Genomic DNA, 70,946 nt, shown 5'->3' on the forward strand with positions numbered 1-70,946 from the left:
TTATTTTATTACATTTTAAATTACTTATTAAATGTTGTTATAATATTTGTGTGTATTTATATCCTTAGGACAATGCTTGTTCATTACTTATTATGCTGTGGAAGAAAAGTGTGATTCTTTTGTTTGGAATGCTTGCCGGAAAGGTTAGTTTTTTTTTTATCTTTGCTTTGATATATAATAGTCGTCTATTGTTTATTTGAATTTTCAATATTATGTGACATTATTTAGTAAATAATTTAGATAAACATGCTAGAATTCATGGTAAATTTTTTTCCTAATAAATTTGTGTAATTACGATAAATGTTTTGATAATTTGATGTGTCAAATTTTTTGGCCCCAGCTAAAATGAAACCCTGGCTCCGCCACTGACCATATTCCTAGTAATTCTATTTCTTCAGTAAAAAAAATTGTCCAAAACCAAACGCGCCCTATGAGAAATTTGAGACACCAAATTAAATATAGGAAGGTTCTGTATTTTGAACAAACACTATACCGGTTAAACATATAGTAAGCTCTATTCACATATATAAGAGCTTGCAAATAAGTATTTAACTTTATGCAGGATCGGAAGTCAACTTATGTTTCTATTGGACAAAAATCAGAGATCCATCAGTTATATTAACCCCAAAAGTTCTTGGCTTCTAATAAAAAAGAAAACTACCTCAGTGAAGCCTGCACCCAAAAATAGGTTTCAGACAGTATCCAAACAAAAGAAATATGATCGTGTTCCATCTATTTAGCAGATTAAAAAAATACCACGAGAGGACTAGGATGAAAAAAATACCACAAGGGTAAAATAGTTAAGTTCATTTAATTACTAACAGTGTTAAATACTTAAATGTGATCTTGGATAAAAAAAATATCACAGGGGGTCATTGATAAGAAATAAAACATAATAATAGCTTACCAAAATAAAAATAAAAATAATGAGTGTAAGTGATAAAAGAGTAAACAATACGAGAGTTTATGAACTTTTCCTTTTGTTTTATTAAACAAACAAGCTTAATTAAAACTTTAGACTTGTGACTTGATTACATAAATGTGTTAAACACAAGTTATATAAACTTAACATTAAAAATTTATAAATAATTCGAATGAATGTGTATATAAATAAGAAAACAAAAAGAGTAAAGATAATAATAATTCATATATTTTCATTATTCAATAAATTATAATCGCATATAAAGAATTATAATTACCAAACTTTTATGTTCAAATATTTTTTTATTCTTGTTTTCTTACTTTTAATTATATTCTAACATGATGTTTTGTAAATATTAAATTAATAAATTTAAAAATACATCAAGAAAAGATTTCATAAAAGAACGCAAAATAGTTAAGTTAAACAAACTGGCAATTTTTTTTAATTAATTGCATTTTAAATAAAAAAATTATGAATTTATTGTTGTTTTAAAACTATTTACGCGTGTATTGCAGTGTGTCACGCTTGGATTGGGTGTCACCAGTCACGCCTAAGTTAGGCGTCACTCATATGGTGTTGACACGTATCACAAAAAATTAACAAATTAACGTAAAACATCGAAAGACCATAACTTTTGACTCGGGTATCCGAATCAGGTAATTTTTTTTATTTCACATAACTTTTCGAGATCTATGCAATGACACCTCATTTGACATATTTTATCTCACACAAAAACAATTCGAATTTGCAACAATGGTACTATAAGAGCATTTAAACCCAGAAGCCTCCGAGTTATTTTGGAACCACCAAACACAATCTTCTTTTTAAAAAGAGTAAATATCTTTTTTCGTCCTCAAGAAAAAACACAGGGTCCATTTTAAGGGAAATGATATTGTAATTACCAATTAGTGTTACTATCAATCATTTTCACCATTAGATCGATTATATCCATCCAACGATTATATTTATTTTTATCTTTGTATGGTTATGATTCTCATATTTAATACTTTATATTTATTTCCACCTTCGTATGGTTATGATTTCCCATATATAATGCTTTCACATTAAATATGGAGAATCATAACCTTACAAAGATGGAAATAAGTATAACCGTTGGATCAACATAATTTATCTAACAGTGAAATTGATTGGTAGTAACACTAATTGGTAGTTCCACATAATTTTTCGATATCTACGCACTGGAAAATTTTCGGAGAATTATTTCTTAATGCTGGGAAGTAAAAATTTAAATACCATCACTCACAAAGATGTAATATGCCAAAGGGGCATCCAATTGCAGGCTTTTCATGAAACATGCTTTGATAAGAGGATTATAGGTGCTATATATGTTTGTAATAATGCATAAGAACATATTTTTAATGCAATATATCAAAATTTTGTATTTTTTAATGCAACTTAAAGAACATTATATTCTCACCAATCTCTCTCACACTTTTATATTGTGGCACTTTCTTTTCTCACAATATTATACACTATTTTTTTCAAACATTTGGTAGAGAATACATATTTTACTATGACATTAAGTATTCTTATTTATAGATGGACTAATCCACTTTGGTGCCATAATTAATTTCAGACCACGACTTACAAGATAAAGTCTCATTATTGCAAATTCAAATTGTGTTTGTGAGAGATAAAATATACCAAATGAGGTGTCATTGTGTGAATCTCGAAAAGTTATGTGCAATTAAAAAAAGAATTACCTGATTTGGATACCCGAGTCAAAAGTTATGGCCTTTAGAAGTTTTGCGGTTAAAATGTTAATTTTTTGTGACACATGTCAATACCATATAAGTGACGCCTAACTTATGCGTGACTACCTTATGGGTGACGCCTAACTTAGACGTGACTGGTGACGCCCAATTCGGGACACGCATAAATAGTTTCAAAACAACAATAAATTCATAATTTTTTATTTAAAATGCAATTAATTAATTTTTTTTGTCTAAACAAACTAGGTTCAAACTCTATATTTTTTAATAAGTCAAACTCAATTTTTAAATCTAGTTCATTAAAATAAATAAATTAAACTTAAATATAATCTCTTTTTTTATAAATCAGAAGAATAAATTTGTAATATTTAGAGCCCGTTTGAATGATTTTTTTTCTTCTCCATCATTGTCATTGCCACCTTGCAGTTGCCATCATCGTATCACTATTGCTATTATCGCTACCGCCACTGCTACTACCAAATTTGCTCCCATAATTTATTTTCACAAGTCCTTTTTAATCAATTTTGTATTAATTTTTTTTAATTTTAACATTCAATTAACATATTTGATTAAAAGTATTTTTCACGAATTACACCTAAATATAAAAGAGTTATAATTTTTGAAAAAAGTCTTCTAAATTAAATAAATAAAAAATAATTTTTTTGGAAAGCCGATCCAAACATGTCCTTATTAGGTTTGATTAGTGTATAAAACAAGGGTTTATTGTTTGTCCTTCAAAAGGATGGTCCTTTTAGATAAATGGAGTGTGTTTTTTCAAATTTCAAATTATAAATTTTTCCCTCCACTTTCTTTTTCCCAAATTTATTCCTGTATCTATCTTAAAATGATATAATTTAAAATGATACACACTTTTTTCATAAACCAAACACCACAATTTTTCATGCTGTATTTAAATTCATTAAAAAAAAAGAAAATAAATGTTTTTTTTTCGAAACAAGAAAATAAATGTTTTTGACATTAATGAAGGCGATCTATCCATTCCCCTCGTAACCCAACGGTCTTTGCGGCCATTCAATTGACAAATGAAAAAGTCCACACGCAAATACTAAAAGCAGCTTCCATTTTTATTGAACAATGGGGATGAGTTTTGTTTTTGAAATTTTTTACAGAAAACACTAAATATAAGTTCTCACGCAATTCAATAAAAAAAAATCGGAAAAAACAAGTATCATGTTCTAGAAAAATTCTCTTGTCATGTTACGGAGACAATAAGTGCGGGGTCTACCATATTTAAAATAAAAAAAGAAAAAAAAGTACACCACAAATATCGGTGTATGTGTAGGAAACTTTGTATTTGTCATGCAACATGACAAATGCAAAACCCAAAAAAATCAAGAAAAAGGAATAAAAAAATTTAGTGTTTATCCTATTATAAGAAATAATTTTTTTAATATATAAAATTATGCAGATTCATATTTTTCTTCTTCTCTTCAAACGGTTTATATGACCTTATACATTTTTATATATGTATAGGAGATAATTTTATTTCATATTTTACAAAAAATATTAAATAAAAAAAGAATTACAATACGGACTTTTTTTTCTTTGACAGGGGATTACGCAGATATTGCTGTGCAATTATATTACTCAATTAACTCTTAATATGACCACTGAATTATTTGAAGTTGTGTCTAATGGCTTTTTTTTAGCTTTTATACTAATAAATTTATTCATGGAGTAATTACATGTATATTTTTTTAAATCTTTTTTGGCAGATAAAAAACATTATTAGGACAGGTAATTGGTAGCAGACTTGCTTCTTTTTTAGGGTGAAAATACGTATAAATTTAGGGATTATATTTTCTTATACAACATGAGATAAGATATCTTATGTTACACTCATAAACTTATGTGAGTTTTGTTGCACAGAAAAAGAGAAAAAAAATTAAAATAGATTCCACGTCTTTTTGAGTGTGTAGGAGAGACTTATTTTCTCCTATCACATGAAGCTAATATTTCCCATAAATTTATACTTACAAAGTGTTAACATACTCTCATACACCACCATTGCATAATATGTTTTGTCACTGTAAATTTATTATTATTTTTTTATAAATGGTAATTTATACAAGTTTTTTTTTTCAAATTATTTTCACACTTTTTAGATGTGTAAACCATTTTTATTTTAAAATGACTTTACCCCAATCACAACAATTTTTTTGTACATATGAAGTTCACCTGCATTGAACTTAAATTTGTCATTTAAACAATATATCATCATTATTTCTACAAGTATATTTTCCCTTGTTAATATACATACACTGGTAGCTTGATTCTCCTCTATACTACATAGGTAATGTAAGCTCACATAATAATTTAACCTTTATAAAAATAAAATTTAGTATATTAAATATTAAATAATAAAATAAACTATAATATACAAGCATAATAAAAATAATAATATAAGACTCAGTAATGAAAAATTTGTTTATTAAAGTGCATTTGATAAGAGAGACGTTAGAAATAAAAAACTAAAATAAATAAAGAGTGATTATATTTATAATTTCCTTTTCTTTAGAATCTCTTACAATTATTTTCATTATTATTAAATCAAAATTAAATTAATGGCTCTCATTTAATATTATTTTATAATTCTGATCCAACAATTATAAAAGTGATTGTAAAATAAAAAAAGTATAAATATAATTTTACCCAATAATTATTCGTATTACATATTATTGGGTTTATTAGTTTTTATATAATAGGAGATAAATTTATTTATATATACATAAATAAAAATATGTGGGACATCATTTTTTCTTTCTTACTCTTTTTTTTAATGAATCTCATATATTTTTATATATATATATATATATATATATATATATATATATAAAAGGAAACGGACTCGCTCACCACAAATTTTTTTTACAACTCTTAGAACTAATTTAATCACCATTAATTTTTGTCAATCTAACGATTATAATTTAGGGGAAGGATATTGTGACAACCAAGTTGTGTTACTACCAAGTGACTACCAATTAATCTCACCGTTAGATCGATTATATTGATCCAACGGTTATATTTATTTCCATCTTTGTATGGTCATGATTTCTCAAATTTAATACTTTATATTTATTTTCACCGGTTATGATTTTCCATATTTAATGCTTTCACTTTAAATATGAGAAACTATGACCATACAAAGATGGAAATAAATATAACCGTTGGATCAACATAATCGATCTAACGGTGAGATTAATTGGTAGTCACTTGGTAGTAACACAATTTGGTTGTCACAATATCCTTCCCCTATAATTTATTGAAAATTAATAACATTTATTGTGTCATATTTATTAATTTTTAATAAATTATAATCGTTAACGATAATTAAATTAATTGTAAAAGTTATAAATTTTTTTAGTGGTATCTGGATCCGCTATAAAAAAAATAGATAAATTTTTTCTCCAAGGTGACAAACTCGTTATATTATTTGGTGACTGATGGGCTGTCCTGTCCCTTAATTTTTAGTAAATGAACGAACTTTAGATTAATAAAAAAGTGAAAGCATGAAAAGAAAATGAAATATATAAAATGATAAAAATATAATTTGTTCAGACATGACATGGTGATGTTGAAGATTCGTAGATGAGACTTGATCGGATCCGTTGAGCAATTGATGTGTTATCTCCTTCGTCCTTCCAAACCCGTATCATTTCTGAAATCAGCGCAGGAACCCTAAGCCTAACATGCGCCCAAATTGTTGCCACGTTTCCCTAGCTTTCCTTCTCAAATTCCTGAATTTTCTTCAAGCCTTCGTTGGGGTTTCCATTCTGCTCTACTCAATATGGATGTTCAATCAATGGGATCATCACGTGCCCCAACCTCCTCTTCCTCCCATTCCTCATCTTTCTCTCCGTCACGGGTTTGGCTTCTCTGTCGATTCTATCAACCTCCCCGCTCCTTGGTACTTTTCCCTTTTCTCGCATTTTTATATTTCTTTCAGTAATTTCAGTTACTGTAGAAATTTCTTTCTCTTTCTCTTTTATTTTTTTAATTTATTCTGATAGGTAGTAATCAATAAAGTTGGTCTGGTTTGGGTATTAAATGCTGCAATATTGGTTCCGTACAAGTTAGGGGATGGTTCAATTAAATGCTTTGAGCTACTTTCTCGCTTGGAGTAAGTTCTGAAAAGGAAAATTAACCTTTATTTATTTTCGAAATAGTGAATTTTTGGAAGATCATAAAAGTAGAAGAAAACTGTTACTAAACTTTTACTTGGCTGATTAGTTATTACTGTGTCCTAATTTAATTATAATGAATGAAATTGCAATGTATTAGGTGAAATGGGTGGTCTGAATGAGACGGGAGGGTCAATATAATTAATCTGCAATGCATCATTAAGGATTTGCTTTAAGGTTTTTATGGTTATTCATTTGGTGTATATGTATGAATTTTTATTCCTCGCTTACCCTGTTTTTCTCTTGATGACAGGTTCATCTACGCTTTCATGGGAGTGGGAATATTGGTGTGCTGCATTACTTTCTTGGGTTGCATTGCAGCTGAATTGATTAATGGTTGCTGCTTGTGTTTTGTATCCCACTTAAAGCGGAGATATTTACTTATTTATTTTTTTGGTATTAGGGGATATTTATTTTCATACATTTTTTTTGCTAGACCGACTTTAATTATCTCTTTGAGGTGAGTCGGTCTCCTGAGTATCCCATAAGCTTCAATATTTTGAGTTGGCTTTGAGACTAATCTCGAGTCGGGCTTAGTCACAGTTAAAGCTCTTTGTCTCTCCCAAAAATGTATTTGGTGAGAATTGAACCCAGATTACTCAACATGTGTCGCCAACTGAGCTACACCCGTTCGGTTTAATCCTTGGAAACAATTCGAACTTTACTCGCTTTTTTTCTTTTTCTTTTTTCACTCCTTGACCTTTTGAAAATGCTAGTACACTCTACTCATCACAGTACTCCTTCTACTTGAGGCTGCTCTTGTGGGATTCATTGCGGTTGATCATCATTGGGAAGAGGTACTTACTTTCTTCTCCCCCTACCCTCTTTATAGATACGGTTGCGCTAGTTAACATTTGTGTCCCTTTCTAATGCCTATAATATGTTATTGCCTTTACAGGATATTCCGATCGATCCAACGGGTCAACTTGAGAGCCTTCGGTCTTTCATTGAAGATAACCTAGACATATGTAAATGGGTTGGTATTGCTGTGCTTGTAATTCAGGTATATTCATTTCTGTTGCTGCTTTGGTTTTGGTATCTGCCCTTTTTTTCTTGACCTCTCATTGGTAAATGACTAGGTTATAAACCATTGTTCAGACATGATAATGTGCACCATATATTATCTATCATCTTCTGAAGTGGGGTTTTTCCGTCAATACCACATCTTAATAGCTAGATAGCATTATGCAGCAGAATTTGTATGTGGCACCATCCCGATATGAATTTTAGTTCATTAACTTCAATTGTTTAAGGAATTTGGATGTGTTTGTTGAATCAGCTCTGACATAAGGTTATTGTTCACTTCTTTCACGAAAGTCGTGGAGCCAGATGTATTGTTGACTTTGTAGTATAATATAGAATGCCATCACGGTATCTCCTGGGTAATTTGATTTCCATAAGTTTATGTAATAAAAGATTAAGTAAAGAAATGAACAAACAGAAAGGAGAAGCTATGTATTGAATTGATCTGGAACTTGGGATTAAATTATTAATCATTACTAATGTGAACCATGTAATAGCCATATTTCTAATTTGCTAAATTATATGTTACTATACTCTCCAAGATCTTTCTTCTTGATTTGGTTATTACTTTGGTTGTGTTCTAAAGTTCTAATTGGTTGATTTTATGTGGTAACCCAATGCGTCCTTTGAAATCCATGAATTGCTAGTAATGCATTTATTTTGAAGATTCCGAATAAGGTAATGAAGCTTCATTGTAAAAACATTGATATTTTAAGTTGAAAAGTTTTTTTTGTGTGTGTGCGCGCCAGATAAACTCATTTTTTTAATAAAAGCAAAATAAACTAATTCAAACATGCACTTAAAATTAATCTTAATGCTCATTAGAAATTATTCCAATATAGGTGTTTTATTTTATTGTTTGTTGTACAAACATTTTATTGCACAGACCTTACATAAAAAAAAAAACAACTCCTCAATTAAGCCCGACTAGCAAGTGTGGGGTGAGGGCAATCTTTGTAGGTAGTCTTATCCTTGCAAATAATTACAAAGAGGCTGTTCCCGGATGTGAACCCGTGACCTTTGCAATCCTTGCACAGACATTAATAGATTATAAAAAATAGGGGAAAGAGAGAGAAATGGCAATGAACGAGTTTTTGTGAGATGTGTGAGGAGTTCCTTCTGTGTAAGCAACATTACTGATTCTGGCACATGATCTGATACATCATTTAATTTCTAAAACTATACTATCCACAAGAGAACATTCAAATAAAGTAATAAGCAATATTACTATTCTATTAATACTTTTTTTTCTCTTTTTGTTAATAAAGAAGGCCCTAACGCCCAAACAAAAACAGAATTACCTAGTAAACGGTAAGCAATGCATCTTGCCTCTTATATCTTCAGACAGCAGGTGCTGGATATCAGAAGGAGGAGCATGGTAAATATGAAAACTGTTAGAGAAGTATAAAACCCATTAAAGGTAGCCTCACCCAACAGTTTAAGCTTTTTGGTTGAATTGGTTCTTTACATGGTATCAGAGCCTCGGTGTCACAAGTTCGATCCTCACCGCCCCCCATTTAATTAATAAATAATTAAGTCTTGTGGATTTTCTTTGCATAGTTAGATGGGCTTGTGCATTGTCTATCCTTCAAGCCCAGTGGGCTCTCGTGTGAGGGGGCGTGTTAAAGAAGTATAAAAACCGTTAAAGGTAGCTTCACCTAACAGTTTAAGCTTTTGGGTTGAATTGACTCTTTACAGAAACCAAATCCAATATTTGTTGCCTTCTTTGCTAGCCAATGAGCACATCTGTTGGACTCCCGCTTTGTATGAGAGCTCTTAACTGTTCAATCCTGTTGTAACCATTGTCTGATACGTGATGCAACCTGAGAGTCTCTTGGGTCATCCTCATGAATTTCCAACACTTGTAGCACCATTAAAGAATCCCCCTCTACCACTAGCTTTCTAATACCTAGGCCCCAAGCCAACTCCAAACCTTTTTGTTGAAATATATAGTCCCACATTGGTTGTATGAGCCAACTAATTCTTTACATGGTATCAAAGCCTTGTATCCCGGGTTCGAACCTCACTGTCCCCCACTTTCTTTGTAGTGGAATTTCTTTTTTCGCACAGGTAGTTGGGCCTGTGCATTATCCACCCTTCAAGCCCAATGGGCTCTCGTGTGAGGGGGCGTGTTGAGATATATAAAACCATTAATGGAGCCTCACCCAAAAGCTTAAGCTATTAGGTGAGGATATCTCAACACGCCCCCTCACACGAGAGCCCATTGGGCTTGAAGGGTGGACAATGCACAGGCCCACCTACCTGTGCGAAGAAAGAAAGTGGGGGGCGGGTGAGAATCGAACCCGGTACACCGAGGCTCTGATACATGTAAAGAACCAATTCAACCCAAAAGCTTAAGCTGTTGGGTGAGGCTACATTAATAGTTTTATATATCTCAACACTTTTAGCAAACCCCATCAGAATCAAGGGGGTTACAATATCCCATATTGTAAGAGAACCCTCCCAAATAATATCCCTTTTCATTCCTTAAGAGTTCCCCATACCCAGAAATTCTTCTTGTTCTTATGGATGCACCATCAGTATTTAGTTTAACCAATTTCAGGTGGCATCCAATCACTACGATTAGGATTGGCTACTGGCCTTTTACATAGATGCATCCAATCATTAATATTTTTACTGGCCTTTTACATAGATGCATCCAAGGAGGAGGGTTGGCGTCAGGTGTTGCGAACCGGCCGTAAAAAACAGCTATATTTTTATGTGATGAACCTATATGATTTTTCGTTGGGGCGTACCCTTCATAGCGACGCGTTGCATCGGGCCCCGGGTGTAGCGAAAAATGGGCTAGGGTCCTTGCCATAAGGCAAGGCGCTGCATCGGGCCCGGGGTGTAGTGAAAAGTAGGCTAGGGTCCTTGCCCCAAGGCAAGGCGCCAGGTCTTCACCCGGATTTGGTGAGAAGTATGCCAGGGTCCCAACACGCAGATGGGCGAGCGTGGCGGGCAAGCACAGCCCAGGGGTTAAGGATGAGATTAGGAAGCTGGAACATAGGAACCTTAACGGGTAAATTGAGGGAGTTGGCAGATGTTTTTGCTAGAAGGAAAGTGAATATTGTGTGTTTGCAAGAAACTAAGTGGGCTGGAGAAAAGGCCAAGGAAGTGGATGGAACTGGTTTCAAGTTATGGTACACAGGTACGAACAAGAGTCGAAATGGTGTTGGAATTATGATCAATAAAAGTTTCAGAGATAAAGTTGTGGACGTCAAAAGGAAAGGCGACAGGATTATTCTGGTTAAGCTTGTTGTGGGTGACTTAATCCTGAATATCCTCAGTGTGTATGCACCCCAAATTGGATTGCAACCAACTGATAAAAGCCAATTTTGGGAAGACTTGGAGGAGGTTTTGAGGGGAATACCTCGAGAGGAGAAGATTTTCGTAGGAGGAGATCTAAATGGTCATGTTGGTAAAAGCAATGGAGGTTTTGATAGAATCCATGGAGGTTTTGGCTATGGGACGAGAAACGAGACTGGAGAAGATATCTTGAATGTTGCACTAGCCTACGATTTGATGTTAGTGAACACCTTTTTTCAAAAAAGGGAGTCACACCTAATCACTTTTCATAGTGGCCATAATCGTAGTCAGATTGATTTCTTTCTGGCTAGAAGAGAAGATAGAACTTCTTGTGTCGAATGTAAGGTCTACCCTGGAGAGTGTGTCGCTACGCAACATAAGCTGATAGTCTTGGATGTTCGGTTCAACAAAGTGCGTACAATGAAGAAGAGGGCTCAGAATCCAAGGATAAGGTGGTGGAAGCTTAAGGAGGGAAAAGAGAGAGAATTCAATGATAGAATGTTGCACGAAGGACCTTGGGAGTTTGATGGAGGAGTAAATGCAACATGGAATGAGATGGCTAAGTGTATTCAAAATTTGGGAAGGAAGGTGTTGGGAGAAAGCAAAGGAAATGAATTTCATACAAAGGAAACATGGTGGTGGAATGGAGAGGTGCAAGAGGCAATTAAACATAAGAAGGAGTGCTTTAGATATTTGCATAAAAGTCCCAGTGCAGAGAACCTGCAAAAGTTTAGATTGGCGAGAAAAAATGCAAAGAAAGTAGTGCGAGAAGCTAGAGGCAAGGTTTTCGACGAGTTGTATAAAAATCTTGGGAGCAAGGATGGTGAAAGAGGTATTTATAAACTTGCAAAGATAAGGGATAAGAAAAGTAAAGACCTCACCCAAGTTAGATGCATCAAGGATGAAAATCAAAAACTTCTGGTGAGAGATGAAGATGTAAATGAAAGGTGGTTGAAATACTTCAACAAGCTGTATAATGGGGATGGAGATACAAGCGAGGTGGACTTAAAGGACGCGTGTGATGATATGAATAGAAGATTTGTACGCAGAATTAATACACATGAAGTTAAGGAGACTTTAAAGAGGATGAAGACTAATAAAGCCTTAGGGCCTGATGGTGTCCCTATTGAAGTGTGGAGAGGCCTGGGGGATGTGGCAATAAAATGGTTGACCAATCTTTTTAATAAGATTCTCCAGACGAATAAGATGCCTGATGTATGGAGGAAAAGTATGATTGTGCCTATCTACAAAAACTAGGGAGATATACAGAATTGTTCAAACTATAGAGGCATTAAGCTAATGAGCCATACTATGAAGTTGTGGGAGAGGGTTATTGAACATCGCTTGAGGAGAGATACCAAGGTTTTTGTAAATCAATTTGGATTTATGCCAGGAAGATGTACCATGGAAGCAATTTTCTTGATGCGACAACTAATGGAAAGATACCGAGAAAAGAAAAAGGACTTGCGTATGGTGTTCATAGACCTTGAGAAAGCATACGATAGGGTTCCAAGGAAAGTTTTATGGTGGGTCCTGGAGAAGAAAAAGGTTCCATTAAAGTATGTAAAGGCAATCAAGGATATGTATGATGGGGCTACTACATGTGTAAAAGCTTGTAACAGATCATCAAGTTATTTTTCTATCACGGTAGGTGTACACCAAGGGTCGGCTCTAAGTCCTTACCTCTTTGCCTTAGTTATGGATGAACTAACAAAAGATATTCAAGAGGAAGTGCCATGGTGTATGCTTTTTGCAGACGATATTGTGCTTATTGATGAGAGCAAGGAGGGTGTTAATAGAAAACTTGAATTGTGGAGAAGCACATTGGAATCCAGAGGATTCACATTAAGTCGAAGCAAGACTGAGTATCTGAAGTGTGAGTTTTCTCTGGTACGAGATGAGGACCAAGAACCTGTGCATCTAAATCGTCAAGAGGTACCCAAAAAAGATGCTTTTAAATACTTGGGCTCCATTTTACAAAACGGTGGAGAGATTGATGAGGATGTAAATCACAGAATCAGAGCAGGGTGGATGAAATGACGCAGTGCATCTGCATTTTTGTGTGACCGCAAAATCCCCCTGAAGTTAAAAGGAAAATTCTATAAAACGGCAGTAAGACCGGCAATGCTATATGGAGCAGAATGCTGGCCAGCACAAAGGCAACATGAGCATAAGATGGGAGTAGCAGATATGAGGATGTTAAGGTGGATGTGTGGTTACACAAGGATGGATAAGATAAGAAATGAAGATATTCGACGAAAGGTCGGAGTAGTACCGGTAGCCGAGAAGATGAGAGAACATAGATTGAGGTGGTTTGGGCACGTGATGCTCCTGTAAGAACAGAAGTTTGTTACCAAGAGATCAACACAAAAAGAGGCAGAGGTAGGCCGAAGCTTACTTGGGGGAAAGTAGTAAAACAAGATTTAATGGAGTGGGATATAGATTGGCGGACAGTATGTCTTAGAACGGAATGGAGAAAAGCTATAAGTATGGTGGAGGGTTAGACCCGCTGTTATTCCTATGTTCCAGATGGTCCCTTTTTAGTCCTTTTCCCCTTCATTTCCCCCACTTCTTCTTGTCCCTTTCTTTTTTACTTTTATTTATTTATATATACATATATTGTTATTTTATTTTATCTTATTTTATATTTTTATTTTATTTGTTTATTTTTATTTATTTATTTTTGGCTTTTTTACTTTTTTACTTTTTTATTTTTTTATTTTTTTTATTTTTTTTTATCTTTTTTTCAACCGTTTTGTATCTTTCATGTGGGTTCATCTACCACCGATCCCAATTAATTTGGGATAAAGGTGTTGTTGATGTTGATGTTGATGTTGATATTTTTAACTAAAAAACTGCAATTTATAAATAAAAACTATTATGTTTTTTTGGTTATGATCTTTTTATTATAAATAGTAGTTTTTCAAAAAAAGAAAAAGAAAGAGAGTAAAGCATCAAACCAAAGTATATCCAATGACTATTTTCATGATCCTGTTTATGTTAGAGGCATTGTTGGTCAATGAGCCATGAATTGTGCAGAATCTTCTCACTAGAAAATTTGTTGATCCCCCCTCTCCCTTTCATTTGGAAGGATGTAGTGGGCACACACATTAGTTTGACTTCTGAAGATAGTAGGTTCTGCTTTTGATTTTAACATTTAGTTCTTGGATGACAGATATTTGAATGTATAGGGAGCAGAGCCAGAAATAGAATATGCTGCTCTATTTACTTTGTTAAAGTTGAAATAGGAAAACAGAACAAAAATTTACCCCAGATGAACACTTTGCCTGGCATATTTCATGTCTGTGTTGTTACATTATATGTTATATGGACACCATGAGATCGCTATGACTATTGGTTTTAAATTTTCAGCATATTGCATATCATCTGCACGAATGTGAAGCATTTTCTGGATTTCCTTTTATCCATTTCCTCACTTATTGTGATTGCTCTTTTTTTTTGTTGTTGTCAACCTCAGGCATTATCTCTACTATTGTCATTAATTTTACGAGCCACAATTTCTACACGGAGAGCAGATGTTGATTATGGGGATGAATATGATGTTAGGGATAGAAGTTGGGAGCCCCTATTGAATCCTCAACCTGGTCAACCATCTGGGTTGAGCAAAGGAGATAACAGAGCAAATCACTCTGACATTTGGAGCTCACGGATGAGAGAGAAGGTATGTAATTGTAAAGTGTAGTTTCTTTGATAATTGATATCCTCTAATGGCATTTATTTCTTTCAGTGATAGGAAAATAATTCATGATGTTGTCAAGAATTTGTCCAGAGAGAGGCTGAGCTTTTAATATGACAAAAAATTTCAAGCTGTTTTTTTGCATCTGTACATATTTTATAGTCGCCTTTTAATTAATTTCACTGTTAGCATATCGTAATTTGGTTGTAGAGTTATTGTTCATATGAACTTTTAATTGGCTTTTTTACTTGGATGCTAAACTCCGGTGTTTATTCCAGTGTGTCATAGGCATGCAGTCATGCACGAACTTGCATACCTACGTAAAAAAAAATGGGTTTTCAGTGTTGTCTGTTGTCGTTGCTTTAAACTATTCTTAATTACAATTTACATCATTAGAAACAGAATGGACATGTGAATGTTTTGCACAGATCATTCGAGTTCTTTTCCCTGTTATTTTGGATGGGTTTCGGAAATTTTAGGCCACAAGATCCAAGGTTTTCTGCATTTTAAGCTTTTTGGGTCTAAGGATAACATTCAATAGGTTTTTGGTTTTCGAACTTATTTTTTAGACTTTTCTCAAGTGCTTGTTTGTCGATAATGTAGGGAATGTAGTGTCTTTTCTTCTCTTCTATGCTCCCCAGGCGGGTAACTTTAGACCTCGTTGTATTTAAATTTTAGACATAACTATGTATTGAATATTCTATTCATGTAAACAGATTACTATTGAACCTACTTCCTTAATGTAATTGTCATTATTTCATGTTTGCAGTACGGGTTGAATAGTGGTGATAAGCACAGCTACCAAGCATGAATTCCAGGCAATGAATGCTACTAGCCGTCAAATGATTCAGTGTTGTGTTGACATCTTAGTACATATGTATATCTTTTGTTTTGATGTTTCTCTGGAAAATTTGTTATATATGCTATATAGTCATGGTAAGCATTTTAAATTAATCATATTATTGAAACTTGAGAATTTTGTACTAAATTGCATAGCAAAAGAGAAAAATGAAACAAAAAAACAAAAACATAATGATAAAAGTGCAGTTCCATAACAGAATTTTTTTTTTTTTTTTATTGACATTGGTATATGGTACGATGGCTTGGCATCCAGCTATATAGCTAGGATATTTAACTTGTAGTTTGTGTGGTTTGAACTTTAGTTTGTCTATATTAATGCCAAAGATGTAAAACGTTGTTTGTCACATCTGTTGGCATTCAATTTTATGTTGAATATAAAAGTTTAGTATAAATTTTGGAAAAGCTTGACTTGTGTTTGAAATGGTGCAGTGTGGAAAGCGAAATTATTCTAGGATTAAGGCCCTGCTTGATTTTGTTTAGATTTTTTCTTTTTTTCTTTTTAAATTGTTTCATAGATGATTATTTAACAGAATAAAAATATTTAAATGCTTGTTTGATGAATTTAGTTTTGAGAATAAGTTTTGAAAGCTCGGTGATGCTTCGGCGGCATAAAGAACACTGAGTGAGAGTAGAAAATTTAATAAAATAAGAGAAAAATGTGTATCATTTTAAAGGATGTAAAATTGTGTCATTTCAAGAGAGAGAGAGATAGATAAAGGTGGAGAGAGAGTTGACAAAAAAGTAAAGGTGTGAGTTTCATCTCTTTGTGAGAGTGAAATAATCTAAATTGTGTTATTTAAAAGGATAAATAATTTTTTCATAAAATAATAACATAACAGTAAAAATATCAAGCATGTACTTTTGATTTTTTATTCAAGAATAAAATTTTTAAAAAATTTCTTTGCAATTATGCAAGTAAGGTTGTCAACAAAGATTTTTCTTATTCCATCCTTAATAGTTTGTGTTATTTTATAATTTTTTTTTTTTTTTTTTTTTTTTTTTTTTTTTTCTTTTCTCTCAATTTTTTCTTGTTTGTTATTTGGGTTTATTTGTGGCCGATTTTAGTTAGTTTGAGATAGAGATATTATTGACTCTGAAAACTTTTAAACAATCAGATAATCAAAAAGTGTTTTTTCTATTCTACTGAACAGAAATTAAACAAAGCCTTAAGCATCACTCATCAGGTGAAGTTGACCAGTTTGAAATAACTCCTGATAAGTGGTAGTTACATGTTTCTGACTAGAAAAAAATGTATGCTGTTGTTAGCATTTGATTTCTACATGATATGTGAACAAGTTTAGAGATATTCAACCTCATTTAAATGTAATTTATTTATTTTTCTTGGACAAGAGAAAGTGTGACAATATTGTTATGTTTCAAAATTAGGTGCCTAGGAAATTATCCAAATGACCATTTTGACTACTTATTGACCATTGTATGGGGTAAGATGACATCTTGTATTTTAATGAATCGACCACGACAAACTGTTGATGAACATGTTGCTTTGAAACCGCAGATTCTATAGAACGGAAAAATGAGCAAAAATCCTAAAGCAGCTTCCTTCCACAGTACCTATCATTACACGCTGTCACACACTCTCTCTACACCATTTCTTTGTTTGATAGAGAAATGACAAGTGATAAAATATTTTTTTTTGTCTCTTCCAAGAATCATGTGATATGTCATATGTGAGTTCCCCCTGCACTTTAGGATCTCAAGGATTGAAAGCCTATCTTGTTGAACACTGTCCACAGTGTTGTCACGGGTATTTCTAGGTTCAATTTTTAAGTGGTAGATACCAAAGTTTTGGCTTCTAGTCTAGTTACAAATTTCACACTAAATCGCCATTGGGAAATATTCTCATCCTTTTATCCATTTGAAAAAAGTTTGTCCCCTTTTTCTTCAAGGTTCTGCGTCTTCGGCCTGCTGAGAGTAGTGCCTCTCCTGGCTCCTATCACGTGTATAAGTATCATTTTCAATATTTCTCTTGCATTATGTTCCACTAGTTATGTAGACAAAAAGTACAAGTTGACTATCTTTATCTCTTGATTATTTATACTACTTTAACTAACTAATTATATGAGTGTTAGAGAAGTATAAAAATTATTAATATAGTCTCACTTAATAGCTTAAGTTTTTAAGTTGAATTGACATTTTAATCAGAGCCTCGGTATCATGAGTTTGATTCTTACCGCTTCCCAATTAATTAATAATTAATTAAATCTTGTGGAGTTTGTTAGTACAGCCTAATGAGATTTCGTGTGAGAGGACGTGTTAGAAAAGTATAAAACCATTAAGGTAGTTTTACCCAGCAACTTAACCTTTTGGATTGAATTGATTCTTTATAACGAGACTATGATTCTTTAGGCTTGGTTTGCACTATATATATATATATATATATATATATATAGGGAAAAACATTTCTCAAACAACTTGAGATAAGTTTATATCCAGCTACCCCAAACTACGTCGTTTTATTTATTTATTTTCTTATATTAATTGATTCACCTTATATTAATTGATTCACCTTTGAATGATTATGATTCCCTTTTTCTTTTTCTTCCTTTATCACCATTGACCCATCTTTGTACGGTTGTGATTTAGTAGCCGGAAGTAAAATTACCTCAAGTAGCTTGAGAAATGATAAGCTTATATATATATAGGATCGGGATCATTTTATATCGGTGCAAGACTAATAATGGTTTTAACTAGTTTAAATGAGAGATAATAAGTTTAACTAGTTTAAAATGATCATGATCCTATATATATTTCTTCTGATATATTACCCATTTTGTTTTAAAAGCTTTGGCCTCTGTAATCCCAATAATCCCTTTTTCTAACCCCCAAAAGAAAAAAAAAAAAAAAAAAAGAAACTTCTAAAAGAAGTGACAAGAGAGATAAAAGATTTGTACCAGCATCTGAAGCGTTTATTTCTTGGACCACAAACTTTTCTTAGTCGACACTCCATGTGTGGTAGGAGAATCTCATGTCGAATTCTAACTGGAAAATATAGACTCAACATATATAATACTGAGTAAAACTAGTTAAACTTATTATCTCCCATCCCAAAAAGGATTACATGAATTGTCTTAGAGCAGGGAAATTGAATATGCTCAGACAAATGATTTGTTTTGTGAACCATCACCAATCTGGCCTTGCCTTGTATTATTTCTGTGTTGTGACTTGTGATTCCAATTTTAATGGTAGATTGTGATTGTGGTGGGTGCATCATGCATGCTCCATACCAATTGTACTAATGGTACAGTTAGAACACCACATTTATGGCTACATTAGTACCAACACAGACCGATTGTGATTTGTGACAATGTTATACACAATATCATGATCTCATTGCACATCATCAACAGAAACTAATTTTAACTGCACTATTAGTTTCATGGTCTCTTATAACTAGTCTAATTCTTTATTTCAGCAGTCGCATAGGTAATCATTTCAAATAACTACAATTTTTTTTGATAGCATTTAATAAATTAGGTAAGAATAGTTACAATATTTATTTAATTTATTTAAAACTAAAAGCAGAAAGCCTCATAAGGGGTTCAGGTTCTGCCAGTAAAATCAACCACAGCATTCTCAACAAGCTCTTCTATCAACTTTCCTTCTATTTCCCTCCCCAAGATATCAATCTCCAATTCCTTAAGCTCAATCCACCCTATCCCCACAACCTCTTTCTTCACAACATTTTCTACCACCAGGCTGTTGCTGTCCCCACAGCCCCCCCAAGCACACCTCCTCCCACTAGCTATTAATTCCTTCATTTGGGCCACAATGTGGTCCAACAACAATGGAGATGCACCCTCTTGGACTGGGAGCTTGCTGTGGCTCCCACTATACATTCTACCCTTGAAGTAGTAACTCTCTGATCCATAACCAATAATTTCCAATAGAGCAGCATTGACATGGTCAAATACAAGCTTCTGATTTGATCTCATCTTCCTTCTCCTGGCATCATGGAGAGGCTGAGACTCCTTGTCACTCAGATTGGCGTATGTGTCCCTCAATGATGGGTCCAATGGGCTTTCAAGGGAATGCCATCTAGTGTAAAAGGAGTTGCACAATTCTTGATCATCAAGTCCAGCTTCTGATAGTAGTTTCTGGACCAAGAGAAGCCACTCTTGTTCCTCTTCCTTGGCATCTAAGGAAGAAACCATGAGGGGTTTTAATGGATAAGGACTTGCTGCTACATCTGCACAAAAATCATCCCATGAAAGGGTTCGAGCTATTGATTCTATAGGTGGTGATTTGTCTATTAAATTGGACTTCAGAGGCATCCATGATCCTATACATACAGAATGAATGGCATTTAGATAATAATAAAAAAAATAGAAATTAATATAAGGCCTATGTATGAAATAAGAACTTCCAGAAATAGCAAGACATTGATAAAGTAAGGTCTGAGGATTACCCTGGTGACCACCCATTGTAGAGTCCAAGGATTCATGAACTGCATTATAATCTTCAAATGGAGGTTCTAACACTGAGATTGGACTTGGCTGTTCTTGGTTTTCACTTGAAATATCTGGCACCATGGGCTTTGTCACTGTCAATCCAGGCTGTGAAAAATAAAAATAAAAAATAAAAATGGATTATATTTATATATGAACCTAGAATATATGCATTCAGTTTATCATTCAATAGTCTGGGGTGACCAGAAATCGAAGAGGTTTTGCTCTAGGTCTAGGTTACTGAGAAAAGTTAATTCTATTAATTATCAACAAGTACCCAAGCATGCTGATCATAAAAAAGTTTGGTTTTTCGAATTCATTTGTTTCACCATTCTAACTCATATTGAATCCCAACAATTTGTCAAGAAAATTGGTCTCGGTACACAGAACCTGCCACCATACTCGTCCAATTTCCATATCACTCACGATGAAGACTAATACAAGCATCTGTGCCCCATAAGAACTTTCAAGGATATAAATAATTTCATTAATTAGGAAGAGAAGGCACAAAGATTCCTGTGGATCATGAAAGGATACTCAAAATCTTACAATTAAGGACTGCTTTTTTGGTGTTATCCAACAATACCATAATAAAGGTTAAACAAAAGTTAGCTTAATTATCCACTAACATAAAGTTAACAAAAAGCTATAAATACTAATACTGTATTTCCCATGTTTTCTGTTCTCTTTCCATTCCACTCCATTCTCTTCTAAATATTAACACATCCTAAGTGGTTTATCAACAAAAGAAAGAAAATTTTCAAAATGAACTAAAAAAATAGTATATTGAAATTTGCAGAATAATAGTAGACATTACCTCTGGTGTTATTATGCCTTGCTGGTGTCCCTTAGAGACTGAATCTGTTGAAGTTTTGCCTGATGATTCATATAGAGCTGTAATAGAACACTCTTCAAAGCCACCACCATTGATGCTTTGAGACATATCATCCGTAAGGACTCCAGGTGAATTTACTGGAAAAACTGACGTTTCAATGAAATTATATTGAGATTCATCTTTAGATTGAGTAGGACAAGATTTTTCCTTGGTTGATTTCTTCTTCCTTGAGAACAAGAAACTGGCAACTTTCCCTTTAAATGATGATCTCTTACTCTTTGACTTTGTCAGCACCTTGGAGTCATGTGCTTTGCCAGCATTGTGATCACAAACCTCAATGCTGAGCCCGGTTTCATAGACAGTAGAGTATGCAGGGACAGAATTTGACCTGGGAAGATTTTTAGGAGAACCATCAATGCATGTTCCTTCATTGAAAGAGTGACTACAAGAAACAGATTTGCTTGGTTCTTGGCATTCATCAATACCCTCAAACTCAGATGTTGCAGATTTCTTTGTATGGGAAAGAGAAAGCATCTCACCCAAGGTAGGGATTCTCCGCAAATGTCTTTGTTCTTGAGGACCCTTTTTATATGATGCCATCATGGTCCATCTTTCAGAAAGTCGTTTTTTTGCCTCTCTACACACTGATGACTCAGGAGAACAGGATGCAAGACCCAATGATGGTGTAGAATAAGTACTGTCACAGCCATTGGTGTAATTCCATGAATGCCTTGTCAATGGTGACATAGCTTCCAAATCACTGCAATTCCCAGCTGTATACTCATGATATGATTTGTTAAATGAACACTCATCACCAGAATAGCCATAATATAAAGTTCCACCCTTTTGATAACTCCTCAAACCTTCATGCATTTGCTGTGTGATCTCTTTTGCCGCTTCTGTGGATTCTAGAGGTGATGAAGTTGTTGGAGAAACCACAGCCTTGAGTTTATGTGTCCTCCCAAAGCTAGGCTTCAATACCACTATTCGAGTAGATTGAACTGGGAACTCATCAACTTTCTGACTTTCTGGATAGTATCCATGAATCTTGTTCTCCCATATAGCTGCTTGATCAACATTTGGTGGTTTCTTAATCAGTCTCTCATTCTTCTTCCCCTTTCCACCAGATTTGCCATTGTCAACCATCTTCAAAGGTTTAATAAGAGTAATGCACTTTGTCTGAGCTGGTGGAGTAGTAGAGTGATGTTCATAAAGCTTATTAGAATCCAATAACCTGATTAAGAGATCACTATTGGAGCTTAAAATTTCCAAGGCATCTTCAAATTGCTTGGACTGGCGCAGTCTCTCATCTGTTGACAAATGTTTTGCTTCCATGAATTTCTGATGAATGAGAGCCATTTTTCCCCTATCAACATCTTCCCTCCACCTTCCTCTCTCTGGTGTCTTGTCTCTTACATGGCTTGCTTTCTGAGATTGGAGCCATATTTCATAGATATCTTTGTAAGCAATCTGTTCTCTACTTGGATGAACTTCATGAAGCATCTCCTTATCCATAAACCTATCTTTCAGCTGCCAATGTTGGAATGGTGGCCCTAAATGACCATACATATGTTGAGAATCACCTTTTCTGTGGCTTCTTTCCACAGACAAATTAGGCTCTTCCCTTGGAAGGGTTTCAATCCCCATTAATTTGGCAACTACATTTGGTGGGTTGTGCTTGGAGTCTTCTTCTTTGGACATTTCTTGTTCTATGAGCATCTTGATGATGGGTGCTCCATTTATTTTTCTAGCTTATCCTCTATCTGATCACCGCCTTCTAGTTGACTTGTTGAAGGTGAAGAAGAAGCTGCAAGACAAATTATATGTACAATTTTGATATATGGGAATAATATAATAGCATATATTGCAGAAATCAAAAGTACAACTATTCCAGACAACTTGGAAATAAACAAAAAACTAATGACAATTTAAAGAAACCTCCAACTTGGTAGCATGATGCTCCTTATGACACATGAAACCACCAAGAAAGAAAGAGAGGTAAGTGTATATCCAAAAAGAAAAAGCTGGGCATGGTGAAGATATGTGGGCTTGTTGTGTCTCTTCCTCTGTCTCTGCCTTTGCTTATCTCTGTACTATGTACTACACCTACTCTCTTGGTAAAATTCTTCCATCAAGCTACTATTGATTTATCTAGTTTCTTATAAATAAATTTCCTACTTTTTTTTTCAATAGAATTTGATTCACACGTTCAATTTCGTATGCTTGATAACAAAGTTAATCAGCGAAACAAAACAATCAAGTTGTTACACTTTTATAGGCAAATAATTAATGCAGTCCTAATGTGATAAATAATTCATTAGCCCAATTCTTGGCCAAATAATATTAGTAAGGAAAGATAACATAAATGTTGAGAATGAGTAATTGCTTAGAATATAGAATAAAGAAAATATGTGAAATAATATTCCATTTTAGGAACACATTTACAAGGTGAGTTACTTGACTAAATTGTAGGGAGCCTTTGAGATTGTATCTTTGCTATTTTGAAAAATGTCAAAAATAAATCGTTACCAAATAGATAGTATCATATGGAAAGGAGACCCTTTTAAAGGAGATCCCTCTTCAAAGGTGTAAATAAAATATAACCAAGAAAACAGAGAAAAAGAGGCAAAATCGGTTGAGGCCCAACAATTTTCCTCATTTTGTTAGCTTGACTTTGTTATAATTATTTGTTTCATCTTACCTTTAATTCAACTGAGGCTACCCAAAACTTTGGGTTTTATAGGCGAGTGAAAACAAAATCATTTGTATAAGGGTAGCCTTTTATCCTGGGGAAGAAAATATTGAGTGGGTCACATATCGTTTTCTATTTATGAGTGACGTACAAGGTGCACATGCAACTGAAAATGACCCTTTAAATAGAATAACAAACCAAAAACTAAATCTAAACAAGTTATATAGCGTAGTTTGTGAAGACTTAAGAGTACGAATATCATTACATTAGAAAAGCAAAAAAAATTACAATATCTACTTTTTTTCACGTGCACCGTAGTCCCCGCCGAGGAGGGCGTTCATGCATCTTGCCTTTCAACTCCACCATAGAGAAGTGCAGAAGAAGAGCGTAACCAAATTGAAATCTTGAGTAGCATGAAGAGCACTCCTACGGATCCAAGAGAAAGAAGTTGGAGATAATTTTGAATTCAAGTTTGGGGTTTGCTTAACGTAAAGATTTTACACAACTTGGGTTACGATTGTAAACCTTTACCGTTCGATAAATGATAGAGGCGGGGTAAATTAGTTATAAAGGTGAGGTCCCCAAATCAGTTACAACCTTCAATACCTACAATATATTATATATGCACTTGTGAAATTTCAGTATATGATATTCAGTGATATGGATTAGAAGACATGAAGAGCCCGATTAAACAACAGCCCAACATAGGGTTATAAGACTCAGAGTAAAGACTTAACCCATAAAGAAATATGTTAGGAATGTGTACAAACAATCCCGTCATATGTAACGCAGACAACTACGTTCCCAACAGCACAGGATTAATAAACCTCCTCAATCATCAATGACTGAACGACAACAACGAACATCCAGCTATGCCTAAGCAACATAGGCCATCAAGAGAAATCCCGCATAAAAGGCAAGCTAGAAAAGCCACATAAGTCCACCAAAAAGAAAACATATCAATCATGCCACCATTTTAAGGCGGCATGATAAACCATCAAGCAAATCACTTCAAATACTATAAAGAAGAGGCTTAAGTTCAGATATCATCATCCTTACTCAATATATTAAAGCTTATTAAGAAAATATTAACTTGAGCGTCTAACTGCCTTGCAGATTTTCGTGTTCCAACCAAATCACAAAACGACGACATTGGAGAACCTATCTCGCAAATATTATCCTATGCAACAAACCAGAGATCCCGTTACATCCATTTATCAGAACATCGATTTGGTATAGGCTCAACCGAGAGTTGTCAGACCCAACACCTTGACCTTGTGATGCAATGCTCTTACACGAGATATACCAAAAACTCCAAGTAATTTTTTCGAGTGAATCACGGGAAATTTTTTCAGATATGTCAAAATTTTACTCAATCACTTGAGATACTTATGAAACCATGATTTGTCAATTTAAATTCTCGAGAGTGTTGTTAATGCTCTGATTTACCAAATATCCTATAATAGGAACAATATTAATTTCCACCTAAAAGGCAAACGTTGAAGGACAGATCATCTTGTGAACACATGGCATAGCAATTCAAAATTAACCAGAAACATCCACAGGGTCACGTTTGATCAAATACCCCAATGAGTGTTAAGACTCTAGAGGAGCATCTTGTGCGTTTGCTCTTTCTCATTGATACAGTCATTTCCATCCAGAGGAAAGGGCCATCCATTGTCTCTTTGCATGGACATACGAAGAAAAGAAGAGTTATATATTTCCATCAAGCCTTCCCTACAACGATATAACACTTCCCCGTGATTTCCACCATCCATTTCTGGCTTGTAATTATCATTAATGTGATAAAGAGAAGACAAACTTTCCCTTTGGGGCAGCTGTAAAGTTCTAGAATTTGAATTTTGGTAATTCAGATGGGAACTGGTTAAGGATAAGGACCTCTGACCTGAGATGAAATCGAGTGAAGATGAAAGCCAGGCTTCTGTATCATGATGATGGGAGTCATTGGAAACTTTTCTTCTAGTCCAACGCTGGTAAGGTGAAAGGTATATGCTGTCTTCACATGAAGTGCCACTCTTGCAATTTTCTGACAATGTAAAGTTGTGCTTATTGTGTGACAAGGACAATGCTGTATGGTCGAAATTTGTGTCCTTGTCTTTATTATTTTCAAGTAAGGATGAACGGCTAAAGTGGTATTCACCTAATGTATTATTTAATATCTGCTCTTCACCATGGCCTAAAATTGATAATGCAGGGGCCATATCTGGCTCTGTGTACTTATAAGTGATTGGTAAATTTATCTCATTTGTTGTGGAGTCAAAATCCTTTTCCAGAAGAAGAGGAATTGGTTCTTTCTCAAGTTTCCCCAGCTGCTTGAAATGATTCAAAGTAAAGATTTCATGCTTTTGCTCATTACGCAAAAATCCAAGAGGTACATCACTCTTGTCAATGAAACTTCTCCCAAATTTGCTTTCAGCTTCTGTTATACTGAACATAGGTTGAAACTTGTGAGGATAGGATGGAAAGTCAGCATGTGGAGTAATTATCTCAACTGAACGGAGAAACTTAGGATACAACAAATGATCACTGAAGTATGAGCTTGATTCAAGTTCAAGGAGTTTCCTCTTAGGAATCTGATGGTACAGCTCCCTAAATTGAACATCTAATTCTCGAGAATCAAGTAAACCATATCTGGTAGCATTTTCTACTTTGTTAAACAGAGATCCAAGTGTTTCGTCACTCTTGGCAGTGGCACTGAAAGTTGGAGTTCCACTGAGTTTGCACTCAGGTTCTGTTATACTGTAAAGAGGTTGAAAGTTGTGAGAATGATGGGTTGGAAACTCAGCATGTGGAATAATTCTCTTATCTGATCCGGGGAACATAGGAGACAACAAATGATCACTGAAGTATGAGCTTGATTCAAATTCAAGGAGTTTCCTCTTAGGTTTCTGGTGGTGCTCCGTAAATTGAACGTCTATTTCTCGAGAATCAATTAAATCGTATCTGGTAGCATTTGGTACTTCGTTAAACAGCGATCCAAGTGTTACATCACTCTTGGCAGTGGCGCTCAAACTTGGAGTTCCATTGAGTTTGCACTCAGGTTCTGTTATACTGTAAAGAGGTTGAAAGTTGTGAGAATTATAAGTTGGAAACCCAGAAGGTGGAATGATTCTCTCATCTGATCTGCGGAACATAGGAGACAACAATTGATCACTAAAGTGCGAGCTTGATTCAAGTTCAAGAAGTTTCCTCTCAGGTATCTCATAGTGCTCCTTAAATTGAACATCAGGATTTTGAGAATCAAGTAAATCATATCTGGTTGCATTCATTACTTTTCCTGGATTTGGATCCTTGTATTTCTGGCACAGAAAATAACTGTTGTTAAGGAAAAGAAGTTATAGGAAGAATTTATAGCATTAGAAAGGGCTAAAAAAGCGTACATTTTCCTCGATGCTCATAGGGAACAGCCGACTAAGGAGAATGGAAACAATATCGTGCCTGAAAAATTCCTATTATATTCATAATAAAGGGCAAGGACAAAACATTTAATATTAATAGCAAAACCGTGCCTAACCCTTTTGAACCAAGCTTCTCTATATCAGGAAATAAGGCATCCGCAACACACTGTCGTAATTTCTGTCTCTTTCTAGAGAAAATTTCTCCATGCACATACTGGTTTCCTGAAGATTTGCCACAGTAAATTGTTTCACACAAGCTGTTTCAACACATTCTCAAATATGAGTATTGAGCAGTAAATTGCAAGTATACAGCTAATATACATTTTTCCTACAATAATAAATTTAACATGTGAAGGTTAATTAGCAAATCAGTGATACCCAGTAATAGCTTGACACTTACATCCATTTGGATGAATCAGTAAAAAAACCATATACGTTCAAACTGTTTTACACATTATTTTCCCCTGTAATCCCCTAGCACCCAAGCAATCAATACGAAGAAAATCAAACCTTCATGTGAAAGCGGTTTGAAGGTGTCACCACAAGCTTGAGAGTTTTTCGGCATGCTGCGGATAGAGTACAGGTCTGCATTTACCAAAAAGGAAAAGATCTTTGGGTACTAGATTGTTGTTTAGCAGGAAATGAAAAACTGAAACTATAGAGAAGGGGGAGGGGGAACAGTTTCCAATTTTCTACTTTTTATAAGAGCAAACGACTAAAGTCCTCCTGAGACACTGAAAAGCTTCGTATTTTTATTCATGAATAAGTATGTGTTGATTAGAAAAATCAATAAAAATGCCACACAGGACAAACTAAAAAAGCAAACGTGACTAAATACGAGTAGATGTTGAATTTGATAATATGAGAAGACAGAAACAAAGTTATATTAGAATGAGGAACGCTTCTTAGTATAACCTTTCCTATTTATTGTTATTGTGAAACTTCATAATCATAAGTATCAGTATGTCGCTTAGGCTAGAGTATTGGGGAATTCTCTTTTCTAATGCGCACCTGACTTATTCCATGCTCCACTAGATGGTGAGAGAAATGAGTCTGTCTTAACAGTTGATATGTCCTCAATGATCCTTGAAGAGTTGTACTTGTAGCCCTTACTGCTAACCCTGACATGACTGGTCCTCTCTGCAAGGAGTCAATAAATGTGATGATTATTCTGTTGTAACAAAAGATGGCACATATACTGTCTTCAAACTTGGGGAAACATCCAATTCTCTAGAGTAATAAGGGAAAGGAAAGTTTTCGACAATTCAATTTCTTATATAGAAATTCGCCAACCTAATTAAATTGAAAAGAATAAGGGCAGCCTAATTCTATAAAGCTCCTGTAATGCGCAAGGTCCCCAGGTTAGAACAATTGTAGGGTTCTATAATAGGCAGCCTATAGGGTTGGCAATTTGGGTTGGCAAGTGGTGTTTGGATCGATACAAACACAAATCCTCTAAAGTCGAATGCGACATTAATAGCTATTTGTGTCAAAACCCTCAACACTAACACGACCTATTATTTATGCGGGTTGACACAAATGAATAACCTACAAATTTTACTTTTGAAATGAAAATTACATAAATAATCTGAATTTAATAAATCAAAATAGGGAAATATGTAATTATATAACTATTCAAACGAGTCAATGGAAAGTTGACTCAAAAAAAAAAAATCCACGTTGTGTTGGGTTGAAAATTGACAACCCTATTAACATTCGCAAAAGTATGATTACATGAATTGAACCTATATTCTCCAAGTCACATGGAGACAACAACAACAACAGTTGGTACAAGTTTCCTTCACTCAACGAAAAAGAGTATAAAAGAAAAGGAAGACTTGTTATTGTTAAACCATGACATAATTAGACCAAGGGTTCCAGTCCTTGGGTAGAATCAATCACAACATACACAAATTTCTTTAACTTTCAAGTTCAACCAACCTTCGGAATAATCACTGGATTCAGGGTTCTTAGATGATAGGTAAGCATCCTTTTGCAGTGGACGTGAACGAAATCTCAGGCTTGCATCCTTCTTCAATTTCTTAAAGAAAGCATACTCAGAAGTTTTCGGATCAGTTTCTGCACCTGAATCCCAAATCAGAGGTCAAATCAAATGCTTAAAAAACAAAAAACAAAATAAAATCCAGTTTATTTAATTGATAATTATTATGAGAACATGCAATGCATTAAGCCGAATTACATGGAACCTCCTTAGCAAAACTTACATGTTGTAACCTTTTCTCTTTGCGATGATGGCATGTAAGAATCTTCTTCCAATCTGCAACTTCTAGGGCTATCTTTTTCTCCAGCCACGAACTTCGCATTTTTCCCGCGACCAATTTCTCGGGTTCGGAGTTCGGATTTCGGAGCTCCATGGAATCGTGTTCGGGTATTGCCAAATGGATCGTTGGAGTTAATTTGGAAATTCTTCCTTTTCGTCATTGCACTGCGACAAACCCTACACACACTGCCATGGCCGTTGTCAAGAAAGAGGACGGGGACACTGGATTTGGCACCAAAAGGCACGTGATAGCACGTGACGGCAAGATATATGACGCAAATTCTGCGTGGGTGTATAAATTTCGTTTGCGGAATAAATATTATAGTTACAATCATTTTAGACTTATCATTCTTATTATCTTTTTAGTTAATATTAGATATTTCGATTAATTTAAAATCAATAATTGAAAAAGAAAAAAAATTAATTTCTATTAATTTGAAATTTATTCAATAATAACCAAAGAAATAATAAGAGTGATAAATTTAAATTGATGTACTTAATAAGTATAACCTTAAATTATAGTAAAAAATTCAAAAACCCAAAGTATTGCGTTGAATTACTTATACCCCTATACTTTTTTAATCACTTAATCTTTGTGATTTTTTTTATACACACCCTTGCGTTATGCTGTTAGGAACTTAATTTAGTATACTTATTTTACCCTTCAAAATAAAATGATAAAAAAAAATTAAATATAATGAAAACTTGCAACACTTAATAAGAGACTAAAAGAAAAAATAGCAGAAAAAAATTAAATGTGTCTAAATAAAAAAATAGATAAAGACAAAAAAATAAGGTCAAATATGTTCAAAATTACAACAGTGACAGAAAAAAATAAAATAAAAAAATAGTCCAAATGAAAATAAATACTAAAGATGAAAAATAGAAGAAAAAATTAAGATAAAAAAGAAATCAAACAAAAAGAATTTTCAATATATTTGATTTTTTTTTATCCTTAATCTATTTTATTCTTTTTTATTTAAATATGTTTGGTCTTTTTGTATTTTTATCTTTTCACTTTTTTTCTGATTTTTTTTTTACCCTTGTGCCATCCCATATACTAAAGATTTTAGTAAAAATAATTAAAAGAGAGAGAATAAAATAGAGTTTTAAAATGGATCAAATATATCTAAATAAAAAAGAATAAAATAATCTATCAAAAAAAGAATAAAATAGATCAGGGATAAAAAATAAAAAAAATAAAACTAAATATATTGAAAATTTATAAATGTGATTTCTTCTTATTCTTTTTGTTATGTTAATTTTTTCTTCTATTTTTTTTGTATTTAGTATATTTTTTTATTTAGACTATTTTTTTTTTTAATTTTAGTTTTTTCATTCACTGTTGTGATTTTTAACCTATTTAGTCATTTTTTTGTCCTTATTCTTTTTTTTATTTAGACACATTTGATATTATTTTTCTTTTAGTGTTTTATTAAAGATGATGGTGGATAAAAAAAACTACATAGGATTAAATGATTAAAAAAATAAATAAAGGTATAAGTGATTCAAGATTTTTAAACTTTTCCTTAAATTATTTAGGGGATAGGTTATTCTATTTACCATTTTTTCTGCTTACATTTGCCTACCACTCTTCAACACCATTTGATCAGAATCCCAACTACATTTTTTATTTCTCTCTCCTATTGAGATTATAATCTAACGGTATTGAAAGATGGTAGGTAAAGGAAGGCAGAAAAGATAGTAGGTAGAATAACATATCTCATTATATAGATTAATTTTTGCATAACCTCACATGTTATATGGAAAAGTATGCTCTGCTTGGATACTATCTTTTTTAAATTAGAAGCTATTTATAAGTTAAAGCTAAAAAAAAGCTAAAAGCTATTTTATAATTACATAAAATTTTTAGCTTAAAAGTTATTTAAAATCACATGTTTCAAGAAAATTATATCTCTTTATCTTTATAATTCTTCATTTAAAAAAAAAACACATAATTTAAGAAAAACATATAAGAGCTTAAAAAAAATTCCTCCTAAAAGCTTTTGGCTTTCAACTTTTTTTTCATTATAAAAAAAAAAAATTCATCTTTTTCCAAAACCTATTTAATTTATCTTATATTTATAAGTAACTTCTAACTTAAAAATAAGAGAATTTAAACAGTTAGAAAGTGACTTTTCTTTTTCTTATTGACGTCTGCATGAGAATCATTGCCAGGATTGTATAGGTCTTTTATTTTTGGGTTACAGAAGTTATATAGGTTTTTAAAAGACTAAATTTTATAGGATACCAAAAAAAAAAAAACTAAATTTTATACTTTTATTTAAGAATGATAATTTAATTTTTTTTGGTATGCGATAATTTAATTTTAAATCTCAAGTATAAATTTTATTCAAAGCAATATTTCATACGCTCTAAAATACTAAAATAGATGTGTATATATACCCCTTTTTTTAGATTTCAACCGATAATTAATTTGATTTTGAATTTAAGTTTTTTTATATTCCCAAAAATTATGAATCCATTATCCTTTAAGCAGTAGATCACAAATAAGTATTATTTTTTAAACTAAAATATCGAAAACGTTATTGTATGCGTAAAGCAATTTGAAGGAGTAAGATAATATTATTGATTTGATTTTTTTTTTTTGTTAAATCCTATATCAGAATATTACTTTGGAAACATAAATATATTTGGCTAAAAAATAATCATCTAGTTTTTTTTTTTTTGGAAAATAATTTCTCTTCAGAGGTTACAATTATTACTATTTTTTTCTTTCTAAAAAGCTCATGCACATTTAAGCACATATCATTTTAGTTATCTTTTTTTTTTTTGGCGGGCATCATTTTAGTTATCTGATTACGTTTAATCCAACTTAATTTTTTCCATATTTAAACTTTAATTATATCTCTTTAATAAATATTATCAAGTGTGACTTCTCGTTGTGGGCTGTCTAACTATTCTAGAGTCAACTGATTAAAAAAAATAAAAATCCCACATGCGATTTCCAAAAATTAATCACCACTGGGGGGTGGGCATATTATATTTGCCATATGGTACGATACGATTGGCTCATACCCTTTTTATTTAAAAGAACACAAGATTTTTTTCCCATTCTTTTTATTATAAAATATTCATATCGTCGCAATGACTCACTTCGAATATTAAAAAATTAAAGTTATTAATTAATATATAATTAAAAATTAAATTAAATTTTTGTTCATTCATCTTTATTATGTTAAAAAAATTAGTGCATGGATGCGGGAACAGTGATCAAAATGTCATTGTTCATCAAGTTTTTTACTCAAATACCACGCGAACAGTATTATTTTCCAATATGTCACGTGGGCAAGTTCGCTGGGCACTATAACAAACTCGATTTGCTAATTTGTCACATTTTTAGTGAACATAAGTACCAAGTTCGCTACCGGGGGTAACGAACTTGGTTGGAATGTATAATCGGGAAACGTGACATTCCAACCAAGTTCGCTACCCGCAGTAGCGAACTTGGTACTTGTATACACTAAAAACATGACACGTCAGCAAATTGAGTTCGCTACAGTGCCCAATGAATTTGCCCATGTGGCATATTAGAAAATAACACTGTTCGCGTGGCATTTAGATAAAAAACTTGATAAACAATGGCATTTTGGTCGGTGTTCCATGGATGCGCAACATATTGGTAGAGTTTTTTTTTTTTTTTTGGTCAAATAAACTTAGAATGGTCAAACCATCATCAACTCTTACCAATGATGCACGGATATTGACACGGGACACGACACAACACGCCAACACGTTAATTCTAAAAAATATCATATTTCGACACGTTGGGACACGTTTTAATATTAAATAAAATTTTTATTATATATAATATAATTTATATTTAATACATATAAGAGTCCATAATAAGTCATATAACCAATCAAATATTTAAATTTCATAACATAAATATAAAAAAATAATTTTTCGTACTTTGTTAATTTTTCATGTCAATAGAAAAAATTAATTTAAAAATTAATTTTTTTATATTTAGTTAATAAAAGAAAATTAAGATTAAAAAATAAAACGTGTCTGAGCGTTGACCACGTGTCGGAAAAAGTTGACTGCGTGTCGAAAAAAACGTGTCGAAATGTGTCAAAGAGTTAACCACGTGTCCCCAAATATTAATCGCGTGTCGGACGCGTGTCGAAACGTGTCCGACAAGAACGTGTCCGTGTCGAACACGTGTCCAACACACAAATTTTTCTTAAAGCAGCGTGTCCGTGTTTGCTTGACTCTTACTATTAATTTAATTTAATTCAAATATTATTTTTAACTATTACTTTAATTTAATTAGAAAACGACAAAAAAAATTATAAGATAAAAAATATTGTAAATATAACCTAATCCTTATTCAAAACTAATATATTTTTATCAGTTACGTTTTTTTTATACTGATCCTAATTATTTTTTTGAAACGAATCGACTCTTCGGTATTCCCACAAACTTCAGCTCTTTAAATCAATATAAGACTAATCGCGAGTCAGGCTTCACATCTTCTGTAATCTGCTAAGGAAATAGAATAAAAGATTTAGTGTGTGGAATCAACTGAAATTAAATAGTAAAAACGAATCCTAAATTACATGTATACAAATGTGTATGAGTATTATTACGGTGGAAAAATGCTTTTACCATTGATTGATTATATTATTTTCTTACATATTCAAGTTTCAAACATTGTTACCTTGCGAGGGAGTAGCCACTCTTTCTGTAATAGATGAGAGTTGTAAAAACATTATCCAAAGGGATGGGATATGGTGCACAAGTGGCAGCAACTTAGTGGAGGAAAAGATTGACACACCCCTTCTGAGGATCAGATAATTCTCCAAAATAAACAAGCAAAATACATACACAGTTTATTCAAAGCCTCTCAATCTTTGTTCTTGTCTTGTCTTTTTGCCACACTTAAGATCACCCCAGAGAGAGAGAGAGAGAGAGAAAGGAACTCATGGCTAGCTGCAACATGGCATCAGCTGCTTCAGGTTTTTTGTTGTCACTTAATGTTGCAGGCACCACAAATTCACCAGCTTCAAAAAGCACTATGGTGATGTTCCCTACAAGGAACAACAGTTCTAGTAGGTTTGTTGTCAGGGCAGAAGATGAGGCTGCAGTAACAGCCACACCTCCAGTGGAAGGTGAAGCAGCTTCAAAACCAAAGCCACCACCAATTGGCCCCAAGAGAGGTTCTAAGGTGAGTTACCCTATAGCTCAAGTTTTCACTAATAAGTATTAAGAATAGCTCTTTGTAATTTGGAATCACTTTTATCACATGAACATGATCCTTAGTGTTTGACTGTTTGTGAACATACTAGCATCCCTTTTATTTTCTTGGTCAAACTTTAAACTTCTAATAATAAGTATATCAAAGTGTTTCTTATTATAATATATAGAAACAAGGGACTGTGATGAAACTTGTCCATGCTATTAATTTGAGACTTTTGTTGTTAGTTAATAGTTTGGAAGTTGAAATTTGTGGTGAACTAGTAGTCTAACAACAAGCTTTGATTCTAATTTTTCTTTGCACTCAACAGGTGAGGATTCTTAGGAGGGAATCTTACTGGTTCAAAGACACAGGTTCAGTAGTTGCTGTTGATCAGGTTAGTGTCCCCAAAATGGTTCTCAAGAAACCCTCTCAGTTTTCAACCATCCCATGCAAACCCAATTTGTGTTTTATTGATTTGTCTTTGTTGTTGTGCAGGACCCCAAGACTCGTTACCCTGTTGTGGTTCGATTCACCAAAGTCAACTATGCAAATGTATCAACAAACAACTATGCTTTGGATGAGATTGTGGAAGTTTAATGAGTTTTATTGTAATTTTGACTCTTGTCATGCTATGCTATTGCAGTTATTAGTCTAAGGTTTTTTCATGTCATAAAAAGAATGTGTATTATATTCTCTCTAGTATTTACCCCTTGATCTCTATAAACTACATTCTGTGTGCAGTTGATCATAATCTTAAACTTCCACCGCTTCTTATTTTATTGAAATCAGTAAGTCGGCATGTTAGACCCATCAATTTAAGGCCACTGCTACAACTGAAATTGAGATAAAAACTTCCCACTCATTTGAACATGTGAAGATGAAATATGTGTATTTGTTAAGCATCTTTATGACAGTGAGGAGCAAGGTACTCTAATGTGAATGGAATGTGTGTTACTAATGATCATAGCCCCTTTGGCATAGGGTCTTTGTTATACGGAACTGAAAATATGCAAGTATGCAATTTGGTCGTTCAAAGATGATATTTGTGTTGTTTTGATTTTCAGAAATTTTCATCCATACAAAATGATACTAGAAGAGACGAACTTGGTAATAAATTGACAATTTCAAGAAGTAATTTATATAGACGAAAATTCTTTAAGAGACTAAGGCAACGAAGGTAATATCTATTAAAGATCAAATTGTATATTTATATGAAAATATATGATCCCTGCTTGACATACTAGAAGTGAAAATGAAACTAAAAATTTATTGATGAAAAACTGGTAGCGTAAATTTGTGGATTATCTCATGGTTAAGTGGTTTATAAAAAGTGAGGAGATTGGGAAACTAAAAGCTCCAATATTATGTCTCCGAAGTACACAAACAATGAACTATCAAACCGATTCTCTTTTCCAAACATTACCTTTATGGCTCTATGCTACTTACCACATGCATTCTAATTTAAATAGTGTTATTTGCAAAGAATTTCTATGCACGTAGGCTCGGATAGGTCAATATACAGACCATTGAATTTGTTGGAATTTATGTTGATAATCTATTAGTTATGAATAAGAAGTGAGTTAATAAAGAAAAGAGAAAAAGAAAGTTGAAGGGGTGTGTGGGTTAACAAGTTCCACATTAGACAACTAGTAGGAAGTGAGAGAGTTTATAAGTTCCCACCTCACTCTCCTAGATTGGCCTTTAGGTCACTACACATTTTGTGGAGGGAGAGGAGCTAGGTGGGTTTAGGTCCACCACGCGCCGCCGTCCGGCCGGCTCGGATCGGTTCAGATCATATGTGTAATAAAAATAATTTTTTATTAAATAATTTTTTAATATTTTGTCCAAAAATGTATCCGTTGCTTCCCTCTAGAATTTCGAACCCAAACGTTTCTACCCGCTGATTTTTTGAGCGTTTTTTTAACCGAACCAGTTCTTACCTTTCGCGAACCGGTCAACGGTTGTGTCTGCTCATCGAAACGGTCACCGGTTGTTTCTGTTCACCGAACCGGTGACCGGTTCACCGCCGGCGGCGGTTCATCGTGACCGGTCAGTGTCTATAAATACACACTGACACCTTCAGAAATTTATCGGTTTTTTCTGCACTGAAACTCTGCCGGAATTTTTCTCCTTCCGGTTTGCATATTCTTGTTCATACTCCGGTGTAGTTTCCTCTGGCATATTGTTGTGTTTGTTTGAGCTGTTGACTGGTAGTACCGCCACTCTTGAGACGAAATCCGTTCTATCGTGGGAGACAAGTGTCCATCTACCTTAGGCATCAGTGAGGGGGAAAATTGTCTTAAGGAGACACATTCTGTGGGCTCAGATTTTTATTCCTCCCTCTGATTCTGCATATTATCATCATTCTGTTTGTTTAATCATCTGACGTCAAGTAAGTCTGTTTTTCATTTTTCATAATTGTACAGTGATAATTCTGATCATATACTCTTCTGGTTTATACATGGGTTCAAGTCTCTTAGTGATTTAATATCACCCACTGTATTCAATAGCAGAATTTAATGAAGAAAATAAGAAAAAGGAAAGAAATGGTGATATGGATATTAGCTTGTGTTATGTGAGTTACTTTTATGTACAACAAACTTAACACTACTCGTTCACTTGTTTTTCAAGTGGCTACAAGCTAAATACTAACATCAAGCTCACCAGTTAATGCCTTTTGGCGTATAAGGTAAATATAATCATACAGGTTTTTACTTACTACAATCATACAAGAGCTAATATTATTAGCAGACAACCCTAAAAAAGGAATCTACATGATTCTATTACAGAAATGAAAAATATCAACAGTTATGTTAATAGGAAAAAAAAGGGGGGGGGGGGGGGGGGTACTGTTATCAAAAAAAAAAAAAAAAAAAAGGGGGGGGGGTACAAATATCAATTGTCCTCATTTGAGCCAATAGCCACTAAACATTACCATAGAAGCAATTTCTAAGAAGATCAAAGGAAAAAAATTTATAAAGACCAAAGTTTAATGGAAAGTGCACTATATGGAAACAAAACCAGAAATGAAAAAGAAAAGTGAAGAAACAGTGGGCTTCATTTCTTGTTTTAGGGGGAGGATGCTATGAGATATCAACCTTCAGAAGTAGAAAAACACTTCTGCTAAAGAACTCTACCATCCATGCCATCTAATAGGCCAGTCCAAATCCCCTTTACTGGTGGTAATTGTGCAACCAAAGCATTCCAAGGAGGATAACCAACGCCACTGCCACGAACACGACCATCCATGCGTAGAGACAGATACCTATACAATGAAAGAAAAAATACTGAAGTTCTTATGCAATGTTCACAGTTAACACATCCCAAATTTGAGATGGCTTCCTATTACAGGTTCTGTCCTACCATATGACTAATAACTTCATTGCAAAACTATAACCTTATATGATTGCAAACCTTTCACTTTTCAAAGGAAAGAGTAACAAAAAAAGATAGTCATGTGCATTTTCTTTAGCTGAAAAGTTAGATATCTCTACATGTTAATACTAAGAGGGATTGAACTTACACTGGAGACTCAGAGGATATCCCTGCCAACTTCTTTTGTTCATCTAACCACCTATTGACAATATATATGGGAAAAAAATTAAAAAAATTAAAAAAGTAAATTCAATTGCACATTTAGTTTTTATCTTCAAAGAGGACAAGTCTGGAGGAGCAGCAACACTGCTCCTTTGTGACCGAAAGGTCACGATTGGAATCTAGAAAACAGCCTTTTTGCAAACATGCAAGGGTAAGACTGGATAAAAGGATTGACCTAATCCTATCATTTATAGTCGAGGTTTAAGAGGGAGTGATTTTTATTTAGTTTTTATTTTCACAAACATACTCGAACCACTCAGACATATAAACCGGAGCCAGTTGCCAGAGTCTCTTCCTTCTGGTTGCAAGTTGCTTCACCTCTTCAGTCTCTTCAAACTCCAAAGCAGGTGAATTTCCATCTGTTACTAAGGGCACAACAAGCACCCCTCTGTCCAAAAGACTTTCTGTGAAAGGTTCACTGCGCTTAAAAGACTCGGTTATGAAGGATGCTGGGCCAGCACAGATTACAATACGAGCAAAACCTCTCAAAGAGTTGATAGGAATGATCTTCTTCTCATCCACGCGGAGCCTGAGATTTGATAAGCTTTCCTCTCTTGAGATCCTAGCCTCTTGTTTATTCTTTGCTTTGTTCTCTCTAAAGTACAAGAAGGCAAATAAAGATACTGCTCCAATGTCAATGCCAAGGCCTTTCAGAATATCAGGGACTTCAGATGCTCTTGATGAATTTGCCAGTGCACCAATTAGTTGTGTGGCTGCTATGAATCCGCCAAGAGAAGCACTCGCAATAAAAGCAACATAAAAGAACATCCTAACAGACCGAAAGGGAGAAAGAACTTCGCTCCTTATCTTGGCTGTAGAGCTGAAGAACAAATATGATTGATTAATGATGAAGCATCACTGGCAAATAGAACCTGATGAAAAGAAGCATTGCATAAAGAGGAGAACCCATAAGAGAAGAAATTAGAGTGAACTCTGCGTTCATTTGAGAGGTTTGCCCAAAAACAGACTGGGAAAAACAAAACAACCATGCAAAATTGCGGACAAAAAGATATATTAGATGATGCTTGTGATAATGATGATTACTTTATAACCAATTCAAAGGAAACAAATAGGAATGCTCTTAGAGATATAATATATAAAAGCACTTATATGAATTTCACTTTAACAATTTAAAATTTTGGGTTCATTTGATTTATTATATCATTTATATGGTATCACGGCCTCTATGCCCAAGCGATCATGAATTCGATCGTCACCGCATCATTCTATTAATAAATAATAAAAATTGTGCAATTTCTCAGCACAAGTAAATAGCCTGTGTATTGTCCACCCTTCAAGTTCAATGTGTTCTTGTACGAGGGGGCACATTACAGATATAATATATAAAATCATTAATTTAACCTTCACTCTTGGGTTGTGTTCCAGATGGCCCAACGACATAGTGGCCCAATGGTCTAAGCCCAAACCCCCTATCAACGTCAGCCCTACCAACTCTCAGCCTCACTACCCCTAATACGATGGTGCTCCCTAGGTGAGACACCAAAATGTCTCATCTTGGGATTATAACTCCCAAGGAGACTGCCCCAAGTACCATAAGAGGTAACTGCCCTTTGTCACATGCTGACATCGCCAGGCAGAGGGGATGCATCACTGCTACCATAGCAGCGCCTGCCACCCTTAGCAGTGCCTGCTACCTTTAGCGCCTGCCACCCTTAGCAAATCCCAAGGAGGGTTGACTCCCTCCTCATCAACCCATACAAGATCAACATCACCTTCATCTATAAATAGGAGCTCTTCATACAGAGAAAAGGTATCTTATGTATCGTTATTCTACCCATTTTATATTGAGTCACTTATACACACACCTGAATCCATTATTATCTGCTTGCACCATACTTGGAACAGTGCCTTTTAGCTTGGTCTCTACTTGTGCTAGAGGTATCATCCATAAAGTGACTCCATCCCCAACAGGAATATAGTGGGCTTATAGATCCCAACGGTACAGGTTGAATTGTTGCAAGGGGAAAGATCCGTTTACAATTTTTTTTTACGAATTACACTAAGTATGACCGGTCATACACTCTTGATTGAAGTATGACTGGTCAGACATAGTGTAATTTGTAAGAGTTTGTAAACAAAAAGTTTGTAAATATAACTTTCCCGTGTTTCAATACTTAAGTGACAATCTTTATACTTGATGCTCAAAACCTCAAAACATAAGCTCACGAGTCTTTTCACTTATTATATCCTACTTTCTTAATATATTCCCAACAAATACGTAACTTTATAACTCACACTTAATTCCCAACACAATCCTCACTACCAATTCATTGTTATTTTCCTTCCATGCCTATTCTACATGTTCTATTTGTATATGGTATGTGTGGTCATGCTCATGCATGCATCTCTACATCCGATTGCAGTTAAATTACTGGTATAACATACTTTAATATAACAAACTAACATTCCAAAAACCACCATAAACTGTTAGAACAGTAAATTATCCTTAAAGAGGAATTTTTTTTTTTTTTTCCAAAAAATCAAGAAATGGGAAAGAGAGAAAAGGGTACCTGATTTCAGACGAAGAAGATGGTTTATTGGCAGCAGAACAGACAATAGTGGCAAAAGAAGCTCTTTGGGGTGAATAGGACAGAGTATGTCCATAGCTGACACTTGAGCCACAGAACATAAACTTAAGATTAGTACAATGATTGGTGATAAGGTTAAGAGGTTGTGTTGTGAGAGTGAGATACGAAGTGTTGGAGTTATGAGTTACTGAACCGAACGCTAACGCCATGGTTCGGTTCTTGAGTGAGAATTCAGTTTGCCATTTGCAAGAGGTGCAACAGAACTAACTGATTCTGAGGTCGCCCATGTTCTTATTTGCATGATTCTGGTTTTGCCACGCTTACCATATATCACCCAGAACCAGAATCCATAATTATTATTTTGAAAATAAAAAATAAAAAAAATAAAGATTTTTAGAAAGGAAAATGATGGGCAATACTCTTTCTAAAAAGTTTTCAGAAAAAAAAGACCGGTAATACCTATTTTGTAAAAAAAAAAAAAATTAAAAATTATAACTGTTTTGTTATTTTTAAAACTAAATTTATAGAATATATATGAGTTATTTTTGTTTTGTGTTTTAACTTTTAATTTTTAAAATAAAAAAATACAGCCAACGCCTATTTCATTAACTATTCTATAAAATAATTAAAAAAAAGAGAAAACAATCAAATAAACCGGATGTTTCTGGATGCAGGATGAATATAAGGATAACATCGAATATAGGTTTGATTTGAATTGCTAATCTTCGTACTTCCTTTGAATATTAGCAAGTTCAATATTTTATTTTTAAAAAATATTCATCAAGTTTTTTTTTTTAAAAAAAAAATATTTTAATTTATTATTTTTAATCATTTATGTTTTACTCATTCAATAAGAAAATATAATTAAAAATTTTATTTTAATGAAGAAAGAAAATAATTTTATTACTGGTTCTACTAATTATTATTAATAATTAGCTTAAATTTTTTATTAAAATATGTAATAATAGTTAATAGATATGATTCAATCGTGATAGAAAGACAAAATAAAAAAATATAAGAAATAGAATGAAAAGATAACTTTCAAATAAAAATAAAAATAATTAAAAATATTGTATACATTATATATCAATTGAAAATGTTATATTTTTTTATCACATATAAATTAATTAATTCATATTTTGTAAATTATGCATCAATTTTTTAATTGCAAATTATATTTTAATTATTTCATACGATGTGTTTTTTAAAATTTCTAACTTTTAATTGTTGAATAAGTTATATATATATATATATATATTAAATAATATTACATGATTTTAATATAAATCAGATAATTAAAAATTAAAAATAATGATCCGGATTAGAATAAAGTCATATTCATTATGCATTAAAACAAAACATAAGTATTTCCATGTTACCATGATTAATTTATTTTTAAAAAAAAATACTTACACAGAGAAAATAGTGTGAACGAACAACTTGAGAAATTACATTTGACTTTTCACATACTTTATAACATATGACCATTTGCTTTCTCATGACATTTAACTAATGATGTGTTGAATTGCAATTATTTCAATAATTATGTTTAGGGTCCTATATAAGGACATCTTAGATAAAAAAAAAAAATATGCTTGGAGAATTCAGAATATAGTAATATAGTAATATTTTCTTACCTTTAAAGCTTATTCTTGTTCTTCCTTTACTTTTCTTTTTTACGCTTTATTTTTACTTTCTTTCATATTACCTATTAATTTCACAACAGTCACAACTTTTCCATTTTCCTATGTCTTTTCCTTGGAAATCATTCACTACTAATTACTTAGTTTTATTGTATGTGCATGTATAAATCCATACCACAGCCAGAAAGTAATAACTTTTTATGCCTACTTAAAATGCAGCATGCAACTTCATAATTAGTGTAAATAGTGTGCACAAAAAAAGTGATATAATGTTCAGAAAGCAACTTAAAGAAAATACATCTCTATCAAAGCTTTCCTATTTTCCTATGTATTATTTGCTACTAATTATTTAGTTTAATTGTGTGTGCATGCAATAATCCATACCCATGGCCCAAAGTAATAACTCTCATCATGCCTATTCAAAATTTCATGCGAAAGGATTCAATATTTTGCATTGATGGAAAATGAAACAGCTAAGATATCATACGTATATATAAATATATATTACTCTTGAGTTCTCCAAATAAAAAAACAAGAGTCAGTGAGAGCAAAAGAGAAAATTCAAACGTTTCAATGGTAATTGCTTTTAAGATGAGCCGTTTTCTTTTGGCATTGGGAATCATTTTGGCTATGGTCCCTCTAACTATTTCAAGTGCTTCAAGTTTTTCAGCAAGTAAAGTGAATTTGTTTCCTGAATTCACAAAGTGGCACATATATGTTGTGAATGGCTTGAGCAACAATCAGAACCTGTTCACCGAATGCAAATCAACAGAAAATGATTTGGGCACCTATAACCTATCTCCAGGTTCCAATTTCACTTGGAGTTTTAGGACTAATTTCATCCACTCAACGCTATTTTGGTGCCATGTGAGCAAAGACAATGCTTCTGCTTCATTTGAGGTCTTTTGGTATGATGCTCATCTTTTCAACAAGTGTGATTGGAAGAATTGTATTTGGGTTGCTAAAGAGGATGGGATTTACCTAATAGATTTCAGTGAACATGTTGAGGAGTTATACTATATGTGGGGTGTTGAGATGTGAAGATGGTGTTTTTTATTTTTCTTAGTTTTTGCTTTTCAATAAATCATCAATCATTAAATGTGTGCCATGCAAGTTAGAAAAAGTTATTGGTTAAACAGTTGAATTTTCAATTTCCTCTATCTCTCTCTATGTTGTTATTCTCTTGCCTTTATCATCAAGAGTTGTTTGCTTATTACAAGTAATTTTGTTCTCAATATTCCTCGTAGTGTTCACCAATTTCATGTGATCGGAGTGTTCAAAGGGTTTGCAGCAAATATAGAGCATTAATTCTTCTGTTACTATCTCTCAGGCATTTCAAAAGGCTAATTCTTTTCTTTTCTTCCTTTTTTTTCCCTTTCCTTTTCATGTGTAATTAATATTATTTTCTCATTTCATCTCTGAAAAGGTATAATAAAGAGAAAATGAATAAGAAAACAACTTGTTGATGCTCATTGTGCGATGAACAATAATGTTAAACAAAAAGATCGAGAAGAATCATTAACTAATTGAGAAGAAAAATATAAATATACCCATTAAATAATTAGTATATAAAAGAATACTTAAAAGAGTTGAATATATTAATATTTTGAGAATAGAAATTGAAAACAATCCCAACTCCATTTAACCACTCTTCTATGTACTCAATTTTCAACCAAACATGTCTGACAGACATTGAATGTATCAGCATTTTTAGCATTAGTCGATAAAGTAACAAATTGTGAAGGAATCAGGTTCAATGGCTCAGCTCTCTGTATTTTTTGCATTGGCTTCTAATAGCAAAGGTTCAAGTTCTCCTTTCCGGTACAACTTCAGTGTATCTGCACCAGTTAAAAACAAATGTTGCATTATTAGACTTCAGGTTCATATACGAAGACAATTTACATTTGCAGTTTAAGACATTTTGCAATAAGAGTGGTCAATAAGAATGTAAAAACAAATAACGCTCCAATATCTGTGGAAAAAAATTGATGTTTTGAATTGCAGAGACATCCCCACTCAGATAATCAATAATATGAAAGACAATAACACAAGGAAAATATACCTGTACAGCCGCCAATGTGTTTGCCACCTGTAATAAAGAACTTTAGGGTCAGTTCCACTTGAAAGAAAAAATCAAAGATCTTTTGTATTTTTGGAGAAATTATAGTTAGATAATATAAGGACGCAATACATGATACATTGTTCAAGGCACAGAAAGAATTGAAATAGTGTATGCGGACTTTACTGTGAGAACTTTCAGCGATTGTGAATGGTGAGCGTGGCTAGGTTTTAAGTTGGATTTTGAGAAAGCTTATGATTCAACATGATTCACCCACTCACATGTGAACAATCCTAAGATGTCACAACTAAATCTTTAGGATTAGATTGATATCAATTAATCGAAAATTGAGACTCTCCAGATGATGCAATAGGAACACGGAAGGAGGAGACAATTCGAAAGTCTAATGCTACTGTAGATATTCTGATAGGATTGACCTACTGGTAGAACAGAACAAGAAGAGAGATGAGAAAAAAGAATTCTTATTCAGAACAATGTTGATTACAATTCAGATGATTCTCTTCACATTCAACTTCCTATTTATACAATCATAACCCAGCTAACAGAATTTCCCTAACTAACACATATGCTACTCTTTTCTTTTTTTTTAAGAACACATATGCTACTCTTTGATTTACATAACAGAATACTAATCATGGTTACTGCTATAGTAACCCTGCTCCTACCACATGTAGTTCTCCCCATCTAGTCTTCTCGGTCTCCTTTTGGATCTCCTTGGCATGTCTCCTTCCATCGTCTCCATTGGGCTCTCTTGCTGAGCTTGTATTTGCTCAGCCTTGCTTTCCTCTTCATGTGAGTGATTTGTGGTTAATATCACTCGATCCACTGTTTCTTCTAAACACGTGTATGGACCTGTTTCAATGGGAGTTGTTGTGTCGGTTATTGGGCTTGTGGTGTCGGTTGTTGGGCTTGGGTTCATTGGGCTCATATCAACACCTCCCCCATTAAAATTAACCTTGTCCTCAAGGTTGAAAGAAGGGTATTGGACCTGGAAATCCTCCCAAGGTTCCCATGTGGATACATCAGTCGGCATGCCATCCCATAGGACTTGTACCCACTGCACTTGTTTATCTTCGAGCTGCTCCACACGGGTAGCTAGGATTTGCTTGGGTTCCATCACTGGTAGTCCTCCACGGACTATATCAGGTACAGGCAAGGATTGTATGGTACTGTCCCCACAAAAAGGTTTCAGTAAAGAGACATGAAAAGTATGGTGGATTTTGGCATGTGAGGGCAATTTCAACATGTATGCCACTGCTCCCACTCTTTTCAAAATTTCAAAAGGCCCAAAATATCTCCTGGCTAGCTTATTAGAAGACCTGTGAGCAAGTGATGTCTGTCTATATGGCTGTAACTGCACCCAAACAAAGTCACCTATCTTGTACTGCACATCTCTTCGGTGTTGATCCACCCTGTGTTTCATAGAATCTTGTGCTTTCTGCAAATTAGCTTTCAACTCTTGCAGAATGATTTGTCTATCTAATAAAAGCTGCTCCACTTCTATGGGTGCTGTGGTGGAAGGAACATAATCCAAAATAGTAGGAGGATCACGCCCAAAAACAGCCTTGAAGGGAGACATTCCAGCTGAACAATGATAAGTAGTATTATAACAAAATTCTGCCCAATGTAATACCATTGACCATCTCTTTGGAAAGTCAGCCACAAAACATCGAAGATATTGCTGCAGAATGCGGTTCACCACCTCAGATTAACCATCTGATTGTGGATGATAGGCCGTTGTTCTCCGTAATTGGGTACCACTTCTCTCAAACAATTCAGTCCAAAACTTACTAAGAAACACCGAATCTCGATCTGAAATGATGGACCTAGGGAGACCATGCAATTTGCAAACTATATGTGTGAATAAATCTGCCACCTTGGCAGCAGTATACTTTTGTGGCAGGGAACCAAAATGGCCTTGTTTGGATAAACGATCAACAACCACTAGAATGGTAGTATGGTCACGAGATAAAGGTAATCCTGTAATAAAGTCCATTGACAAGTCTTCCCATATTCTCTGTGGTATAGGAATAGGCTGCAACAAACCAGCTGGAGGCTGAGTTTGATACTTGACTTGCTGACAAACTGAACAAGATTGGACAAACTTCTTGACATCTTGTTTAAGGCCAGGCCATTTGAAGGATGCTGTTACCCGAGCCATGGTTTTTTGAATACCCGAATGTCTATTGGCCAGAGTAGAATGAAACTCCTGTATAATTTGTTGAACCAAGGGAGAAGAGGGATCAATAAGGAGTTTTCCTTTTTCCAATAACAACCCATTTCTGACTTCCAAAGAGCTACTGTTATCATCAGACATAGACAGTTTGTTGTACTTCTCTTGGAAGAAGGCAGAATGCAAATTCTCTTGCTGTAATTTTTCCAGGAGATCCACTTGCACCACAGATTGTGTTGTGAAAGACAACTGTGTAGGGTACCGAGAGAGGGCATCAACCACCCTATTATCCTTTCCAGGTTTATAGACAATTGTATACTGAAAGCCTAAAATCTTGGCCAAGTAGTGCTGCTGTTCTGGTGTTTGGATTATCTGATCCAACAATGCCCTTAAACTTTTTTGATCAGTTCTGATGAGGAATTTTCTGCCCAAAAGATATTGCCTCCACTTTTTAACTCCCTCTGTTATGGCATATAATTCCCTGACATAGGCAGAAGCCGTTTGCATTCTTAAGGTCAATTTCTTGCTAAAATAGGAAATGGGATGCTCATGTTGAAGGAGGACAACTCCAATACCCAAATCTGAAGCATCTGTTTCCACTACAAACTCTTGAGTGAAATCAGGTAAGGCCAGAACTGGGGTTGAAGTCATTGCAGTCTTGAGGTGATTGAAAGCATGTTGTGCCTTCTCATTCCATTGAAAAGAATCCTTCTTGAGCAGGTCCGTGAGAGGGGCAGCAATTGAAGCATAACCACTAACAAATCTTCTATAATAGCCTGTAAGGCCCAAGAATCCCCTTAGTTGCTTCAAGTGTGTAGGGACTGGCCACTCCAGCATGTCTTTGATTTTATTATGGTCCATACTGACCCCAGAGACTGAGACTATATGCCCCAAATATTCTACCTCTTTTTGGCCAAAAGAACACTTACTTCTTTTAACAAAAAATTGATGTTTTTGCAAGGTAAACAGAACTGAACGCAGATGATGCAAATGTAACTCCAGAGAAGAGCTATATATTAATATATCATCAAAGAAAACAACAACAAAACGACGAAGAAAAGGCTGTAAAATCAAATTCATAGTAGCTTGGAAGGTGGAGGGGGCATTTGTGAGGCCAAATGGCATCACAAGGAACTCATAATGTCCTTGGTGTGTGCGAAAGACAGTTTTATGGATATCAGTGGGAGTGACACGAATTTGGTGGTATCCCACCCTTAAATCCAACTTAGAAAAAATTTGGGAACCCCCTAACTCATCCATCAGTTCATCAGCAGTAGGGATAGGAAATCTATCTCTAATTGTAATACTATTTAAAGCACAATAATCAATACAAAATCTCCAGGATCCGTCCTTTTTTTTTACTTATAAAACAGGGGAAGAAAAAGGACTATTACTATTTCTAATGAAACCAGACTCAAGCATTTGAAGCACTTGTTTTTCTATTTCATTTTTTTGGAATTGAGGGTACCTGTATGGTCTAACATTGACTGGTTTGGAGTGAGGCTCCAAGTGTATGGCATGATCCAGCTGTCGATGAGGTGGTAAATCCTTTGGTTCCTGGAACACACAAGCAAATTCTTCCAACAATTGTGCCACCTGGTGGTCCAATGCAGTTTCGGTTCTGTTTGTATATGAGTCCAGAAGAGTCAATTGGAATAAAGAGGCCACTTGACCTTGCTGCTGCATTTTCTTGAACTGATTGAAGGACACTGGAGATTGATGTTTGTCCCCTTGTAGCTGAATTGAAGCACCATCCCAAGAAAACTCCATAGTGAGTTGGTTTGTAATCGAGGACAATAGGACCGAGGCCTTGTAGCCATTGCACACCAAGCACCAAGTCTGCCCCTTGTATGGGTAAGACATAAAAATCAATCAAAAAAATGTGCTTCTGAATTTGAACAGGAACAGCAGGACAGAAACCTTCACCCTTAAGCATGTGTCCATTGCCAACCATCACATCAAACTGTCGATCAGATGACAGTGGAAGGCCTAATGAAGATGCTACCTTCGGTTGGAGGAAATTGTGTGTGCTCCCCCCATCTATTAAGACCACCATAGCAGACTTACCAATATGTCCTGTGAATCGAAGTGTTTGTGGAACAACACAACCAGATAAGGCATGAAAGCTTATTTGGGGTGTGGATGGATCAAAGGAAGTGTGATCTTCCTGAATTAAGTCACTTACAGGCTCTGTGATGTCTGCCTCTGTAGAGAGCAACAATTCCTCATCCGGCACAATCAGTATATGAACGGAAGCTTTACATTTATGCCCAAAGAAATACTTGTCACCACAAGTAAAACACAAATTTTTATCCCTACGTTCTTGTATTTGGCTTTGGGATAAACGGTGGGTGGTGGGTTTGAATGTAGTATTCTGGCTATTGGTAGTAGAAGGTGTGGAGTTGGTGGATGTTGATGGGTTAGGCAGTAATGGAGGGTGTGGGGAATATAATTTGGGGTAGGTATTTTTGTATTGCAGTTTTGATTCCTGAATTTTGGCTAGGGATATGGCACTAGTTAAGGTGGTAGGGCGAAACGATTTTACCTCTTGTTGAATCACAGGTTTAAGGCCAGAAGTGAAACAACTAAGGAGAAAGGATTCAGAAAGACCAACGACCTTATTAGACAAGGTCTCGAATTCCTCCTGATATTCGGTGACAGAGCCTCTCTGTGTCAACTTGGATAACTTGCCCTGATAATCTTCCAATTCGGAGGGTCCAAATCGAACCTGCAGAGATTGCAAAAAGGAATCCCAAGATTCAATCTTGGTATTTTTGTGGAGCCACTGATAGAAGGATAGAGCCTTCCCATCGAGATAAAAGGAAGCTATACGAAGGCGTTGACCTTCCTCAATGTCATGAAAATCAAAATACTGATTGATTTTGTAAATCCAACCTTGTGGGTCAGAAGAGCCATCGAACCGAGAAACTTTGATGCGAAGATTACGCGTTGCTGTGGAATCACGATTGTGCACTGTGTTGCTGTGTCCAAAAGAAGATGGAGAGTGGGTACGCTCCCTGTAACTATCAAAGATCGCGTCCAACTTGCATGTAATTTCTTGGAATTTCTTGTGCATCTGGTCCTTCAAACCTTCAACCTCCGATTGCGTTTGGTCCACACGATCGTCGATTGAACGAGCACGTGTCTCGGGAGCCATCGTTCAAGGATGAAAGCACCACTTGATAGGATTGACCTACTGGTAGAACAGAACAAGAAGAGAGATGAGAAAAAAGAATTCTTATTCAGAACAATGTTGATTACAATTCAGATGATTCTCTTCACATTCAACTTCCTATTTATACAATCATAACCCAGCTAACAGAATTTCCCTAACTAACACATATGCTACTCTTTGATTTACATAACAGAATACTAATCATGGTTACTGCTATAGTAACCCTGCTCCTACCACATGTAGTTCTCCCCATCTAGTCTTCTCGGTCTCCTTTTGGATCTCCTTGGCATGTCTCCTTCCATCGTCTCCATTGGGCTCTCTTGCTGAGCTTGTATCTGCTCAGCCTTGCTTTCCTCTTCATGTGAGTGATTTGTGGTTAATATCACTCGATCCACTGTTTCTTCTAAACACGTGTATGGACCTGTTTCAATGGGAGTTGTTGTGTCGGTTATTGGGCTTGTGGTGTCGGTTGTTGGGCTTGGGTTCATTGGGCTCATATCATATTCAAACTTTGAGAAAGGTCTCAAGGCAAGAATACTTGCAGAAAAGGGAGGAAAAGAAATTAGAACAACTCAGAGATGATATAGAAGATGAACAATATCTATTTGATGGTGTGAAGCTTTCAGAAGCAGAATATAGTGAGCTTAGGTACAAGAAAGGGATATTTGAACTTGCGAAGAAGAAGAAGCTGTCGGAGGAGGCAGACAATGTGAATGAGTATGGAATGCCAAATGCTTATGATCAGGAAGGGGGTTTCAATCAGGAAAAGAGATTTTTTGTGGCTATGCAGTGCTACAGAGATCCAAATGCTGAGGATAAGATGAATCCATTTGCTGAACAAGAGGCATGAGAGAAACATCAAATTTTGGTTTCAAGTCTCTCATGACTATCAGTTTGTGTTTAAGGACCAAATTAATTTTATCAAGGAATGAGTGATGGACGGATATAAGTCGGATTATGAAGAGATGTCAGATTCACTAGAAAACAAGTCCAGAGCAAAGTTAACTTCAGAGGCACTTCAGGACGAGAGGAAAAAGTTACACATTTATCCTTATCGGGATGAATTGCTCCAAGCAGTTACTGATCATCAAGTACTTGTGATTGTGGGTGAAACTGGTTCTGGAAAGACTACACAGATTCCCCAATATCTTCATGAAGCTGGCTACACAAAGCGTGGAATGAATGCAAGTACTCAGCCACTACGTGTTGCTGCTATGAGTGTTGCGGCTTGAGTTTCTCAAGAAATGGGTGTTAAACTAGGAAGTGAGGTTGGTTACTACATCCTTTTGAGGATTGCACATCAGAGAAGACTATACTGAAATATATGACAGACGGAATGTTACTGAGAGAATTACTAGGTGAGCCGGGATCTAGCAAGTTATAGTATTGAGATGGTGGACAAGACTCATGATAGAACACTCTCAACTGACATTTTGTTTGGATTAGTAAAGGATATTGCTCGTTCCAGGCCTGATCTTAAGTTGCTGATATCAAGTGCTACACTTGATGCAAAAGAAGTTCAGTGACTACTTTGATTTTGCACCAACTTTCAAAATTCCAGGTAGATGGTATCCTGTTGAAATAAACTTTACCAAAGCACCAGAAGCTGACTACTTAGATGGGGCTATTGTCACGTCACTTCAAATCCATGTCTCTGAACCTCCTGGAGATATATTGGTATTCCTTCCTAGTCAAGAAGAAATTGAAACAGCTGACGAAATCTTGAAGAATCGAACTAGAGGTTTGGGGACTAAAATTGATGAGTTAATAATATGCCCTATATATGCTAACCTACCAACTAAGCTACAAGCTAAAATATTTGAACCTACTCCTGAAGGAGCTCAAAAGGTTATCCTTGCTACTAATATTGCAGAAAGTCATTGACAATTGATGGGATCAAGTATGTCGTTGATCCAGGGTTCTACAAGATGAAAAGTTGTAATCTAAGAATGGAGTCCTTGTTATTAACTCCCATCTCAAAAGATTCAGCAATGCAAAGAGCTGGTCGTTCTGGAAGAACAGGTCCTGGAAAGTGCTTCCATTTGTACACTGCATACACTTTTCATTATGATTTGGATGATAACCCTGCACGATAAATACAGCATACTAACCTTGCTAGTGTAGTTTTAACTTTAAAACGTCTTGGTATTCATGACTTGTTGCACATGCACTTTGATGTTATGGATCCTCTACCTGCTGAGAACTTGTTGAAAGCCCTGGAGCTTCTATATGCGTTAAGTGCAATAGATAAGCTTGGTGAGTTAACTGAGGTAGGTAAACGGATGGCAGAGTTCGCACTTGATCCTATGTTGTCAAAAATGATAGTGGCTTCAGAAAAGTACAAGTGTTCAGACGAGATCATTTCTATTGCTGCTATGCTTTCAGTTGGCAACTCAATATTTTACCATCAAAAGGATAAAAAAGTACATGCAGAGAATGCAAGGCTGAATTTTCACACTGGAAATGTTGGAGACCATATTGCATTGCTACAGGTATACCGTTCATGGAAGGAAACCAATTATTCAACACAATAGTGTTATGAAAATTATATACCGGTAAGGAGTATGAAACAGGCTAGGGATATCCGTGACAAACTTGCAGGTCTTTTAGAGAGGGTTGAGATTGAGCTAACTTCAATTTCTAATGATTTAGATGCATGACTGCAAAAGAAATCCATAACATTTGGATTTTTCCCACACACTGCACGACTGCAAAAGAATGGATTATATCAAACTGTTAAATATCCACAGACTGCTCACATACATCCTAGTTCGGGGCTGGCACAGGTTCTTCCTTGATGGGTTGTATACCATGAACTAGCACTCACAAGTCACAACTAAGGAATATATGAGATAGGTCACACAATTAAAGCCCTAGTGGTTGGTGGAGATAACCCCCCACTATTACCAGCTTAAAGAAGTTGAAGATGCGTACTAAAACAAGATGCCTCGTGGAAAAGGACGTACATAGTATAACATACAGCTGGGACGTCTTTATAGTTTTCATCTCACACTTGCAGAGAGATTGGACAGACCTAGTGCATTATTAGTTTTTCTCTTTATGCTTTATTCGTTTATAAACCCTTTTTTTGTTCTGCCATCTGTGTGCTTTTAGAGGATACCTTATTCTTGCCTGATTGTAATAACTTCTCTTCTCTCAAACAAAATTTCATTTTTTACTAAAAAAACAGTGAACACTTTCACAGCTTCTCTCTCTCTCTCTCTCTCTTCTTGCACAAACATAAACTTAGTTTCATAAATATTAGTTAATAAGCATATTCACTGTGCCTTCAAACCATAAGTGCTTATTATATGTTCTATATATCATATCATATAACTTTCTACTTATACCTTATACTATATTACAGCTCAATTTGAACTTACACCAAAGTTTGTAGAAGAATTTGCCAATCTATAAAGTTTTAATAACATAATGAGCATGTGTGAAAGAATGAAATATATAAGTAGATAAGCTCATATTCTGTAATCTTTATTATTTTCGTTGTGTTAAAATTAGAGCTGATATTTCATGAAAGGAACAACATATTATCACAGCCTAAATTAAAGTTCTCTAACTTTTCATTTTTTCAAAAAACAATCTGAATCATTGACAAGAAATTTGAAAACTGACAAGGAGCAAGACACCACATCAGCACCTTACTCAAGATGAATTTACAAGCTAAAGACATGCATCTGTCCAGCAGTCAACTATATATGCATCTAATGGCTTCCCTTCGTCAATGACAAGATGTCTGGATGCATCAGGGGAAGATGCTCCATAGGGGAGCGCGTGGCAAATATGTAGCTTATCAACGGAAAAATAAATATCCACGGGTTATGGTAGTTTCTCATAGCATTTGATCCACCACTAGTGACAAGAAACCACTATTGATAAATGCTAATGACATAACTATTTAATTGACACTGAGTCACTGATTGTTTGTTTGAGCATGATAAGTAACAATAATGCAACAGAGAAGGTTCTCACCAATAAATACATTTGGCACAGTGTATTGCCCTGTAAGCCTTTCCAATACCTTCTGTAACTGTGGCCCTTGTGGACCTAAAGACAAATATATATTTAAGATACCAAAACAAATAAAATAAAAAAACACAAATGATAAGGTGAAGAAAATGTGTCATGCAGATTGATTTTCCCATTTATGTTCACGAGAGAAGGTATAAGAAAGTTGAAAATGAGTTTACCAAAAAGAAAAAAAATGAAAAGTGAGACTGAGGATTTAAGTGAATTTCTATCATCAGTGAAAAAGTTAAATGACAATGCACTCCACTAAAAAAAATAACCAAGAGGAAGGTAAGACACTATTTAAGAAGCCATCAAGAGATTAGATTTCAAAACTAAATTTGTAAATAAAACCTGAGTTGTCAAATTTTGTGGAAGCAGATCCTCTCATGTGTTATTTAACATGGCTATATCATGCGAGAGAAACCTAACTATGGACAAATTAATGGTAATGATTTTAACACACCCTATCCCATCATGTTTTCTCTAACAAAATCATCACATTTTATTTAAGATTTTTCTAATGGTATGGCCATGTTGTTAAATAACAAGAGGATCCATTCCCAAATTTTGTTGCCATTCATCCATTCATCCAAGAAATATGTATTAACTAACCACTACTAGCACCACCATACAATCTTCATGGTTCCAAACCCATCCTCACATACAATAGTTAGGGTTCAGTGAAAAATTTAAGTTTAGTAAGATACATGATAGAGAACGGAAGTTGAATTACCCATTTCGTCCAATTCAATAACCAATGGGTTGACACCGACCTTCTTGAACAATGACTTCACCTCAGAAGAATACCTTTCACAGAAAAAAAAAAAAAACATAAATAAATAAATATATATATTTTTTAATTCTAAAATCATAGGGAATGCAGAAGCAGAATCAGTTAATAAGAAACTCACGAGCACCAGGTTTTGGAATAAACGACAACTGGGTTGTCAGCAACTGTTTTCTTAATGGTCTCTTCGAGGCGAGACCCAAAAGAAGAAGAAGAAGAAGAAGAAGAAGAAGAAGACATGGCTCGAACCGAATTAGTTGTGCACCTTACATTGATGCGGAAATTGGTGTTGGTTTTGGAAATGGGTAGGGAGAAAGCGAAGAACTTGGTGATTGAAGAAGAGGAATGAGAAGGGTTCAAGAGAGGAAGAGTGAGAGTGTTCGCGAATGCCATACCCATTCCCTTCACAATGATTTCAGTTCTCTGAAGCTTTTAGTTTCAGTTCAGCTGGCACTTGTCACAATGATTTCAATTACAGATTAATATAACCCATTTTATCCAATTTCATAATCATTTGATAACACCTAATAAGACACGGTATTTATATAGATTTTATCTATTTATAATGGGTTTATTATAAGATAAATTTATCTCATATACACACCATACACACATATACTCTAACTGACAATTGTGTTGCACCGACAACGACCGACACGACGAGTTTGACACGTTAATTCTAAAAAATATTAGACTTCAATACGTTAGGATACGTTTTGATATTAAATAATATTTTTAATATATATAATATAATTTATATTTAGTACATATAACAGTCCATAATAAGTCATATAACCAATCAAATATTCAAATTTCATAACATAAATATAAACCAAAAATAATTTTTCATGCCTTGTTAATTTTTCATGTTAAATTCCAGAACAGAAAATATTTGATTTATAAATTAATTTTTCGTATTTAATTAAAAAGATAAAATAAAATAAGACTTGGATCTAAAAAAAAAAGTGTCGAAAAATGTTCAAAAAATTGATTGCATGTCAGATGTCTGTCAAAATATGTCAAAGCGTGTCAATGTTCAACATGCATTTTTCACTTTAAATAACGCATTCGTGCATGGTGACAACCTCACCATTTACTATTGTCATTACTTATGTTGCACTGATACAGGATACGACACGATACGACACTCTTATACGTTAACTCTAAAAAGTGTTAGATTTCGACATGTTAGAACACGTTTTGATATTAAATAATATTTTTAATTTATGTAGTGTATATTATATTTAATAAGAAAATGAAGTAAACTTATAATACTCATCAATTTTACAAAGAAACATAAGATATCACAAATATTTATATTAAACTCAATAAGATGGTAATCGTATTCCAACGAATCTAATAATTAAAATAAAAAATACAAAGCAACGCAATCTTTGAACTTTTTTTGAAGGGAAAAATGTTTCTGCAGTTACTGCAGATAACTTATCTGTATTTATTCCCAAAACAACGTAGTTTTGGTATTGAAATCTTAAAAAATTATAAATCTAAAGACTATTATAATCCTGAAATAAATTAAAATTACAAAAATACCATGATTTCCGTCCCAAAACGACGTTGTATTGGACTTACCGCAGATAACTTATTTGCAGTAACTGCAAAAAATAAACTCTTTTTTGAATCTATGCAATGTAAGTCGGAATGTCGGAAAATGTAAAAAAAAAATCAAACACACAGTATATCAATTTTTTTGAAGTGTAGGTCATCATATCTTTCTCAATATCCTCGCTACCACTTGTCCATATTACACATCCTCTCTATCAGTGAGTTCGTCATAAACTTAAAGTTTAAATTTCCTCTTTAATTTATGTTTTGTAAGTTATTATTATTTTTTGTTATTATGTTGTTTTTATATATTTGTACACTAAAGAATAAATGATAATAATTTATCATTTTTAATTTGGTTCAACTTTATTTTATCCCATATGGTAAATATCTGACTTAATAATTATCAATAATAATTATTATTATTCGGCGTAACCACGTTACTGTCTTACTGGTGTGTGATTGTGACATATATTTGCCGTGAACATGGCTGTGTTACTGTGTACGCAGTTCTAGTTCATTTCAAGGTACCTTTTTAATTTGGCCCCATCATGTTAACAAGCCAAAAGTTTTTGTCAGCTTTAAAAAAATAATAATAAAAGTGATCACAAGAATGCATATACTTTTTTAATCCATAAAAAGAAGAGAGACTTGGATCTTTATGTAAGATTCTTTACATATAAGATAGTATGAATAAAAAGTATATAAAATATTCTATAAAAAAAACTCTACAGAAAAAACTTTCTTCTTCTTCTTCAAAGTTTAATAAAAACAATTGTGTGTCCAGTTTACATTTTGTTATGGATTCCTCAACCCAATCAAAGTTTGTTGGTTATGGGCTTGAGATCAAGTTGGGTCAAGGATCAAAATTCACGTTGGACTAAAATTACTTTATATAAAAGTGGGTCAGGTATAAAAGATAAATAATACTTTATATAAACCTTGTTAAGTTTACTATACTAATTACATTAATTAGTTTAATCTTAACTCATTGTTTGTCATTCAGTTTTATTCTAATATTTTACTAGATGAATTCAATTATGTTAACAATATCAAACACATCAAATAATATGACACAATTCATCGATTAATCTTAACACATTGTTTGTCATTCAGTTTTATTCTAATATTTTACTAGATGAATTCAATTTTGTTAACAATATCAAACACATCAAATAATATAACAATTCATCGATCATTATATGCGTGTAAAAAAAAATTATGCTATTAATGTATCAAAATTAACTTCATATTTTTTTTTGGATACAATTAACTTCATATTTAAAAAAGAAATAAATTAGGCTGTGGGGTTGTTACTTGTTATTGGGCTAGACCTCTTACGTTTTATCCAAATGAACTTTGGGATGATATATACCTGAGCAAAAGCCAACAATCCATTGGTTTTTACTGCAATACCAACAATATCAAGAACGAGATTAAGAGTTAAAACTGATATCTCTTGAAGAAGTTTAATGGAGATCTCGGCGATTGGTGAACCATCCGCTGAGGAGGTTGATCTCTTGAAGCGTAGTACTGACAAAGCTAAAGAAGTGTTAGGGAAGAAACCGATATCTTATAAGGATACACTCTTACAGTTGAATGGGCTGAAAGTTACGGATGACGTCGAGGAAAGGGATTGGTTTGAGGAGTTGGATGTTCATGGTATGGAGGAGGATGTTCAATCAAATGACCAAGATGATCCTTTCTGTCCTACATACAGATTTTCAAAAGAGCTATATAAGGAGAGTTGCAGGCCTTGGAAGCAAGCTGTGATTATCAAGCTCTTGGGAAAAAAGGTTGGTGTAAAGTTTCTGCTGAACAGACTCTTGAAGATGTGGAATCTGTCGGGGACACATGAGTTCATTGATATGGAGAACGATTACTTTTTGTTTCGTTTTGCGGATTTGAATGACTACAACTTTGTTTTGGAGGAAGGGCCTTGGATTGTGGCAGACCATTATGTTTCTGTTCAACGGTGGCGACCATTATTTGATCCTTACGAGGACAACCTTAAAAAATTAGCTGTTTGGATCCGTATTCAGGGGTTACCTATGGAGTTCTATACCTCCCAACATTTGCGGAACATAGGTGATCTATTTGGGAAAACACTGAAGATTGATAGGAACTCTATACGTAAAAGTGATGCTGGTGATGGGGTTGTTACGGAAAGGGCCAAGTTTGCGCGTATTTGCGTAGAAGTAGATCTCAGTAAAGGCTTCTTGTCTAAATTCAATCTCATTAATAAGGTTTATACGGTAGGGTATGAAGGCCTTCACATGATCTGCTTTGCATGTGGTAAGTATGGGCATAGGCGTGACACTTGTTCTTCGGTTTCGGTGTCAACCGATAGTCATTCTCACCAAAAGGATGTTCGTGCAGAGGTTGTTAACAATGGTGTCAGGCGTGAGATGGCAGAAGGTGAAGCTTTTGGTTCTTGGATGATTGTCCAAAGGAGTCAACGGGGAAGGAAGGCAAAAGCTACCATGGAGACTGCCGCAATCAATGCTGCCGCAATCAATGCTACCGCAATCAATGCAGCCGGGAATCAGGGGTCATCCGTTACAACTGGCCAAAGGAGAATTAATGCTCAAGGAATAAATCATTCTGTTTCACGTCCAGCTAAAATTAAGCAGCAGAAACCCGATAATCATGTGGGAATTAAATCGGCTACAATGATTAATGCAAAAAATAACGGTTCTGGAGCTTCAAAGGTGGTGTCTTCAACGGCTGGATCAAGATTTTCAGTTATTTCTGACGAAGTTAATGATAATCATGATGTTAATTATGAGAATATTCAAATCATTAATGATAAGCATGGCCCCTCTAAGGTAACCGCTAGTGCTGATTTGAAAAAGGGTTTAAATAATAAGATTTCGAATTTTCCTCGTGATAAACGTCATCTTTCAGCAGCTATTCTCCCTAGCTCAAATACAGTTACAAATTTGGTGGGACCCTCTATGCCAAATCAAAATCTAAGTGGCCCTGAGCTTATGCCAGTTGTTCAAAAAGGTACTGTTATTCCTCAGGTAGAAGAAAGGATTTTGTCTCGACCACAAGAGGCTACCGTTTCCAAGTCTTCTACTTTGTCGCAAAATGGAAAAAAAAAGAAAGAGTTACGTGATGAAATTAACAGGAATAAAAAGGCAGTTGCCTTATCTATTGTCCCAAAGAGTTTTAAGCAAAGGGCTAAGCCGTTCATTGCTTCGAGCTCGGCAAAAAAAATTTCAGCAATGGACATTAATGGCAGAAAGCCTCTTGTTCTCTCTTCTACATCATCTCCTCCACATGTGATAACTCCCTCAGATTCCGGTAAAAGGGAGGATGGAGTTGATATTTCCATAATAACGCATGACAACAAGAGTCCGGTTACTCTTTCCAGCTCGAAGGATGTTGAGGCTTCGAATGCTAGTTTGAGACCTGCTGATGTACCCTCGGTGATGCGGGATAGTTTTGATCTCCCCAAAGTCTAATGACAGGGTGTTTTTCATCCTTTCTCATTATTTTTTGTGGTTTTTTGATGAGTGTGTGTGTTTGGAATTGCAGGGGGGGCCGGAAAAAAGGGTTTTTCTCCCCTTATTAGGGACTTGTCTCGTCGTTTTAATATTCAAGTTATGGCTTTGCTTGAAACTCGTATCGGAGCTGACCGTGCTCAGAAGGTGGTGAAAGGCTTTGGCTTTCAAAAGCATGTTATGGCTCATCCTCAAGGTTTTTCTGGTGGTCTGTGGGTGTTATGGAATGATGATGAAGCTCAGATTCAGATTTTAGAGTCTCATCGTCAGTTTATCCATTTAAAAAATTTTTGGCGTAATAGGAGGAAGGAGGAAGCTGTTACTTTTGTTTATGCCAGTCCGCGGCGTCTTGAGAGGGTGTCTCTGTGGGATGCTCTAGGAAGGTTACAACAGCAATCCTCGGAGGCTTGGTGCATTTTGGGAGATTTCAATTCTTATTTGCATGCAGCAGAAAAGGAGGGAGGTGGCCCGCCTGATTGGAGGAGTATTTATGATTTCCAAAATTGTATTATGAACTGCAATCTGGAAGACTTGGGTCATCAGGGGCCTACTTTCACTTGGCATAGAGGCAGATTGAAGGAACGTCTTGATAGAGTTTGTGCGAATGAGCAGTGGCAATTGTCCTTTCCTGACAGGGTTGTGACTCATCTTCCCTGCTACTGCTCGGATCATAGACCTCTTCTTCTCTGGGAGGGTCCTTCTCCTCACCATCCTGGAGGGAGCCGTCCATTTAGATTTCTGGCAGCCTGGCTCACTCATGAGGATTTCCCTGGCCTAGTGCAGGAGTGTTGGAATGGGAGTACAGGTTGGGGCACAGCTAGTGAAACTTTTCGATCGAATGCTTCTCACTGGCATAGGGAGTGCTTTAGGGAAGATGCCAAGCTTAAGAATAATCTTCAGGCGAGACTAAGGGGTATTGACCGTAGTCTTAGTCACCATCCTTGCCATGCTCTAGAAATTCTGCAGAAAGATCTTTGGCGTCAGTTGAATCTCATTTATATTCGGGAGGATCTTACTTGGTTTCAGCGGTCTAGGGCTAGCTGGTTGAAATATGGTGACCGGAATACGAAATTCTTCCATTCTACTATAGCTGCTAGGAGGAGGAGAAATCGTATTGATGCTCTGAAAAATGATGCGGGTGATTGGATTGGTGATCCCTCTATTCTGATGAATATGGCGGTGGAGTATTATCGTAATTTGTTTAAAGAGGATAATACTGCTAGACCTGGGCTTCCAATTAGAGGCTATTTTCCTCACCTTGTGCAAGAGCACAACATTCATATTGGTAGCATTCCTTCGAATGAGGAGATTAGGAGTACAGTTTTTTCCATGGGACCTCACAAAGCTCCAGGGGTGGACGGTCTTCATAGTCTATTTTTCCAATCTCAATGGGATACTGTAGGAAGCTCTGTTTGTGATCTGGTGAAAGATGTGTTTAATAATCCCTAAAAAGTTCGGGATATTAATCAAACTCTTATTTGCCTGATCCCGAAGATAACTTCACCTCAATCCCTTAAAGATTTCCGGCCTATTAGCCTTTGTAATGTTATTTATAAGACTATTACTAAGCTTATTGCTAACCGTTTGAAATTGCAGATGGATAAAATTGTTATGCCTAACCAGTGTAGTTTCATCAAAGGAAGGCAAGGGACAAATAATGTAATTATTGCTCAGGAAATTATTCACTCTATGAGGTCAAAGAAAGGCGCCAAAGGTTGGATGATGATTAAGGTGGATCTGGAGAAAGCTTATGACAGAATTAGCTGGGACTTTCTCCGAGATACTCTTCAGGATGTGGGACTCCCCCCAAATCTCATTAATCTTGTTATGTGGTGTGTTTCTTCTTGTTCGATGAATGTTCTTTGGAATGGTTCTACAACTCAGGAGTTTTTCCCATCCAGGGGGCTTAGACAGGGTGACCCTTTGTCCCCATATTTATTTATTCTTTGTATGGAGCGACTTGGTCATCTCATTTCCCATGCAGTTAGGCAAAAGTGCTGGAAGCCGATCATGTTGAGGAGAAATGCTCCTCCCATTTCTCACCTCTTTTTTGCGGATGATCTTATTCTTTGTGCGGATGCATCCTTTGATCAGGCCCAAACCATTTCCAAGGTGCTAGATGATTTTTGTCTTTCTTCTGGGCAAAAGGTTAACCATGAAAAAACAAAAATTCTCTTCTCCCACAATGTGAATCATATTTTGGCAGAGGAACTTAGTGGTGAGTTGGGCTTCTCAAGGACGGTGGATCTTGGAAAGTATTTGGGTATTCCTCTTCATCATCGCAGAGTTGGGAGGGCGGCTTTCAGTCATATCCTCGATCGAGTTCAATCTAGGATTAATGCCTGGAACCACACCAGTCTTTCTCTAGCAGGAAGAATTACACTTTCGAAAGCTGTTCTCTCAGCTATTCCAGCCTACACAATGCAAGTTTCTGTTGTTCCTCTCGGAATATGCAATGATATTGAGAAACATATTAGGAGGTTTTTGTGGGATTCTAATAGAGCATCTACTCGTCCTCATCTGGTTGCGTGGGATCAGTTGTGCATGGATAAAGATCATGGAGGGCTGGGTTTGAGGAAAATGAAGGAAGTTAACAGGGCTTTTATTATGAAAATTGGTTATGGGATCCTTTCTAATCCAGACGCGCTTTGGGCTAGAGTTTTAAAGAGCAAGTATAAAGTTCAGTCTGATTTGGTTCCTAATATTTCTGCTACTCGGAATAGCTCCTCTCTTTGGAAAGCAATTGTTTTGTCTTGGCCTGTGATATTACAGCATTCCAAAATTTTGCTAGGTAATGGAAATTCTACTCATTTTTGGGATGACCCGTGGGTTCCGGGTTGTGGTGCACTCTCATCCTATGCTGCTATTTCTGATCCCTCTCAGATAAATCATCAGCTAATGGTCTCTGATCTTGTCTCATCCTCCGAAAGTTGGATGTGGGGGGCTTTCCAGCATAGTCTTCCCGATCACGTCAATGCTCGTATTAATAACATCCTTCCTCCTTCGGATGTTAATGGTCATGACCGAATTTTGTGGACAAGGACATCTGATGGGAGTTTTTCGCTGAAGTCCGCTTATATGGCCATATCCAGGGGTAACGAGGAATCTACCAATTTACCTTGGAATCGCGTTTGGCAGTGGCATGGACCTGAACGGATTCGTACGTTCCTTTGGCTGTTGTTAGGAGATAAAATTTTGACAAATGAAAGGCGTTGCAGACGGCACATGGCGGGTTCAGATATATGTCATCTGTGCAATTGTTTTACGGAAACTTCCTTACATGCGGTTAGAGATTGTATTGCAGCAAAAAAAGTGTGGGAGATTGCAGTTAAGCGAGAGGCTTGGGAGGATTTTTTCTCTCTTAATCTTCAGCAATGGGTGTTGTCCAATATCTCTGAGGATTGTAATTGGTCCAATTTGCCATCATGGCCTCTTCTGTTTGGTATCATTTCCTGTTTCATTTGGCAAGCTAGGAATAAGAAAATTTTTCAGGGATCTTCTGTTCCTGCTTATGGCACTTTTATAGCTGCTATGGTCTATGGTGAAGATTTTTCTTGGTCAGAAAACACGCTTCGGGTTGCTGGTCTTGAGACTAACTCGAATAAAGAGAAATTAGTTTCTTGGGTTTTTCCTTCGGACCCTTGGGTTAAGCTCAATGTGGATGGGTCAAGTATGAATAATGGAGAAGCTTCTGCTTGTGGGGGTGTATTTAGGAATGCTAGTGGAAGGTGGCTTGTTGGCTTTTGTAAAAATCTTGGCTGTGGTAATGTTTTGTTAGCAGAACTTTGGGGTTGTCTCCTTGGGCTTGAGATTGCATGGAGGAAAGGTTTCCGTTTTGTCTGGCTTGAAGGTGATTCCTTAGTAGCCCAGTTTTTCATAAGAGAAGGGTGCAGCTCTCATCATCCAACCTCTAACTTGGTCTTGCGCATAAGGAATATGCTGGATTGGAATTGGAGGGTTAGAATTTCCCATATTCATAGGGAAGGGAATGGGGTTGCCGATTGGATGGCCTCTTTTGCCTACTCCTTTGATTGGTCTTTACAAGAGTTTGACTCGCCTCCTTCTGGTTGTCGTGACAAACTTGAAAGGGACTATGTAGGAGTAGTTTGGTCTAGGAGGTGTTCCTAGTTTCTTTTTTTTGTTTTTATGTTTCCTGTTTGCTTTTCAAAAAAAGCCAACAATCCAACATGACCCAAATGCTTAAACTCAGTAGATAAAAGGTCATTCATATGTATGCATATCACAACTCCTATTATTTTATATCTCCTACCCAATATTTCTTTCATCCACATTGTCATGCATTCACATCACCCATATGTGAACAATCTTAAAGGTGTTTCACATCACACATTGTCAAGCATTCACATCACCCATATGTGAACAATCTTAAAGGGTCACAACTATGGTCTGAAGCTCAACCAGACACGAGGTCATCTCAAACGAGCTGGTGTTTCACATGCTGCTGTTGGTTCTATTAAGTCTTTGTTTGTTCTATTGGAAATTTCCTTGTGATCCCATTAATGTTGGCCCGAGAAATGTTAAGTGATGAGGTTGATTGTCCACTGAAAAAATTAAAAGCGGTGATCAAGGGGCTTGTCCTCACAATGGACAAGAAACTGAGTTTGTTTTTGGTCAACCAAAGTGTTGAGATATATAGTCCCACGTTGAAGAGCAACTAATGTGGCCTTTATAAGGCCTTGGGCACTCCCACCCTTAGAGCTAGCTTTTGGGGTGATGTATCCTAAGATTTTTTACATGGTTTCAGAGCTTGAGGTTCGATCCTTACCGCCCCCACTTTAAAAGTGGAAGCACAAAAAGGTAAACCAAAGATTGGGCCTGTTGCATAATCCACGCTTCAAGCCAAGAGGGCTCTTGCGTGAGGGGGCGTGTTGAGATATATAGTCCCACATTGGTTGAAGAGCAACTAATGTGGCCTTTATAAGGCCTTGGACACTCCCACCCTTAGAGCTAGCTTTTGAGGTGATGTATCCCAAGGTTCTTTACACAAAGATGTATACATATAGTTCTCTTTTTTTCCTTAATAATATTCATAAAATCACATTCTATGTTGATTGCATTTTAGCATTTCTCTAATGCTTCACTATTTCTACTTTTAACGGTTTTAAATGGATTTAAATGTCATACTTAGTGTCCTTGTCAGCCAAGGCATATCTATCTTAGTCATTAGTTTTGGAATCAGTTTGCAATTTTGCATTTAAGCACGAACTCTCAGCTTGTGTATGGTCCACTCATGCACAACTTCACTTGAGATAACACTTCATTATGACAGTTATATAGTACCTTTGTCCTCTAGTGAACAAGAGGGTGGAGTGACAACTAGGTCTGCCTCACTAGGGGTTGCAGCCTTGGTATGAGGAGTGCTGCTGTTGTCTACCCAACATGCCATGAGACCATGTTTTTGTTGCATTTACTTATATACTGTCCAATCTTTAAGGATGTTTGGTTTAATCTTCAATATAAGGTAAGTAGAATAAGTGACAAGTCACACTCTAGCTCTACTAACTAATTAACTAGTCCCAAGTGACAAAAACAAGTTTCTGTATCAATTTATCTTCCACTTGTAATGTAATTGTGCAAGAAATACAAAGGCAATAAAAAGTATAGTTTGACTGGTGAAAATCAACTCAAGGAAGGATTCTCAGTGTAGTAATAAAAAATAATAATAATAATAAAAGTGTGCTTTGCAAGACCTTCTTGCAGCCAAACTTTTAGTAAGTTGTACTTCAACGTACTAAGAGTACAATACTTGAAAGACATGATTTTGTAGTTATAGATTATATAGTGCTGCCTGGGATTCTTTGCCACAAATTTCTTTAAGAAATTGATTTTTCTCATATCTATAGATAGCCCTTAGCCCCTAACCCATAAAGGTATATGTTTATGTGGATTTTCTTAGGTTCACCTGCTCAAATCCATTGTGGACATTACCATGTGAAGAGAACAAGTTGTGTTTTGCACACTTGCAGCTAGCTAGTGTAGTTTGAGTAAGCAGAAGAATGATGGGCCCTTATGGTCAAGAAGAATATGGTCATCCCATGTGTTTATTTTTAATGCTGTTACCAGTGATGTCTCCAAGGAGAAGAGATTGAAAACATCTAATGAATGGCAAGAGAAAAAAGACAAACTGGAGCTGTTAAATGCTATCAGGTTTGGAGAAAACTAATGAGTTGGGGTTGTTTTGGTGAACAATTTAGATGGACCATTCAGTTCAAAACCTTTGGTAAATTTAGAATCAGTTAGCATGGGCACTCATATGGGCCTGCATCTACTTGCTAAGTCCTGTTTAAGAAGGCGAACAAGATCATGTATCAGCACTATCAAGCAAGCTTTTACATTGAATAGACTCTGTATGTGGGGACATATATTTGTAGCTTGTTTGTGTTTTGAGTGTATTAACAATCTCTCAGTACAAAGGCAAACAATTACCGTTAGTCGAGACTAACCTTCCACAGTATGTATCTATGTGCATATCAATGTTACTTATTTTGTGGTGGTATGGTGTCGATGTTGGTTATTTCATGACAAATTTGTCAAGAGGAAACTTAATCAAATTTCCATTAATTTATCAACTATTTCTGCAATTACTGCAGATAAGTTATGTGCATTTACTTCTAACATGATGTCGTTTTGTGATTGAAATATTAAAAAATTATAATTATAAAGACTATAATAACCCTGAAATAAATTTAAATTACAAAAATACCTTGTTCCATCCCAAAACGACGTCATATTGAGCTTACTGCAGATAACTTATCTACAGTTAATGCAGAAAAAGGGAACGCTTTATTATTTGTCCAAATCGCCAATTTGTTAGTTGAACTTCCTAAGGAAACATGACAAGTGAACTTAGTTGGGGGTAAGAGTAGAGATTGTTTCCCTCTTGGGGTGAAATATCTTAATGTAATAGTGATCAATTGAACGGCTAATAGAAAAGACTAGAGCACAACTTTAAGATCAGTCATGTATAAGCACATAATTTAGTCGTGTGAGGCCGAGATTCAGTAGAGTAATAGCATAAAAGTGTGAGTGATGATGAAGATGCCTCATCAATGAAGAAGAATGATATTTATAATGAGGAGAAGATTGTTTATGGGGTGGAAAAGGTGTGAGCCAAAACCTTTTTGCCATGTGGGCCTCACAGTGGTGTGAGGCAACTTGATTCAAAGGGTTCACTTGTGTAAAGTAGAGTGAGAGGAAATTAGGTGTAAAAAAGACCTTAGTCCTTCTGTTTTTTTTTTTTTGAAAGATGACCTTAGTGCTTTAATAGGAATGATAAATTGAACTTACTAAATGGGCTCAATATGTCGATCCAGTACAATTACCCGGTAGGTTGTCTAAACATTTTTCTAGATGATTATGAACTTAGCAAAATAGGTTTTAATTGAAATTTCACGGCATATCACTAAACATATGAATCACTAATAAGTGGTTGTTTAAGTGATCTTATCCGATTCGAATTGAACTAGTCGAGTAATTTGATAAATAATATCAAAAAAAAAAAATTAAGGTATAAGAAAGAAATCCTTTGATTTTGTTTTCACCTCGTGTAATAGAGGTGTAAATGGACCCTTGACCCCAAATTAATGAAAAATATTTCTCTTGGGTCCCTAGATAAATTTGTCTAACTCTGCCCCTATTAACAAGATGGATATGTGAGCGTTAGATTGTTAATTACTTAAAAAAAATAATGATCGACTTGATTAGTTCAGTAGTTCATATTTGTTCCACTTTTAGTAAGATATTATACATTAATATCTTAAAAACCCAGCATAAAATCCTTTCTTGATTGAGGCAATAGGAATGTAGGGTCTGTTTGATTGTGTTCTGATTTTTTTGTTCTTAAAACTGTTTTGTAAAATAGTTATGTAAACAGTTGTTTTCTATATTTTTTATTTTGAAAGTTAAAAACCAAAACAGAAAACAAAAACAACTCAGACATTCTCTAAATTTGATTCTAAAAACAAAAAAACAGTTATAATTTTCAAAACATTTTTTACAAAATAAGCCTTACCAAACGAGTTTTTTAATTTTTTTGTTCTGAAAATTAAAAAACTATTTTTAAAAACAACAATCAAACAGAGCCGTAGTTTCTGAAGGTTCAGATCCTTTAGGTAGTGTTTGGTTGGGGAGAAATTTTTTTAAAGTGGGTAGTTGTCTTTACTAGGAAAGACGTTGGAAAGTTAGTTTGGTAGGAAAGTTTAAAAAAAATTGTTTGGTAGCGCAAAATATTACTAGGAAAATTGGGTTAAAAATTCTGATGTATGTTTGGTTGAAAATAAAATTGTGATGGGAAAAAGAATGCAAAAGACGAAATTAACCTTTCTAATGCTTCACACGTGTATCACAACAAAATTTGCTGTATTTTTTTTTGTTTTTTTAACTAATTATGATTGCAGTTATGGTTAGCTTTAAATTTGTTTCTTTATCTTCTTCACATAAACAGAAACAAAGGTTGTTCAGCAAAGTTTTTTTTTCGTCTATAACAAATCACCCTAAACACAGGGGTATATTTGTCATGCCATTCTCCACCTTTTTCAGTTATCCGATATCCCAAACCAATACCACCTGTTGAAACGGCTTCTTCAACAGTGGCAAAGTCCAATTTGTACACTGCTTCTTGCATTGCAGGGCAAGTGGGTTTGATGGGCATATTTTCCAAAAACCTTCAACCAAACGTGGTTTACTCAGATTCCCACGTGCACTTAGCCAGCAAAATTTTAACTTCTCCCCAACCAAACACTACCTTAAGATTTAATAAGATAGAATATGTCTACATATTTTACATTTTTTTCTAAGCCTGCCGTCGCACTAATAAGTACTCAGTGTGACAATCATATTATAATTATATACTTCAATAAGTACATAGTAATAATATTAAAGTTTTTTTTTTCTCTCTTCTGAACTTGTTGTCTGACGTGAAGAGAGAGAAAAATAACTTTAATATTATAACTATGTACTCCCTGAAATACATAATTATCATATGACTATCGCATTGAGTGCTAATGTGACGATAATACTAAAAATTTGTTCTCTGGGTAGGCAAAGGTTTGTTGATATGCCATGTGAATGATTATTTCGTTAAGGTTTTGATGGTAATAAAGTAACGAGCAAAACCAAGTTAAAGGAAGTTTCAAGACAATAGATTTATAGGATGTAGGGTCTTTGATGTAAATGCAATTAATCCTTGATATCTCATTAAGCTCAAATTTAATTAGTTTTCAAGTCCACTTTAAAATATTTTAAGTAGGTAGCTATTGATCGTGAAAAATGTGGTTGTTTTTACAGAATCTTGTTCCAAAACTTGGAATATGAAAAACTTGTTTGATTCCTTGAAAAATCCAAGTTTTTCTTGTTGGTAATCTACTACCAAAGCTTGACTCTTTCAAAATTTCATTTTTAACATGCTAGAAATCAATTAAATGATTATCATATTACAATGGTTATGTGAAGGCCGCGATCGATTATTATTTTTCAAGACTTGTTTTCTCTTTAAAACAAAAGCTTAATAATTGATTATCATGGTGTAATCAATTATCGATCGTTGTACGTACACATTAATCATTAATCAACTATATTGTTTTCTTATTCTACAATGGATCATAAATATATGACTTGAGACACTAGATAACTTAGCAATCACTGATATGTTGTTTTCTTATTCTACAATGGATCATAAATACAATGGATCATTAATCATCCCAATCATTCTTGATATGTTTTCAAGCTTAATTGAGATATCACCGAGAGCTTGTTAGTGCTTCAAGTTACGAAATCTACTTTTTGTAAGAGATTAAACTCTTCTTTTATCTACTACCAAGTATGTGGATCAATTGGTAAGAGATTGTTTTAGTTTAACCAGTGGTTATAAATTTGAGTTCCACGGAACACAGTTAGTTAAAACTTGGTAAGGAGAGTTTTGTCGCCCATGTGGTCCTACCCGACTCGAATTGATCTAGTAGAGTAATCGATGAATCAATGGATAATATTCAAAAAAAAAAAAAAAAATTCTTCTTCTATCTTGTATTGTTAGGAGTGAGGTATTCCACATGAGAGCTAAGAATGAGACATTCCTTATAAGAGAAACTCACATAAAGGTAAATTATTTCAAGAATGTGAACAAAACTTGGAGTTGTAGAAATACCAAGCACTTGTACTGAAAAATATTGAATGCATTACTTAGTAACTAGGCATAAGTCACAAAAAGTGGTTGAATCAGTATTAATAGTTATTTGCACTTTGCACTTCTTTCTACTTATCTCTTTTAGTTTCCAGCAGTTTAATCTTTTTTTTTAATCTTTAATTTTATAATTATTGGTTATTGATTGAAAAACTAGTCCGAGAAGTGTTTATCATTATTAATTTACTCAAGTCTTATATTAATAACTTGAACAAAAATCCACATGGGAGTGTTTTGTAAAAGAAAAGAAGTTGTTTCAAAATTTGAAACTTCTATAAATTATAGTCTTAGCAGATTAACTCTGAGCATATACCCTATATATTTTAGGTCTTCTGTAAAATTTGTAGGGGTGTAATCATGCAATGTATTTAGTCTATTTTTATATTTCCTCCCTCTCTGAAATAAATACTGTTTATGTTAGACTTTTCTTTGATAGGTAGTCATTATGCTAAGAATTGGTAAAATGTAGTTAGTTTATTGCAAATACACGTTCTTTATGACCTGGTGCAATTGGTCTGAGTATGGTTTTAATTTGGTTTTGCACAATTGATGTATGGTTACAATTTTATCACGTTTTTTTACATCTCACCAAACAGCTCTTATTGAAAGCTGAACCTAGAGATTTAAATTGAAATGTTTTGAATTGATAATGACACCTCAGATTAATTATATGTATTTGATGTTCACCATAAATTATATGTATATGATAAACCTGAAACAAATCACTCTCGTCACATTAATAATTAGCTTCCAAGTTATGTGAACTGTGTTCTAGTTAGGAACTATGCTTTGCCGAAATGATTTGAATGTAAATTGCATCAAGGGCTTTCTGGTTCTAAGTTTGAGCATGTGCAGTGTAACAGTTATTTGAATGAACTTACCAATCCTCAACGTGGGTCAAACCCCTATATAGCAATTTTAAAAGGAATATTATTATGTAACCATCTTGGAATTGGCTTTATATATTCTTAAGGCATATCGAGAGAGAGAAAGAGAGGTGATG

General features: G+C 34.8%; 7 protein-coding genes and 1 pseudogene across 7 annotated transcripts; 4 read left to right on the forward strand and 4 right to left on the reverse strand.

The window, feature by feature from the left end:
* Positions 1-6,221: 6,221 nt before the first annotated feature.
* On the forward strand, positions 6,222-16,061 carry LOC133311562 (tetraspanin-18-like). Its single transcript, XM_061512620.1, has 6 exons — positions 6,222-6,583; positions 7,111-7,210; positions 7,574-7,654; positions 7,756-7,860; positions 14,668-14,871; positions 15,656-16,061. The coding sequence occupies exons 1-6, from the start codon at positions 6,366-6,368 to the stop codon at positions 15,695-15,697; spliced, it is 750 nt and encodes a 249-aa protein (XP_061368604.1). The 5' UTR covers positions 6,222-6,365; the 3' UTR covers positions 15,698-16,061.
* A 3,246-nt stretch (positions 16,062-19,307) lies between these two features.
* LOC133311542 (uncharacterized) lies at positions 19,308-22,749 on the reverse strand. Its single transcript, XM_061512591.1, has 3 exons — positions 21,031-22,749; positions 20,174-20,321; positions 19,308-20,047 (listed from the first exon to the last, which is right to left on the reverse strand). Exons 1-3 carry the CDS (start codon positions 22,747-22,749, stop codon positions 19,308-19,310), a joined length of 2,607 nt encoding a protein of 868 aa, XP_061368575.1.
* Positions 22,750-24,056: 1,307 nt separating this feature from the next.
* LOC133311563 (uncharacterized) lies at positions 24,057-29,662 on the reverse strand. The gene is made up of 7 exons (XM_061512621.1): positions 29,385-29,662; positions 29,101-29,244; positions 28,171-28,299; positions 27,670-27,744; positions 27,276-27,381; positions 27,142-27,199; positions 24,057-27,060 (listed from the first exon to the last, which is right to left on the reverse strand). Exons 1-7 carry the CDS (start codon positions 29,599-29,601, stop codon positions 25,345-25,347), a joined length of 2,445 nt encoding a protein of 814 aa, XP_061368605.1. The 5' UTR covers positions 29,602-29,662; the 3' UTR covers positions 24,057-25,344.
* A 4,635-nt stretch (positions 29,663-34,297) lies between these two features.
* Positions 34,298-35,428, forward strand: LOC133311557 (photosystem I reaction center subunit IV A, chloroplastic-like). The gene is made up of 3 exons (XM_061512613.1): positions 34,298-34,631; positions 34,972-35,037; positions 35,139-35,428. Exons 1-3 carry the CDS (start codon positions 34,389-34,391, stop codon positions 35,238-35,240), a joined length of 411 nt encoding a protein of 136 aa, XP_061368597.1. The 5' UTR covers positions 34,298-34,388; the 3' UTR covers positions 35,241-35,428.
* A 1,965-nt stretch (positions 35,429-37,393) lies between these two features.
* LOC133311558 (protein LOW PSII ACCUMULATION 1, chloroplastic) lies at positions 37,394-41,093 on the reverse strand. The gene is made up of 4 exons (XM_061512614.1): positions 40,772-41,093; positions 38,488-39,060; positions 38,167-38,217; positions 37,394-37,908 (listed from the first exon to the last, which is right to left on the reverse strand). The coding sequence occupies exons 1-4, from the start codon at positions 40,996-40,998 to the stop codon at positions 37,767-37,769; spliced, it is 993 nt and encodes a 330-aa protein (XP_061368598.1). The 5' UTR covers positions 40,999-41,093; the 3' UTR covers positions 37,394-37,766.
* Positions 41,094-43,005: 1,912 nt separating this feature from the next.
* Positions 43,006-43,473, forward strand: LOC133311544 (S-protein homolog 74-like). The gene has a single exon (XM_061512593.1). The coding sequence runs from the start codon at positions 43,006-43,008 to the stop codon at positions 43,471-43,473; it is 468 nt and encodes a 155-aa protein (XP_061368577.1).
* A 513-nt stretch (positions 43,474-43,986) lies between these two features.
* Positions 43,987-55,132, reverse strand: LOC133311569 (glutaredoxin-C5, chloroplastic). The gene is made up of 5 exons (XM_061512628.1): positions 54,798-55,132; positions 54,620-54,693; positions 53,848-53,922; positions 44,495-44,521; positions 43,987-44,270 (listed from the first exon to the last, which is right to left on the reverse strand). Exons 1-5 carry the CDS (start codon positions 55,070-55,072, stop codon positions 44,194-44,196), a joined length of 528 nt encoding a protein of 175 aa, XP_061368612.1. The 5' UTR covers positions 55,073-55,132; the 3' UTR covers positions 43,987-44,193.
* LOC133311559 (pre-mRNA-splicing factor ATP-dependent RNA helicase DEAH1-like) lies at positions 50,276-52,830 on the forward strand (annotated as a pseudogene).
* Positions 55,133-70,946: the final 15,814 nt, after the last annotated feature.

Source organism: Gastrolobium bilobum, unplaced genomic scaffold (assembly GCF_033153095.1).
Source record: "Gastrolobium bilobum isolate Gb01-03AN ecotype WA unplaced genomic scaffold, APGP_CSIRO_Gbil_v1 utg15846, whole genome shotgun sequence".
NCBI lineage: Eukaryota > Viridiplantae > Streptophyta > Magnoliopsida > Fabales > Fabaceae > Gastrolobium > Gastrolobium bilobum.

Excerpts from the sequence above, each read along its gene's own strand:
- LOC133311563 (XM_061512621.1), bottom strand. The coding sequence starts at position 29,601 with ATGACGAAAAGGAAGAATTTCCAAATTAACTCCAACGATCCATTTGGC. Across the intron at positions 27,745-28,170 it reads TGGAGCATGGAATAAGTCAG|ACCTGTACTCTATCCGCAGC; the intron begins GTGCGCATTAGA and ends TGGTAAATGCAG. Across the intron at positions 27,200-27,275 it reads GAGAAGCTTGGTTCAAAAGG|GCACGATATTGTTTCCATTC; the intron begins GTTAGGCACGGT and ends GGAATTTTTCAG.
- LOC133311557 (XM_061512613.1), top strand. The coding sequence starts at position 34,389 with ATGGCTAGCTGCAACATGGCATCAGCTGCTTCAGGTTTTTTGTTGTCA. Across the intron at positions 34,632-34,971 it reads GCCCCAAGAGAGGTTCTAAG|GTGAGGATTCTTAGGAGGGA; the intron begins GTGAGTTACCCT and ends TGCACTCAACAG. Across the intron at positions 35,038-35,138 it reads CAGTAGTTGCTGTTGATCAG|GACCCCAAGACTCGTTACCC; the intron begins GTTAGTGTCCCC and ends GTTGTTGTGCAG.
- LOC133311542 (XM_061512591.1), bottom strand. The coding sequence starts at position 22,749 with ATGTCCAAAGAAGAAGACTCCAAGCACAACCCACCAAATGTAGTTGCC. Across the intron at positions 20,322-21,030 it reads AAGGCATAATAACACCAGAG|CCTGGATTGACAGTGACAAA; the intron begins GTAATGTCTACT and ends TATTTTTCACAG. Across the intron at positions 20,048-20,173 it reads TACAATGGGTGGTCACCAGG|GATCATGGATGCCTCTGAAG; the intron begins GTAATCCTCAGA and ends CTGTATGTATAG.
- LOC133311562 (XM_061512620.1), top strand. The coding sequence starts at position 6,366 with ATGCGCCCAAATTGTTGCCACGTTTCCCTAGCTTTCCTTCTCAAATTC. Across the intron at positions 7,655-7,755 it reads TTGATCATCATTGGGAAGAG|GATATTCCGATCGATCCAAC; the intron begins GTACTTACTTTC and ends TTGCCTTTACAG. Across the intron at positions 14,872-15,655 it reads GCTCACGGATGAGAGAGAAG|TACGGGTTGAATAGTGGTGA; the intron begins GTATGTAATTGT and ends TCATGTTTGCAG.
- LOC133311558 (XM_061512614.1), bottom strand. The coding sequence starts at position 40,998 with ATGGCGTTAGCGTTCGGTTCAGTAACTCATAACTCCAACACTTCGTAT. Across the intron at positions 38,218-38,487 it reads TATATGTCTGAGTGGTTCGA|GTGGTTAGATGAACAAAAGA; the intron begins GTATGTTTGTGA and ends TATTGTCAATAG. Across the intron at positions 37,909-38,166 it reads ATATCCTCTGAGTCTCCAGT|GTATCTGTCTCTACGCATGG; the intron begins GTAAGTTCAATC and ends TTCATTGTATAG.
- LOC133311544 (XM_061512593.1), top strand. The coding sequence starts at position 43,006 with ATGGTAATTGCTTTTAAGATGAGCCGTTTTCTTTTGGCATTGGGAATC.
- LOC133311569 (XM_061512628.1), bottom strand. The coding sequence starts at position 55,072 with ATGGGTATGGCATTCGCGAACACTCTCACTCTTCCTCTCTTGAACCCT. Across the intron at positions 44,522-53,847 it reads TGTGCCAAATGTATTTATTG|GTGGCAAACACATTGGCGGC; the intron begins GTGAGAACCTTC and ends TCTTTATTACAG. Across the intron at positions 44,271-44,494 it reads ACACATTGGCGGCTGTACAG|ATACACTGAAGTTGTACCGG; the intron begins GTATATTTTCCT and ends TAACTGGTGCAG.